At 36.1% G+C, this 60,948-nt stretch overlaps 4 protein-coding genes and 1 pseudogene across 4 annotated transcripts; 3 read left to right on the top strand and 2 right to left on the bottom strand.

The window, feature by feature from the left end:
• Window positions 1-1,170: 1,170 nt before the first annotated feature.
• On the top strand, window positions 1,171-2,810 carry LOC143563660 (ammonium transporter 1 member 3). Its single transcript, XM_077051154.1, has one exon. It carries the CDS (start codon window positions 1,414-1,416, stop codon window positions 2,800-2,802), a length of 1,389 nt encoding a protein of 462 aa, XP_076907269.1. The 5' UTR covers window positions 1,171-1,413; the 3' UTR covers window positions 2,803-2,810.
• Window positions 2,811-3,168: 358 nt separating this feature from the next.
• LOC143563640 (dehydrodolichyl diphosphate synthase 2 pseudogene) lies at window positions 3,169-3,768 on the bottom strand (annotated as a pseudogene).
• Window positions 3,769-17,566: 13,798 nt separating this feature from the next.
• Window positions 17,567-28,164, top strand: LOC143563659 (ABC transporter G family member 31-like). Its single transcript, XM_077051153.1, has 23 exons — window positions 17,567-18,153; window positions 18,242-18,362; window positions 18,571-18,659; window positions 19,353-19,437; window positions 20,202-20,358; window positions 20,575-20,654; window positions 20,753-20,897; window positions 20,972-21,273; window positions 21,930-22,211; window positions 22,275-22,591; window positions 23,153-23,313; window positions 23,382-23,738; window positions 23,826-23,870; window positions 24,990-25,111; window positions 25,197-25,529; window positions 25,932-26,222; window positions 26,304-26,387; window positions 26,455-26,588; window positions 26,659-26,886; window positions 26,976-27,147; window positions 27,218-27,305; window positions 27,384-27,550; window positions 27,636-28,164. Exons 1-23 carry the CDS (start codon window positions 17,828-17,830, stop codon window positions 27,900-27,902), a joined length of 4,353 nt encoding a protein of 1,450 aa, XP_076907268.1. The 5' UTR covers window positions 17,567-17,827; the 3' UTR covers window positions 27,903-28,164.
• An 818-nt stretch (window positions 28,165-28,982) lies between these two features.
• On the bottom strand, window positions 28,983-32,922 carry LOC143563642 ((S)-8-oxocitronellyl enol synthase CYC2-like). The gene is made up of 2 exons (XM_077051141.1): window positions 32,169-32,922; window positions 28,983-29,594 (listed from the first exon to the last, which is right to left on the bottom strand). The coding sequence occupies exons 1-2, from the start codon at window positions 32,920-32,922 to the stop codon at window positions 29,179-29,181; spliced, it is 1,170 nt and encodes a 389-aa protein (XP_076907256.1). The 3' UTR covers window positions 28,983-29,178.
• Window positions 32,923-57,606: 24,684 nt separating this feature from the next.
• Window positions 57,607-59,949, top strand: LOC143563641 (inositol 3-kinase-like). Its single transcript, XM_077051140.1, has 2 exons — window positions 57,607-58,495; window positions 59,530-59,949. Exons 1-2 carry the CDS (start codon window positions 57,638-57,640, stop codon window positions 59,764-59,766), a joined length of 1,095 nt encoding a protein of 364 aa, XP_076907255.1. The 5' UTR covers window positions 57,607-57,637; the 3' UTR covers window positions 59,767-59,949.
• The last annotated feature ends 999 nt before the right edge of the window (window positions 59,950-60,948 follow it).

The following is a 60,948-nucleotide window of genomic DNA, read 5'->3' as shown; positions in this document are numbered from 1 at the left end:
TAAATCATATTGCATTCACACATGTAAATTGATTACTATACAGAATAACAAACGATTTCCTAGCTAAACAAGTTTGTAGTGAGTTGGTGACTTTCTGATTTCTCAAAAGAACTTGCACATCGAAAGCTCACATAGACTAACTCGACTTTGGAACGATTTGACTTAGCAATTACTTGGATGTCAAAAAGACTCAAGAGATTTCACTAGCTAGGTATCCCTAACAATTTCTAGCCATGTTTAGAGACACAACACAATTATTATGTTCATTAATTATATTAGGCTATACTAAACCATATTACACGCTAATGAGTTATGCTTGATGGCACTCCACTTATTTGACATCGCGTGTGATACAAATCATATATAATATAATCCAAAAAAGTTATTTATGCTACAAATTTTTGTACTACATTGCATATTTCTTATTTTACCCAAAACATGTCAAGAAACAAACATTGCTGGATCTTATAGAAAAAGTGTACTACTAATGTAATAAGTGGTTTTCAAATATGCACATTTTGAGCACATAAGTGGAATTTTGGGCACTCATAAACCCAAATATTCTAAGATCACCAATTCCATCATTAATCGTCGCAAACATTTATTTCCCTAATTAAAAAATGCTCAAAGGACTTCAATAGAATCTTATCTGAAATCTTATCTTCAACATTTCCGACATATTATCAACACACCAATAGAATATGCTCTTTATCATGCAAAACTTTCCAACAACTCGAAATTTGCTACAAGTTTCCAACGACTCTCCCGAAACATAAATACTCTTTTATTTTGGTAGTTGCATATTACCAACCGATATTTTAAAACTATCTTTCTTTGTTGTTGACAAGATACCTCCATATGTCAATGAGACGACGAACCACTAACAATCGTTAAAATAAATAGTTTTTTTTTATTTTATTTTCCTAATGATTAATCCATCCAACATTTTAATAAGTAGGTTAATTTATGAAATACTTATTATTTATTTTTCTTGTATTTAAAACCCGAGAATGCAGGCCAGTACGTCCTCAATTCTTGGAAATGCTCTATGATCATGTGGCTATATGTTACTAATCCTAATGAGATAATGAACCATATTACTTTCAGTTTGATTGGTAAGAGGTTTTGGTCCCTACAATGTTGATTGCACCATGGATTGATAATAATAAGACCACATGGCTGAGTTAACCGAGTCAAACAAGTTGTAGGTGCCTATCCATAAGTTGAGTCAAGCCACTGGCTTAAAATTGTTGAGCTGTCACATGAACCATGGGACCATAGATGTAGCCATAGTTGTTTGTACATCTTTAACATGCCATATTAATTAAGTGTGACCCAATTCAATATCATCATACCCTCACATTTCTTAGCTTACACAAAAAATAGTGTGTTTGTGACTTTGTGTGTAAAACAATGGAGGATACATGGGAAACCAGTGTGACCGATTCGATCAACGCGATTTACCTTCTCTTTTCGGCTTACTTGGTGTTTATGATGCAATTGGGCTTTGCTATGCTATGTGCGGGCTCGGTTCGGGCCAAGAACGCTATGAACATTATGTTGACTAATGTTGTGGACGCAGTCGTTGGCAGTCTCTCGTATTTCCTATTCGGGTTCGCCTTCGCATTTGGTGGTGGGCCCGACTCGAACCCGTTCATTGGTACCCAATACTTTGCTTTAAAAGATTTTCCATCAAGTTCTTATGACTATAGTTTCTTTCTTTATCAATGGGCTTTCGCTATCGCGGTTGCGGGAATCACGAGCGGGTCGATAGCGGAGCGAACCCAATTCAGCGCGTATCTTATATTTTCCTTTTTCCTTACCGGGTTCGTGTACCCGGTTGTGGCCCATTGGGTTTGGTCTTCCAACGGGTGGCTCAACCCGGCATCCACAAGCTTGTTGTTTGGGTCGGGTTCTATTGACTTTGCGGGTAGTGGTGTGGTGCATTTAGTTGGTGGAATTGCCGGGCTATGGGGCGCGTTAATCGAAGGGCCGAGGGTGGGGCGGTTCGATGCTTTTGGTAAGCCCGTTCTGATGCGTGGCCACAATGCGACTCTAGTTGTGCTAGGAACATTCTTGTTATGGTTCGGATGGTTCGGGTTTAACCCGGGTTCATTCAACAAGATTTTAGTCTCGTATCCCGATAGTTTCGATCAAGGAAACTGGACCGCGGTGGGCCGGACCGCAGTTACAACAACACTTTCTGGGTCAACCGCTGGCATTGTAACCCTGTTTGGTCGACGGTTACTCGTGGGCCATTGGGACGCTTTAGACGTATGCAACGGTGTGCTCGGTGGGTTTGTCGCCATCACGTCCGGGTGCTCGGTGGTGGAGCCATGGGCCGCCATTGTGTGTGGTTTCTTCGCGGCATGTGTTCTTATTGGGCTCAATATCATAGCCTCACACTTGCGTTACGATGACCCGTTAGAGGCGGCCCAATTGCACGGTGGGTGTGGGGCTTGGGGGTTGATTTTTACGGGCTTATTCGCTAAAGAGGAGTTTGTTATCCAAACCTACAATTCGGGTAAAGTAGGGATAACAAGGCCATATGGGCTTTTGTTGGGTGGGGGTTGGGGATTGATAGGGGCCCAAATTGTTGAAGTGGTGATGATTGTGGGCTGGGTTAGTGTGACAATGGGCCCATTGTTTTACCTATTGCACAAGTTGAGGATACTAAGGATATCAAGTGATGAGGAGATTGCTGGGCTTGATATTTCAAGCCATGGTGGTTATGCCTATAATGCTTACTCAGAAGAAAGTGGGCCCCAACGGTATGGTGATTACCTCAGGCTTCAAGATTAATCTTAATAATCATATTGTGTATAGTGTAATTAAGTTTCCGATTTGTGATGGAGTTTGATATTAATTATTTATGGTATTCTTTTGTAATTTTGTAAATGTGATGGACTCAAAATGTATTTAGAAAAAAAAAACATACACGAGGGGGGTGGGTTCAATTTTGGGCCAAAAACGGGTAAATTTACACTAGCATAAAAAATTTCGGGCGAAAAATTGTCAATTTACACTACTGCGCAAAAAGAAGCTTCGCCCATGAGGAAGAAGATCCGTCATTACAATGCATTCCAAATCAAGGAAATAAGTGTTGATCGATATTATCTTTATTTAACTTCGATTGTTGTAATCATAATATCATCTAAATAGAGTCACTTAACCTTTTTGAGGGCCTAAAGCGTCTAACGCCTCTATAAAATTAGTCTTGTTAAACTCAACATCTTTTTCAACAAAATAGAGTTCAGTATACGCCAATTGCCACAACATAAAGTTGCCAATGCTACATTCCCCACCCGTCCGAATCATTAGGTCGGGATTAGGAAACTTTGAGCACTTCGTCTCGAGTTCTTGCTCAAAAATATTTTCGTCAATATCATCTGGTTGTATCAAACCATGTTTCAACTTTTCAGCAAGAGCCACACAAGCCTGAACAATGTCGCTACGTCCAGTGTAATCAATTGCTTCGATAACATGAAGCGATTTGTTGTTCTTCGTAATTTCTTCTACTTTTGTTACGATTTGTAGCAACGAGTCTGAAATGGCGGCCCTTTTGCCGATCATAGAAACCCTTATATCATTTCTGTATGAAAATCGAAAATAGTAAGCGTGATGTAGTTTTTAGCTTTATAAATCGAAATACGAATTAAAATTGTGTAAAAACCTCTCTAGATCTTCCAAGTCCAGTTCTGTTATGGACCTTGCAATGTCAACCTCCTCCTGAATTACCATAAACAAACTATCGTAATTTTTAGCCATTCGACCGTAAGAAAAAACAAGGTGAAATTCAAATTTAACATGAATTTAACTATGTGTAGTTTTCAGGTGACAAAGAACACTACTAGAAAACAGGGTATTTACGAAAATATTTTCGGTAGCAAATATTTTCTTGCGACTGATTTACAACACAAAGTTTGGTGGTTAAAACCTTTTGTGAAATCTCATTTTCAACCGTTTTGCGATGACTTATTCTTTACGTCCAAGTTTGGCGACTGTGTTTGCGTCATATTAGGTTGTATGCGTCACAATAGGTACAATGGATCATTATAAGTCATAGTTGTTTTATATCTTAGTTTGACCAAGTTTGACTAGGATTCACCCCCATTGATCAATAGTTGACATGCATTAGCTAATTTTTTTTTACCATAAATCGTATGATCAATTAAGTTTACATAACGTGCACATACATTATTTTCTTACATTTTTGTGATCGGTATTTTAATTTTAAATTCAGATTTTCGTCTTTATTTGATCAATTTGTGACCGATTACCTTTTTATTCATATTTTGTGACTCTTTTGAGACCATAGAAAGCCGGTCGTAAACATCAAGACTGTTTTGCAACGATTAAAACAATCGTAACTTTTAAGATCGAATTTTCACCACACTCTTTTTTTATGTTTACTTTAAGCTTTTCACGTTTTGCAACCATTATGCGACCATATTGTTTTTGTTGCAAACCAGTCGCTAAATGTGTGACTAGTTAAAGACGCAAATTTCGCTCTTGTGATTGTGTGTTAGAAATTTGTATACAAGCTATCGGCTCTAAAAAGTTTAAGCTAGTCATGCATATAGAAGTTGAAACGCAACTGATCCTTCGAAAAGTTAACTTACATTAGATCGATTTGAGGTTCCAGAAGAAAGTGTATAAACAGATAGTACTTTTATTCCGAGGTCACAACAAATCCTTGCAATATCCTTAAAGTGTTCGCGACTTGCACCTTCCATGAACAATATTGCTACGTGTTTTGGCATTGATTCTGCTTGAAGGCCATCGTACAACGCTTGATATTATAATCTGCTTCGTCTGCGATGGGGCCATTTTGCTGTTGTATGTGTTAACAATGTTTTGTATATATAGAAAAAGTTTGGCAATTTGTACTATAGAGCATTTGTATCCGTATTTAAGAGGTGTGGGCTACAGAATGCTAGCTAGCTTATAGTTAGGGTGGTCCTTTTATTTACGGGAGATTAAATTGACTAGCTTGTTGCGTGGTAAGAGACCCCCCGTTGTGTTATACATGTATATAAGGGTGGCAAACCCAACCCAAATGGATTGTTTTGGGTCAAGATGGATAAACTTTAAAAATAAGATGGGTTAGGATGGATCATAAAATTTCTTCAAGTAGGTCAGGATGGGTTGAAAATATATAAGTGAATTTCATTTATAGGTTAAAATGGGTCAAAACAAAATATCCAAGTTATCCAAAATTTATCTAATTCAAAATACATAAACTATCACGTGCGAAACAAAACTCATCTGAAACCCAAAAAACGATCAAAACGAAACAAAAACCCCGAACCGACTAAAACGAAACAAAAACGAAACTGAACCGAAATAGAAAAACGACCAAAATGAAACAAAAAAACAGGAATGAAACCGAAAAATTGACCAAAACGAAACCAAAAAAAAACGAAATGTAACCGAAAAGCTCACCAAAACTAAGCAAAAACACCGAACCGACCAAACCGAAACAAAACTGAATCGAAATAGAAAAACGACCAAAACGAAACAAAAAAACCGATATGAAACCGAAAAGTTGACCAAAACGAAACAAAAAAAGCGAAATGCAACTGAAAAGCAGACCAAAACAAAACAAAAACACCGAACCGACCAAAACGAAACAAAAAAAACCGAAACAAAACTGAATTGAGATAGAAAAACGACCAAAACGAAACAAAAAACCGATTTGAAACCGAAAAGCTGACCAAAAAGCGAAATGCAACTGAAAAGCTGAAATCAATATAAAACAAAAACACCGAATCAACCGAAACAAAACAAAAAAAAAAACAAAACGAAACAAAAAAAAACGAAATGCAACTGAAACCTGACAAAAACAAAACAAAACACTGAACCGACCAAAGCAAAACAAAAAAACCGAAACGAAACTGAACCGAAATAGAAAAACGACAGAAACGAAACAAAAAAACTGAATTGAAACTGAAAAACTGACCAAAAGAAAACATAAAAAAACTAAATGCAATTTAAAAAACCGGACCAAAACGAATCAAAAACACCGAACCGACCAAACGAAACAAAAAAACTTAAACGAAACTGAACTGAAATAGAAAAACGACCAAAATGATACAAAAAAACGATATGAAACCGAAAAACTGACCAAAACGAAACAAAAAAAAAATGGAAATGCAATAAAAAAGCTTACCAAAACGAAACAAAAAAAAACTGAAACGTAGCCGACCAAAATAAAACAAATGAATTGAAACGAAACAAAAAAAACAAAATGAAACCGAAAAAACTGACTAAAACAAAACAACACTGAAACCAAAAAACCGATAAATCGAAACCGAAATCATTGAAACCGACCGAAATGAAAAAAAAAAAAACAAAACCGAACCGAACCGATAAAACCCCCGAAAAACTCGAACTTGAGCCGGTAAAAAACGGGTTTTTTTTTATGAACGAGGATGATGAGGGAAACATTTTAGTTATTTTACATTTTGTGTTTTTTTATTTATATTTTGAGTTATTATTTTTTTAATAGTTTTTTTGAATATTTTTTTGAAGGGTTTTGAAAACCCTTTGTATCTCAACCTTCACTTGGGTCAAGATGGGTTAGCTTTACCCATCTTGACCCATATCCATCCTAACCCTCTATTTTAAAAATCCATCCTGACCCCATATCCATCCTGACCCATACCCATCCTGACCCATCACCCAAATCCAATCCAACCCACTCCCATTGCCACCTCTATATGTATATATATGGCTCTATAATCTTTCAAGTCAAATTTGAAATGTATGAGGCCATTAATGAATTAAGTAAAAGTTAGGGGTGACAATATTGACCCATGGGTTGAATATTTGTATCAAAATGTATAAGATGGGCCAGAATGAGTCAAAATAAAAAAAGAAAATGATTAAAACGTGTCAAAACGGGTTGACATTTCTCGGTTTTTTTTATGAAATGAGAAAAACGGAGGAAACTTTTTGGTATTTTTACTTTTTAAGTTTTTGATTTATATTTCGAGTTATAATTTTTTAATTATTTTTAATCATTTTCTCGTTCCATAAAAAAAAAACTTGAGAAATGTCAACCTTTTTTGACCCGTTTCAATCATTTTCTTTTTTTAGTTTGCCCATTCTGACCCATTTTATACATTTTGATATAACCCATTCAACCTATGGGTCAAGATTGTCACCCATAGTAAAAATGTATTGATGTTTTGTAAGGCTGTTTTCTATGGTGGGGGCATCAAAGCCTCTCCACCGTGTCACGTCAGCGCCAGGTGAGCACTGGGGGCATCGAAGCCCTTCTTCATAACATCCTGCTGTGGTTTAAAGCCCTTTGGGCGCCCAAATATATATATATATATACACACACACATACGTATGTATACGTTTTTATGAGAGGGAGACAAACACATGGCCCCACCACCATTTCCTTAGGCGTCCATCGTTGTGAAGCCGCCCCCGCCCCCCCAAAAGGTGCACCTCTGCGGTGTGCAGGGGCATCGAAGTCGCATAGGAGCCCCAATCGAGCTGTCAAAAAAATCTTTTGAACAACAAAGGTCCTGACACCTGGCCTATCCACATAGGAGAAAACTCACAACTCGAGAAACTTTATGGCTTAAGCCAAAACAAATTGCTCATGGCAAGACTTGAACTCACGAACTCCCAATGTTACGTAAATTGGTAGTACACACTAGGGTCGACCCAACCTTTTTGGAGGCCTAAAACAAAATGAGAATTCGAGGCATTTTTTGAATTTTATGGTTACAAGGCAAAACAGCTAACCACGAATGTGTTTGTTTTTTTAAATAACTTAAGAGTTATTTCATCATTAAGTATGCTTTTGGTATAACTTTGGTATAATTACAACATTTAGTATGTTGTTGGTATAACTTTAGTCTAAATTGAAGGTCTTATCCAAGTGGGGGGCTAAAGAACGATTTTGATTTTACTCCCCATAAAGACGGCCTCGACACACACACACACACATATATAGAGAGAGAGAGCGGCAGGATATCATATAGTGGCCCTTATGGTACAAAGGAGCGCCATGCCACCAGCCGTAGGTTTTATTTTAAAACGCGTTAAAAATACGTTGCCAAGTTATACACAAATTTTGTTAGAATGGGTATTCTTGTCATTCTATTCCATCTCCGTCCTTATTCACTGACATAAAATCAGGCTATTGATGATTCAATTTCTAAACTATAATCATGGCTCAACTTTAATCACAGCTAAACATCGTCGCAAATCAAAATCAAATGCAAATCCAGATGATTGAAAAGGTCACGTGGAGACAAATGCGGAAAAGAAAAATGAGGCAAAACGAACAATGATCCATTAGCGAAGCAAACGAGTATATAGGTCTGAAGTTATACAAAACATTATTATTATACTGAAGAGGTAGGTCCCAGCAGAGCCCAGTTGGACCCGCAAGACTCACCTTCAAAAGAGACGTCTGCGCAGAAACCAACTGGATACGCAGGACCCACCATGCTCAGAGACGTGACGTCCTTACGCGCAGTACGCAAGCTGTTCCCGCAGGAAATGCCTCCCAATGGTGGACTCTGCCTGTTCCCGCAGTTGCGGATACAAGCCGTCAGGGAAGGCCACCCGCGCAGCAAGGCTACACGCACAAGGCACTTAGCTCTCATCACTCAGTGTCACCTGAAGGAATGAGCAAAGCCGGGAACAATCCCGCACAAAGGCGGGAGGGGGAATACTCCCGCCCAACTAAGCCAGTCCGTACGATACGGGAAGATCTTCTGTACTGTACCTGACGATGTATGGGCAAAAGATCTGACTAAAGATACGACAGCTTATTGACAACAGTATGGCGAGCAGCATGCTCCTGTACTGTATGTCACTATTAGCCGCTGCCTACTCACCAACTCCTGTCCTACCACGTGCATAGCCGGCAGTTGGTGGAAAAGGAATAGTACACAGCAGGCCTGGTCACTGTCAGCCGCTGCCTACCCACCAACTACCAGCAGGGCACGTGCGTAGGCCACAGTTGGTGGAACAGGAATACTATTCAGCCGGCCACACCTCCTTGGAAACCTACCTTCGGCTATAAATACCCCAAATGGTATGATCATCTTATCTGAACAGATCTTATCATATTATCATCATATTATACCTGATATCTGCTCTAGCAATCTCTTAATATACATTTATATTTAAAGAGCAATCTAGTCTGATTCTCACGCCGGAGGGTGGTCACAAGGAGGAACCCCCCATTCTCAGTGACAAGCTCACGGTGTCTGTTTTGCAGGTTATCAGAAGAACCATCTTTGCTGGGTCTAACCCCTCGTGGGAAACATCTATCTAACCCCCAGGTTATCCGTAATCTGCCCGGGGTCCGGTTAGTGTTTCTTCATATACACAAACAACATCAATGATAACATTACCAAGCTATGGGTAATATTTTATGTATGTAGAATTGGTTATACTTATTAGTTTTTTGTTTAAACCTGTATTTAATGATACTGTAAATATCTCCAACTCTCGTATTCTACACTCGCTACAAATCCGATGCTATCATATTTTGTTTATTTTTATTGGGTGTCCTAAGTAATTAGTATCCTTTCGTACTTTCCTCTACATGTGTGGTCTTGCTTCACATGTTTTTAGCATTTTTTTTATTCATCCGACATGTACGTAATATGGTCGTGGAGACTTGGACTATAACGGTGGCAAACCTTTCAAAGTTCCCAAGCAACAAGTTACACTAATGCCGTTCAAAAGAAGTTATCGTCGAAAGCTTGAGAACTAATTTAAGATAAGGCAACTGCTTTCTTATTTGGCGGGCTGTTATTGATGATGCCAAAAAGGATCAATTGCACTTGTCAATTGTCATGCTAAGCAAGAAATTAATTTCGTATAATAGTCTAACTATCTATGCTTCTTTAACAGCATTCATACAGCTTCTTTATCCCAATTTATAAATGGATAAGACAGATGTCATTGTGCTTAAAATTTATTTTAAAAATAATACGATATTAGTAATTTTTTGCGCAAATGCATATTTGAATATACGTTATATTGTTGTTGGAGAGTGTAGTAGCCTAAATACAAGAAAGTCGTTGTTCTAAAAATAAATATAAAATTAATTGCATCACATATTAAAGTATGACATTATGTTTATGTTTACCGGTTAGTATAAACCCAACAATTAACTCATTAACGTCCTTCAAAACTTCAAGATGAAGATTTGTTGTGATAATACAAGTTTAACACAAACACTTCTTCTTTTAGTATCTTCACTATCTTGTATGTTGATGATAGAATATACTTCGTATGATCACTCAACAACTTAAAAGAATATTTCTGATTTTTAATGTACTAAAATCATTAACCAATGAATGTAAGAAAAAGACATACTGCTTCTTACTATTTCCTGCGTCCGTAAATGTACTAAAATCATTGAAAAAAAACATTTTTTTATGCGTATCTATGTAACAACAAAAAAAAATAAGATGGGTGTCGTGGAGTCGAATAATTCTGGCAAAACACCAATGAGGGCTAGGAGTGGGCAGCTTGCAAGCCGCCAACACGGCTTTATTGTCAAAATGGTAGACCTTGTATAAAAATAATAAATCGACCATGGGTGATATCTATCTCACCACAGGCGCGTAAATGGGATTGGGTTCTTTTCAAATCATCCTTAGGGGGCTCTTTGTAGTTACCGGTCAAGATGGGAAAGGGGGATAACACTACTAGCTAGAAAAAGAGAGATTTTCTACGACTGATTTTGTAGGAAATTTGTTGGAAACCTCACTTTTTAACAAATTTACAACAAAAATGTAGCGTTAGAAAAACACATGGTTGAAAATCGTTTTCAACCGTCTTCCAACAATTTTCTTTCAAAATTGCTAAAAAAAAATATACCGTTGCAAACTTCCTACAACTTTTCTTCAAAAACTATTTTCTGATTTGCAACAACATTCCAACAAAGTTCTTTGTTGGAAATTCGTCTGAAAGAAATAACTGTCGTAAGAAATTTGTAGGAACCTTAACTATTTTGTGTCGTAAAAGTGTAAAACCATGTTCTAGTTAGATGTATGGGCTGGTGGACAGTCCTTTATATTCTACCTTTCCATCCTTATCTGCCTATTGTGCCTAAGAGTTCAAAAAAGATGCATTGATATGTGATCGGTTGGTTTCGAGAGATGGCATGACGACAAGGACTTGGAGTTAGAAAACGAATCCAAGAAGGCCCGTTGAGATCGAAGAACTCAGTAACTGCTGGAACTTAATTTTTTAAGTTTCATTAATCAGATACCTCATATAGAGGTCCTGTTATAAGCTATTTTAGCGGGCTCTTTGTAGTTAACATAGAAAGCAATGAACGAGAAAATACATAAAAGAAGTGTTTAATTGCCACGGTGGTAAGCGAGATCAAGACCATTTCCTTTCTTTGGGTGAAAAACGGGCACCATACACGTGTTGATCGGTCGTGGTACGTGTAAACAACGACATCCGCATAACTAATGCCTGAATGCACATAACCAGTGCTGAAAATCAAGAAACAAAATTGAAATATGCAACAATTTCAAATAAATCAACTCTTAAACCAACCTATTTTAAGCTGAATTGTTCCGACATGATCGACATCGTTCAAACCCGAACCGGTGATGACCTGACCACTTTCAACCTAAAACTCGTACCGACTCAACCTAAACCATTTTTTATTTGTATCGACTCAATCTAGCCCTAATCCGGTTTGACACATGGCCTGCCTGACCCGATCTATTGTTGGTCACTACTGGTAATCACGTAATATGTTAACATTCTATAATAAAAAAAAAGTACATCGACACCATACTCAGTTTAAAGAGAATAAAAATGTTTGTTTTTATGGTATATTTTTTATAAAAAATATTAACGTTTAAAAAAGTTATGACCGTTAAAAATTGTGGGGTAGTTGGTTTAGAAGAAGGGTAAATGTGTAACTATATAATAAGTTTACAAAAATTGATTAAAGTTGAAGAACTATTATTGTAAGTATCTTTTGAAACTAAATTGTTGTATTTTATGTTTGCAAATACTATATTACCTCTATTTAAAGTTGTACTACATGTTTTATGAGATATAATAAAACTCTTAAAGGTGTGCTCTTAACCTGTTCGGGTCATAACCGAACACATTATACCTCTCCAATAGGGGTAATATAGTACAACTATATTGAAAACATTAAAGGCACCATCGCACCTTCCAAACGGTATAAGTGCACACTATATTGAACTAACACATTATACCTTTAAAAATATCGTTTTAAATTAATAGTAACGTATTTAGAAGCTACATTGAGTTTCAAAAAATTGGTAGAAATAGTATTTAATGACAAAAGCTTAATGGATGGAAAATTTTCACATTTACCTCTCCAAGCCATTAGTAATTTTCAGTTATTTACAAAAAGTGCTATTATGTTACATGTTAATATTGGTCACTGAATTGATTTGATCAATTATCTCGATTGCTTCCTACACTTCTTTTTAAACGTTTTGTATTTGATTTGTTCTCAGTGTATCCTTATTTACGCACACATATATAATACAAACTCCTGACTTATATATAAAAAATAAAACTAAAGGGACTCGAATGGTAATTAAATTAATGTCATTCGACAAGTAAAATTATTTTTATTTTGTGGAGCCTGGTGATGGCAATACTCGATACTGAACCTGAACATGACGGTAAATTCTAAACCTTAAACATCTAAAACGTGTAACCGGACAAAAATTCGGGTATGAAGTTGGTATGTCATTAACTTTAAAAGTCTAGGGACTACTGTTGTAATTACTAAAACACTCATTTCTAGTCTTTATATAACACAGCCGCCCAATTAAGTGTTTTTGCCAAATATAGAAATGAAACAAATGGATATAATGAGTTCAGTGAAAACTAGTGTAACAAGTGCAAATGCAGCTGCAGATTTGAACGACATAGATAACATAATACCTGGAGGTCTCAAGGAAGAACTAATGCCAAAACACATTGCCATGATATTTGACGGGGTGGGAGGCGCAAGAACTCTATACAAAGAATATTGATTTTCCTTGCCCAGATCTAGTTATACAAACTAGCGGAGAAATTAGGATTAGTAATTTTATGTTGTGGCAGATGGCATACAGCAAGCTTTATTTCACCAAAAAATACTTTCCTGATTTTAAAGAAAATGATCTTATTCAGGCTTTACTAGCATTTCAAGAAACACACTACTAACGTATGTTAGCTAAGTAACATAAAATAAGATGAATGTACTTTCAAAACAATGTAAGTTTTTCTTTATGCTTGTATAGTTGTATTGGTAATTTAACATCTTCATTATGCTAGTATATTTTTAGGCAGATATATCTTGATGGGCTTAAAAAGATTAATAGTGGCCCACTAGTATTTCATCGTGGGCTAATCCAACATATTCTCACAAGTCACAACTAGAGGTGTAAAAAAAACCATTTTGAGACCGGTTTTAGGCAAACCGAACCGAACCGAACCGATTTGGGTTTAAAACCAATTTCACCAAAACCGGTTTTCAAACCGACCCAAACCGTCAGTTTCAGGACCGGTTCCCCTTCAAATCTATCAAACCGGGTTTAAAACCAAACCGGTTTGAAAAATCGGTTTATAAACCGAACCGAACCGGTGTGACCAGGCCGGCCAATCTTGCTTCGAAACCGGTTTATAAACCGAACCAGTTTGAGTCAAACCGGTTTTGACCAGCCGTTGACCAAACCGGTTCGGTTTGGGTTTAAAACCGGTTTTGTACACCTCTAGTCACAACTCAATAACTAAACAATGCCGACGAAATCTAAAATTTTTTTGAATATGAACCATCAATTAGAAAAAAAAACTTAAAACGATTTACTTTTATTAGTTTTGATATTAAGGCTTTTTAGAACGAGAACTTTCTTTTGTGTTTAAGCTACCGCACTCTACAATTTGGAAAGTCCCGTTGCCTCACTCTAGCCAGACATTGTTGTCTTAACTGGGCCCACGCTGGTTTCAGAGTTTGGCTTGGGTGTTCCCCCAGGAAACCATACCGTCAGCTGCCACTTGGCAGTAGTTGTGCCACCACAAGAGCGAAATTCTCTAGCGTAACAAACGTGGCTTCAGAGTTTGGTTTGGGCGTTTTCCGGGAAACTATTTTTGTTATTAAATAGTTTAGTGTTTTGTAATAACTCACCACGTGTTTCAAAGTAATAAAGTGACTGGATTATAATCAAACTCTTGCACAAGATTAAGGTTTTATATATCAGCAAAGTTGATCACATGCTCGTTACTCGTGGATTTTGTATTTTTAAATAGTAGTTGGGGTGATAATGATGGCACTCTAGACAGATCACCACAGTTCACAAGTGTCCTGCGGAATGACTTGGTGTTAGTTAAAGTTTTAAACCACCTATATCTTCATCACTTGTATATTAACTAGCTAGTGGGGTTTATCTGCACTACATAATGGGAATTTGATTGGTATTGGTTTGGTTTGCTACGGTAACATGCACTCGCTATATATAGCAATCGAAAGATAAAACCCAAAAGTAAAGTCGCAATATACTGAAAAGGATATCGACATGTATTTTACATCGATAAAAAAAACCATAAGAATGGATATTGGTTCTGATAATCCTGATACCGGGCAATACTGATGTTGTTGATGTTGTTCGGTTAAAATCTGTACGTAATTGGTTGCTTATTATAATGTAGATTTTAGTTTCTTCTTTATATGAACTTAAATGTAAACGTCTTGGGAGGGGGGGGGGGGTGTTAAAATCAAGTTTGGCCTTTAGACCTCCACTTGAATAAAGCCTTCAGTTTAGACTAAAAACATACTAAATGATGAAAATTTCATCAAAGTTAAACAAAAAAAAATACTAAATTAAGATAAAAATTACCCTTAAGTTATTTGAAAAAACAAGTATATTCATGGTTAGTTATTTTGTTTTGTAATAGTAAAATTCGAAGAATGCCTCGAATTCTCGTTTCGTTTTATGCCTTCAAAATGATTGGGCCGGCCCAGAATGTAAACTTCTATGTTTGTTTTGTAAGATGATAAAGACCAAACTACTCACATGAAGACAGAGAGAAACGAGCAACACATAATCTTTTAGAGAAATTAAAGAGTAGTCGCTAATTCGGTCCAAATCACTACATTTTTTACACATACTAAAACATTAAGAAAAGTGGACTATAAGTTTATCCCAGCGGTATATCTATTGCTCCAACAATTATAGCCAAAGAGAGACACATTTATCTTAGAAGAGGCGCACACTCTATTTTGAAGAAACGTGTCAAACACGAATCCACTTTATTCAGAGACACGTTTAGAAGAGGTGCACGCTTTCTTTCAAGAAACGTGTCAAACATGAATCCGCTTCGTTTTTGTAGTCAAAGATACTATATTTATTATAATTCGTTTTCCATGTAGATAAGTACCAGACTGTCTCACGCGTTTCAAATTATAAAAAAAGGTACTAAAAATGTATATTTATTCTATTCTAACTGAAAATTAACCATTCTAGTCAAACCATACTAAGATTGGAAAACTATTGAGGCTAATTTGAGCAGACCAATATATCGGAAATTGTTCACGTTTTCTTTTTACCAATTCTATCCGACTTTTAAGGATGGAGTTACGTAACAATTAATAAAAAAAAAAACTAAAATCTAATTGTTTAAATTAAAATATGTCTTGATCAAACAATTGCGTTTGACAGGAAATAAAACCCTGCTGTCAACAATATTACTTCTAGACTAAATACAATTATTGCTTTGATTATAAAATTAAATTTGATTTAATTCAAATATATTCTGTATCTTTAAAATCGAATTAAACATATTCTGTCATTCTGTGTCTTCTAGAAGAAAAAAAAATCGTTTAATGCATTACCAATTTTGTTGTTCATTCTCTTTAGAATCGAATTAAACATATTATGTCATTCTGTGTCTTCTAGAAGAAAAAAAAAATCGTTTTAATGTATTACCAATTTTATTTATTCATGAGCAAATTAGTGAATGCGTGCAAATCCTTTAATTTCTTCTCACTTTTAACTTGGTTAACCGAGTTATTTCTATAACAGCGTCTGAAACCACTCTCCTTACTTGACCGAGCAATCTTGAGAACTTGAAGTTCTAAAAATATCAAGCATCAACCATCACTCCATGCCATTATGCCATAACTAGGATATAGCCTATATGATACACATTTGGTTAAAAAAATAGAACAAAAAAGTTGAATTTAATAATATACATAATGTTACAATAATGTGATCAAGTTAAAATACAAATGGAGACAAAAATGAGAAGTGTGAAAAAGATTTGTGGTCACGCAAAAACCTATAAAAGAAATTCAAAAATAATAAAAAAAAACATAACTCAAGATAGGGGTGTTCAGGAAATCCGAAATCCGAACCGAAATCGAAACCCAAATAAACCGATTCGAATTCTTATTCGGATATTCGGATCTGATCAATCCGAATATCCGAATAACTAATTCGGATTCGGATCGGATTCGGATATGAAAATTTAAAAAATTCGGATTGTTCGGATTATTCGGATATCCGCTTAATCCGAATAAAAAACATGTTTTTAGCGCTATTTTCCGGTTTGGTATATTTATTAAACTATTATTTGAAGTTTAAACTTAAAATTTATGTTAAGAGTAATTCGTATTTTCCGGTTTATATGTTTATTGTGATTCTAAATTATTAAATGTTAGGAACATAAAAATAGAAAAAAATTTATTTTTATTTCGAATTATTCGGATAATTTCGGATTATTCAGATATATCCGAATCCGATCCGAATTGAATTCGGATATATTCGGATCGGATAGGAATATTCATAATTAGGATCGGATCGGATTTCGGATAGGGTCAAAAAATTTTCAAATTCGAACAACCCGAACCGAATAACCCGAATAATCCGTTATCCGATCCGATGAACACCACTAACTCAAAATATAAATAAAAAACGGAAAAAATTAAAAATACCAAAATGTATCCCCCATCATTCCCGTTCATAAAAAATAAAATAAAAAACCGATGAAAAGACACAATGTCGAAAATGAACAAACAACACAATGATAAATAGAAAATACACAATAAGTCGCAAAACTTAACACAATGTCAAACAAAATGTAGCACAATGTTGTGTAATATAAACAAATATCAAGAGAAAAGACAAAATGTTAAGGAAAAAAATACACAATCAATGACGAAAATAAACATAAAACACAATGATAAATAAAAAGACACAATGATGTTTTTACCTCAACATTGTGTCTTTTTCGAGTGTTTTCTTTTATTTTTTTTGTACGAGTAAGACGGTGGAAACATTTTTGCGTTTTTACATTTTTCATTTTTTATAAATATTAAGTTATGAATTTGTTGTTTTTTAGGGGTATTTTTGTATGGCTAGAAATTTTTCTTATTCTTTTAAATTTTATCATCTCTGTAAAAAATAACTTGACCCTTAGAGCCTTAATAGTATAGTTAGATTGCATTTGACCAAGTATTAAATAATATTTAATATCCTAAAGCCACAACTAAAACTTTTACCATTTTAAGTTCATCATCATATACATATATATATACACACACTGTTACCAGACTTCCGTAAAAACGTGTAAAAAGGTGAAGCAAGACGGCAGAGGCAGGGTCATTTCGGTCATTTCATCACTTCAAAATTCGCGGGCCAACTGTCAGCTTCTATACGTATTAAACAAGCTCTCTATATCGTTCCCCATGGTCACATTAACCTGACCTAATTCCATCACATTATAATCAAATCACATCACATAACACAATAATAATAATAATAATCACGATTATTATTATTATCCATCCATGGCAGCTTCAGACGGAAGCGAGTACTTCGACGTGGACATAGAGAGCGGCCATGGCACGTTTTCCCGGCGATCGAACCACGTCGAGGTTCACCGTGACGAGACCGAGCTTCTATGGGCGGCCATTGAGCGCTTACCGTCCGTTAAGGAGAAGAAAACGGCGTTAATGCGACGTCAAAACTCCGGATCCAACCGTGAACGCACCGAGACTATAGACGTCACCAAGCTTGACCGACGTAACCGATCACTTATTGTCAAGAAAGCGCTTGATACGTCCGAACAGGATAACTATAAGCTCCTTGCGGCTATTAAAGAGCGATTCGATAGGTATTATTAATAATTTCATTATGTTTACTTAATTGATGCTAGCTAGGTTTTAGTTTATTAATAGTTTGATGTGTTGATGGTGAAATAGAGTTGGATTGGAGGTGCCGAAGGTGGAGGTTCGGTTCGAGGAACTGAACGTTGAGGCGGATGTACTGCTTGGATCGAGAGCGTTGCCGACGTTGTTTAATTATGCTCGTGACGTGATTGAGGTTAGTGAAGTGGACCTGGATCATTTGTATGTTTACTTAATGGATAATTAGGTTTTCAGTATTTATAGTTATAATATTATTGCTTCCATAATTATAATACTATTGCTTCCATGCATGTATAATATTGTTAGTTTGTTACTCATTCAAAATGAGAAATAAGGAGGTTACTGTTTTATTGTCACTGATTTATGATGTGATTATATTGCAGCATTTGTTTACTAGTTTGGGGATTTTTTGTCCGCGGAGGCATAATCTATCCATATTGAAGGATATTAGCGGCTCAATTAAACCGGGAAGGTACTTTTATATATCTATGTCAGTATGTCTTACACTCATGGCTTTGTTTGATTTAAGATTTATCGATCGTGACTAGCTTGAGAGTGCTGCTATGTGTGCATTATTCTTGCTACATGGACATGGTAACTTTTATGAGGAAAATATAAGTCCAATAAACGGTAAAATTTTATGTTGGATAGATTATATTTCATTATATGGATACACACATATAGCATTTGCGAAACTATCGTTTTTATATCATTAAATACCGCAAATTATTTAATGGTACTGGTTGGTGATTAAATCAAACTTAGAACCTTGAAATTTTGAGAAAGAGGTTTATTTACTTTGTTATTATTCATCACTTTTGACATGCGTTTAAATAAGCAATGGATTGTGAAAGTATTCCACTATCCTTGTGAAGTAGATATGCATGAAAGATTACAGAAAAACTCAAAATTTTTCAAGTCAGTGAATACAAAATGCCATCTTTGAAGCAAGTAGGGTGATTTTTTCAGTTTCTTTCTTGCTACTTCCCTTTTCATATCGGAGATTCTTGATGTGTTATTGATAAGTTGAATGTTCAATCCAAGGAGTTCAAATTGATGTGATACTTTTTGAGTTTGCAATTACATTACCTCACTCTTGGAAATCGGTTGATTACTGAAGGAAAGAAAATGATTCTTAATTATGTGTATGTTTGACATGTGACAGGATGACTTTGCTTTTGGGTCCACCCGGCTCAGGGAAATCTACATTGCTTTTAGCTCTTGCAGGGAAACTTGACACGAGCTTAAAGGTATCTATGTGATCTTTTTATTCGTAATTCTTGTTTCTGCAAAATTGCAAGTGTGGGTGAGGCTGCTGATTATATGACAAAGCAGCTCACTGCTCATATAACAAGTGGATAACGGATTAATCTGTTTTAAATGATTTCAACATGAAACATAACAACACAGTTTATAAACAGCTTGAATTTGCAAGTGTATATAATGATTCATGACCAAGAGGTGGGAGATTTTAGTTACCCATGTTTTTTTAAAATGCTTAAAGCTTCAAGATTTTTTGAAGTCTTTTTATTTAGGTTACAAAACCAGCAAACGGTAGACTTATCAGAGTTATTAATATCCAGCAATATGGTACAAGCTATTAAGTTTCTTCAACCTATGAAAAATAAAACTATGCTTTTGGTGAATATAAATAAGATTGCATATCAAAAGAAAAGGATTGAAGATTCAAATCAACTTATACTCATATTTGTATGCATATGATTAATCTGGATTTTCGTTCAATTAAACATTGCTGAATGGTATCAGGAAATACATTCTGTGTAAATCACTTGTTCATGGGAGTTCATAGTTAAAGTTTCCAGAACAAATCAAACGCTTAAAAAGTAATAACTTACAGGTTTTACACATGCTAGTTCCAAATCAAGCAGTGATTTTTTTGGTATAACATGAAATCTAACATGGAATTGTTTTGAGGTGTCAAAAGATCGCTACACTGTTGAACATCAACTTGTAACCATTCTCATTTAGCAATCTATGTTATTTTTTCTTTCAGAAAACGGGTAAAATTACATATAATGGTCATGAACTCAATGAGTTCTGTGTTCAAAGGACTTCAGCTTACATAAGTCCAACAGACAGCCACATTGCGGAACTAACAGTACGTGAAACTCTTGATTTTGGTGCACGATGTGAAGGTGAAGGGTTTGCAGGTTTGTCTTGCTTATTTGCTGAAAACTGCATATTCTCAATTTTATTCATTGAAAACAATATATTGCCTAATGGACATATCTAATATCTAAGAACGTCCTAAAAAGGGGATTAGAACACATGGAATTCAAATGTAATAATAGTTGGCATGACTCTTATTTACTCGATGCTTTGATGATGTTTTAAATGATTTCTGTTTTCATCTGTCTTACTTTCAGGAAACTTGATGAGAGAACTTACGCGTTTGGAGAAAGAAAATAAAATACGCCCGAGTCCTGAAATAGACGCGTTTATGAAGGTTATCATTTTGAGATTTATAGCTTGCTGACACCATTTCTTTGCTAAATACCTTATAATTTGAAAATATATATTCTAATACAATAAAATAATATTCAGGCATCCTCTGTTGCGGGAAAAAGACACAGCATCTCAACCGATTACATACTGAAGGTGCTTGGTCTTGATGTGTGTTCAGACACAATTGTTGGAAATGATATGCTCAGGGGTATTTCAGGTGGTCAAAGAAAGAGAGTCACTACAGGTCCATTTCTGACTTTTCCTGTTTGGCATATTAGTTTATCTAAAGTTATAGCTGATAAGGACGTGTTATTATAGGTGAGATGGTGGTTGGTCCAAGGAAAACTCTTTTTATGGATGAGATATCAACGGGATTAGATAGCTCAACAACATACCAGATTGTGAAGTGTGTAAAGAATTTTGTTCATCAAATGGAAGCCACAGTTCTAATGGCTTTGCTTCAACCTGCACCTGAAACATTTGATCTTTTTGATGATCTGATTCTATTATCAGAAGGACACATGGTCTATGAAGGTCCGCGAGAAGACGTCCTTAACTTCTTTGAGTCTTTAGGTTTTCAAAAGCCAGCGCGTAAAGGCACTGCAGATTTTCTTCAAGAGGTATAAATGTATTATATAAACATGTTTTTATAAATACTTGCTTTCTACTAGGAAATTTCACAAGTCTAGGCCTGTTAACGAACTGAACGAACACGAAGTAGGCATATTTGTGTTTGTTCATTTAACTTTAACCGAACAAATGATCGAACACGAACAGTTAAATGAACGGGGTTATCATGTTAGTGTCCGTTTGTTATGAATATGAGGGTGTTTGTGTTCGTTCATTAATAGTATAAATGAACATTTCACAAAATGTAAACGAACGAATATAACTAAATCTAGATGAACGAGCATAACTAAGCAAACACCGATCAAAAGTTAACATGAACATAAATATGTTGGATTGTTGGGGCTAAAAATTTATTAAAAATAGACTAAATTGTAACGGGCCTAAAAAAATTAGATGATCATGTATAATAGATATAAATGAACTTAACCAAAGGTAAATATCGATGGACATACATGAATGACCATACACAAATGAGACATGTTCATGTTCGTTCAACTAATTGAACAAAAAAACTTGTTCATGCTCATTCGTTTATTAAATAAACGAACATAAATGAACTTCCACTAAACGGCTCACGAACAGCTCACTGAACGTTCAGTTCACTTAGAGGTTTATTCACAACTGATGAGTTATTTTATATGTATAGGTCACCTCGAGAAAAGATCAAGCTCAGTACTGGGCTGATGCGTCAAAACCATATGAATACATTTCAGTTTCCAAGATTTCAGAAGCTTTCAAAATTTCCCCCTATGGAAAGTCTCTGGAATCTTCTCTTTCTGTTCCATTTGATAAATCCAAGAGCCACGTGTCAGCTTTGAGGAAAAGGCAGTATGGCGTATCAAAATGGAAGCTTTTTAGAGCTTGTTTCTCAAGAGAATTTGTATTAATTAAACGACATCGTTTTCTCTACATTTTCAAGACAATACAGGTATGTCTCTCTTAATGTTGAAACATAACATTGTTTGAAATTGATATGTCATATGTTGTATAGGTGGCATTTGTGGGCTTTGTTACATGCACACTCTTTATAAGAACAAGATTACATCCCACAGATATGATGGATGGAACCCTTTATCTTGGTTGTTTATTCTTTGCACTTGTGCACATGATGTTCAATGGATTTGCAGAGCTCCCACTTATGATATTTCGGTTACCTGTGTTTTACAAGCAGCGGGATAATAATTTTTATCCCGCATGGGCGTGGTCTGTTTCGAGTTGGATATTGCGTGTTCCATATTCTTTCGTTGAAGCTTGCGTATGGTCTATTATAGTATATTATAGTGTTGGTTTTTCCCCTAATGTAGGAAGGTATGGTCTTTTTCTTGTCTTTTAAGCTTTAACTTTTAACTAGAGGTGTAAATGAGCCAAGTGGCTCGTGAGCTATTTGAAATCGTCTCGCTAAAAGCTCGAATCAAGGTGAGCTTAAACAAGCTCGAACTCAAGCATTAGCTTCACTTATTGAACTTGTGTTGGCTCGTTAACCTAGACGAGCCTATTATTTATATTATATTTATATAATATGGTAATTATATATCATAAAATAAATATTATTATACATAAAACAATGATAGAAATGACTAAATAATATATTTTATGTTATTTATAAAAGTTATAATTAAATTAGAGATAAAATAAATAAAAAGGTAATAATTTGATTAATAAATAATAACGGTCTGGTTTGAGCTCAAACTTGCAAAACTACTGACAACCAAGCTAGAGCTCTAAAAATAGAGCTCGAGATAAGCTGAGCTCAAGCTCTCGTAAGTTATACGAGCTCAGGCTTGGCACATTTGCACGTGTACTTTTAACTTCTGCAATAAACCTTCATTAGAATTTTTGACATTTGTCTATGATTTGCATTTTTTTCAGGTTTTTTCGTTACGTGTTTGTTCTATTTTCGATACACCAGATGGCTTTAGGCCTTTTTCGTACATTGGCTGCAGTTGCAAGAAATATGATGATTTCCAATACTTTTGGGTCGGCTTCTCTGCTTGCGATATTTTTGTTGGGTGGATTTATCATGCCTAAAGGTAACTTACCAACTTTAATATTAATCTCAACGAATCATGGGTTCATAAATCTGCTTATTTTCTTTCAGATATGATTAAACCGTGGTGGATATGGGGTTATTGGGTGTCACCTTTATCATATGCACAAAGTGCAATTGCTGTTAATGAATTTACTTCCACTAGATGGCAGAAGGTTTTTTTTTTTTGCACTTCACTTGTCCATGTCATCTTTATCAAATACAATTGTGTTTTTTGTGTAATGACAAATTCAAATGCTGCCACTTTGCAGAATCTTACTGATACAAACATGACACTCGGTTATGGTGTTCTGCGGTTTCATCATCTGCCCACTGAGAATTATTGGTATTGGATTGGAGTTGGTGCCTTGTTACTTTATGCTCTGTTTTTCAATATCGTAGTCACTCTGGCTTTGGCTTATCTTCAACGTAAGTGCTTGTTTATTACTATTTGGATGTGGAGTAAACAAGTATGCTAATACCGGTGATATGTATACTATTTTCTTTCTACTGCAGCTCTAAAAGGTGCACATATTGTTCTACCATCAACCATAGATGCAGGTTAGTTACTTTTACAATCACCTTTTCACGCTAGTTGGTAATTAAGGATGTGTATGAACCGTTTAACCAATTGTCTGGTTTATGCCTTTACGGTTTGGTTTCCACAGTTTTACAGTTAGGTTTACCAGGGCCGTCTGCGAGAATTTAAATACCTCGGCCGAGCCAAAATAAAAAGGCCCGTAGGCCTTAACGAAAAATTTTTAATCGCTAATGTACATGGATAAAACTTTTATCGACCAATTTATTATAATCAGAAACCATTCTGATCGTGTAATTATCTCATAAACCATTACAAATAACCTTATTTTTAACACTAAAAAACATATATATGTAATATGTATAAAAAAGTTTGTGCCCCCGAAACTTGTGTGCCCCGGCCGATGGTGCGATTTGCACACCCTCCGAGCCTCCCATGAGGTTAACAGTTTGGAACTGGAACCGGCAGTTTGACAATTAATATTTACTTTTTATAAGAAAATACGGTATGCATATGTATTATATTCATGAATCCAGCCTTGTTATTCTTAAATAAAAATAATACAGTATTACACTTTTAAAGAAACATTAGAAAGGGAAATTTACCATAGTAGTCATTTTGATCATTGACTTCGACAAAATGGGCCAAGACTTTTTTGTTTACTCAAATATCTTTTACCTATCATTTTTAAAGAGGAAAATGGCTTCAGATAGAAATCTGCTGTGTCATATGGAAATCTGTTGCGCCATGTTGAATATGCTGTGCCAAAATGACATATGTCGTGGTTTGATCAGCTTTTTATGAAGTCAAGGCTATTTTGTTGATTATCTCTGTCAAAATGGTTATGTTGGTGATTTTCCTTTAAAAAAATGGTTCGGAACTGCCAAAATGACCAGTTTCATTTTTCGTTTGTCCGAAACCGTAGTCAGCAGTTTATCCAAGAGTTTTTGTTAAAATGACCCGAATTGGACCATGTACACCATTAAATGGTATTCATAACTTTAATCAGTTGTTTTGGTTTGAAAGTTTACTTTATTACTTCTTTGTTATAATTATGTTTACAGTTTTTTCAAAACTATGTGATGTTGCATTTGTGTGATGGAGGGAATATATTAAAAAATTAAACTTTCCATTCTTTACAGCCGGCGAGAAGACGACCGTTGCCAAATCTGAAAGCGTTTCTAGAAGACAGGGCATGACTCTACCTTTTAAACCGTTGTCAATGACATTTCATAATGTCAGTTACTTTGTTGACATGCCAAAGGTAAATCTTACACAGTTTCTCTACTGCTTACGTGGCAAACGTTTAACTTATGCTAAAAGCCTAAAGCTAAAATTTTTTTTTTCAGGACATGGTTATGGAAGGTGCAGCAGATAAGAAGTTACAACTCTTGTCTGACGTAAGCGGAGTGTTTTTGCCAGGTGTCCTCACTGCACTGATGGGGTCAAGTGGGGCCGGCAAAACAACCTTAATGGATGTCCTTGCTGGCAGGAAGACAGGTGGATACACTGAAGGTGAAATCACCATATCCGGGTATCAAAAGGAACAAAGCACATTCGCCAGGGTTTCTGGTTATGTTGAACAAAATGATATTCATTCACCTCAAGTCACTGTTATGGAATCTCTATTATTTTCTGCGTTTCTCCGCCTTCCCTCAGACCTCAAAGAAAAGCAAAAACGGGTTAGTTTTATTCATCCCGTTTCAATCACTGACTGACCAGTTTGAATCTATGACTCATTCAGTCATTTGTTTGAATCTATAACTGGCTCGTTCGAATCTTTGACTGGCCCGTTTGAATTTCTGACTGGCCCGTTTGAATTTCTGACTGACTTGTTTGAATCTGACCAACCAGTTTGAATCTTTGTCTGATCTTTTTGAACCTTTGACTGACCCTTTGGAATTTTTTAGTGACCCATTTGAGTCTTTGACTGACCCGTTTGAATATCTTTGACTGACCCGTTTAAATATTTTCGCTGACCCTTTTGAATCTTTTACTGAACAGTATGAATCTTTAATTGACCCATTTGAATCTTTGACTGACTCCTTAGAATTTTTGACTGATCCGTTTGGAAAAATAAACAGGAGTTTGTGGAAGGAGTGATGAAGTTAGTTGAACTAGATATTCTAAAAGATGCATTAGTAGGCTTACCTGGCAGTACCGGGTTATCCACTGAGCAAAGGAAAAGATTAACAATAGCAGTTGAGCTTGTTGCTAATCCCTCAATAATATTCATGGATGAACCTACATCTGGACTTGATGCACGAGCTGCTGCCATTGTAATGCGAACCGTTCGTAATACAGTTGATACTGGAAGAACAGTCGTTTGCACCATCCATCAACCTAGTATTGAAATATTCGAAGCATTTGACGAGGTTTCGTTTCATTACTTTGTTTATTATCAGTCATGCTGAATCTTTATAAAATTATGTGAAGTTTTGATTTTTTATCAACAGCTACTTCTAATGAAAAGAGGAGGGCGCGTGATATATGGAGGAAAAGTGGGCGAGGGATCGGATATCTTGATTAAGTACTTTGAGGTCAGAGTTTGAATATTATTTAATTAGTTTTACAAACTAATGAAGATTATATTTGAAAATTATGCAGAGTATAAGTGGGATTACACCGATGCCTAGTCATTATAATCCTGCAAATTGGATGCTTGAAATGACTACACCTGCTGCTGAAGAAAGAATTGGCCAAGACTTTGCAGAGATTTATAAAAATTCTAAACAGTATCGGTAATATTTATAAACAAAAGCTTGATATATGTTTAATACAGAACCAGGTTTAATGGTTTTATATTTTTAGGGAAATTGAAGAGTTGATTAAGCAAACGAGTACTCCAGAGCCAGGATCCGAGCCATTAAAGTTTTCTACACCATACTCTCAAAATAGTCTATACCAGTTTAAAACTTCTTGGTGGAAGCAGAATCTTGTGTATTGGAGAAGCCCAGAATACAATGCTGTGAGGTTGTTGTTTACAACTATGTGTGCATTAATTGTCGGTTCTGTATTTTGGGACATCGGTTCTAAAAGGTAATTCTTGTTTTTCTCTAATTAAGTTTACCTTCATTATCGTATTCAAACATCATAGTTTATTAATTATTAATCTGTTGATTCTGCAGAGACAGCACCCAAAACTTGATGGTGGTTATAGGTGCACTTTACACAGCTGTCTTGTTTCTTGGTGTAAATAACGCTTCCACCGTACAACCCGTGATTGCAATAGAAAGAACGGTTTTTTACCGTGAGAGAGCTGCTGGGATGTATTCTGCAATCCCTTATGCAATGGCACAGGTACGTCTTTTTTTTTTTATAAATACAATACTGAGTTTGATTTTTTATTTTATTATATTTTATTTTACAGGGTCTGGTGGAGATTCCATACATAGCAACTCAGACGATCGTGTACGGTGTGACTACATACTTCATGATCAACTTTGAGAGGAAATTAGGTATCAATCCAAAACGCATAAAATGATAAAAGTTTAATATGTGAATAAAAGTTACAATTTTGATTCTTTTTGGTGCAGAGAAATTTTTATACTATCTTCTGTTCATGTTTTTAACTTTCACCTACTTTACCTTTTATGGAATGGTGGCGATTGGTCTTACACCGTCTCAACAAATGGCTGCGGTTGTTTCCTCTGCGTTTTACTCGTTATGGAATCTTCTTGCTGGTTTTCTCGTCCCAAAACCGGTAACTAGCTTAACTAACTTAATGTTCTATATGTGTGTTCTTGTGCAAGGTTTAACTAACTTATTGTTACCGGCTTTTATTGTAGCAAATACCGGGCTGGTGGATTTGGTTTTATTATGTGTGCCCGATAGCGTGGACTTTGCAAGGTCTAGTTGGCTCTCAACTTGGTGACGTGGAAGACCTGATTGTGGGACCTGCTTTTCAAGGGACAGTGAAAGGCTTTTTGAAGGAAGAACTTGGTATCGAATCCAGCATGATTGGTATTGCAGCTGCGGTTATATTTGCAGTCAGTTTATCCTTCTTTCTCGTGTTTGCTCTTTCCCTCAAGTTTCTTAACTTCCAGAAAAGATAGATTACAGTTCTGTCCCTGATACGACCGCCACAAGTTGCATGCATCGAGCACGCCGTGTAGCCACAGGCGCTCGGGTTAAGAATCCAAAGGCACGAATGAATCGGTTATGATATCATATCATATGTTCATTTCAGCTTCTATGGCTTTCACACATGCCGATTTCTTTAAACTAATTTGATGCACGACTTAGCTTAGGAATCAACTAGGCTTTGATGGTTAAAGATTCATATGATAACTTTGCAACATTTTGTTATTACTTTTCTATAGCTCTCATGAACTACAAATTATTGTTAATGGATGAACAAAAGCATGTTTTCTTAGGTTGTATGTAGCATCCTATCGTGTATACTTTATACTAACTATAAGCCAATATTGTCTGCTTTGCTAAAAAGTTCATACATTTACATAGCTAATTGATGAAATAAGAAATTAAAGACATTGATAAAATCATAAATTTAGGCAGTTAATAGTTTACATGATTTTTACTTTCACTGCAATAAAATAATTGGTACCAAATAGCGGAATTCGGGTCAAATATATGGGCCAACAAACCTTTGGAATTCGAGACCTTTTCTTCCACTACTTAGGGGCTTTGTAACATAGTTTCACTCGTAATCCAAGTTATACTTTATTTATTTTTTATATCGGGACTTTATGTCCCGTTTTCCCCTGTTTAGCTAGTATAAGTAGGAGTCGACTTACTTTTGGATCAACTCCATATCATATTTGCTTAAGATGTTATGTATTTTTATAAACATATTTTGTTATGTCATCGCTATGTTTCTTGTGTCCACCGTGTGAGATTTACCTAGTATGTTAGGTAATGTGAATACGTTATGTTGTTATGTTATCGTTACATCATGCTATGGATCAATGAAGTTTGTTGAACATATATATTAACAATGTTTGAAAATGAAAGACACCTTGATCTTCAGCAACTTTGATCCTTTGTTTGAATATCCTTTACCAGACAAGATGAGAAAAACCTGAGCAACTGGAGTTTAAAATTTTGTCTATATCATATGTCCTTTGAAAAGGGTACAAGATTATTTAAAAAATAGATAGATATACATATTTATTATATGTATATTCAAAGATCACAGCTTGCTAAATGAGTCGTACACCACATTTTCTTCCAAATAAACTGGGGAAATTTTACATTTACACCCCCACGACTATCATTTTTTATAGATTCATACCCTACATTATTATTATTATTATTACTATTACTATTATTATTATTATTATTATTATTATTATTATTGTTCTCTCATTTTCATGGAATTAGTTTTTCTTGTCTCAAAACATCAATCCAATGCGATATCCAATCAAGTGCTAGATAACGTGTTGTGAAACCGAGCCTATCGGCTTTCTCTCGTGTTCCTAGCATCTTAACCGGGCAACGAAACAATGCGTCCAAGAAATACCAGTTCGCCAAATCCTCCATTTCTGTATCAACCAAACCCTCTTTCTTCACTATTTCTTTCCAAACACCCCCTTTGTCACTCATAGACCCCGCGAATGTGAAATCTTCGGATAACATATCCAAAGGCACAACCGCGCAAAACTTGTCCCCAATCGCCCCCCATATATCCTTCCAAGTTGAACCATCCCCGTTTATTGAATTAAACGCTTGCCCGTTGTTTGATTGAACCGTTTCATTTGTGGTTGCCCATATTTGTTGTTTAGCCATGTGACAATCGTCAATTTCAGGTTAACTCCGTTAACTCAACTCCGTCAATTCAAACTTAAGATCACTGAATCTATAACGCACACTTCATTACATTTAAACTAGGGTTTAAATGACGCTTAACACTTACTACATGTGTAGTCTTTCGGGAATTGCACCGAAACGCAAACGAGTTGACGCAAACGATTGGTGAATAAACGAAAAACGTCAAAACAATAATTATGTGATAATTATGTGTTAGACTTACGTGTTATGTTATAACATAGTATAAAACGCTAACTCAAGATGCAAACTAGTTGATTTAGGCTAGATAAGTAATACTTAGAAGTTGAGGGACTTGAATGTAACATATTATGTTTATAAATAATACTAAACCAAAACCCTAAAACACTTTTTCTTTTCTTTCTCCCTAACCCCGATCGCGGCAGCCTCTCTCTCCCTCTCCTTGCGATCGGCAGCAACTCACCACCACCATACCACCCTTGTTTGATCTTGGTTTTCACAATTGAAGCATCCTACACTCGTTTCTAAGCACCTCTCACGTTTCCCTTGGTTTATTTCTGCGTTTTAAGGTATAAATATGAAACCCTAACTATTGAATATCATATTAAGTGTTCCTATGATTGATTATGTATTGGTTGTTGATATTGAGGATCATATGTGATTTTGAACGGTGAAAGATTGATGAATCGTTGATTGTTTGTAAACCCTAGAGGGTTGCTACTGATTTTCTATGATTAATTATGTGTATTACATGTTTTGGGTTATGTTGTATGCTTAGGATGCATGTTAGATGATTGTTTAGGCTTGCTGAGTTTTTGACAGCAGTGATTGTTAAGATTGAATGATGTGTAACTTGTTGAGTATAAAAGTAAACTGAGCAAATTATGAGTCAACAAGGTAGTACTCTGAGTCTAGTTTTCAGAAAGTCCAACCACGCCAAATTTGGAGGTGTTTTGGTTGGTCAAACGATTTAATTGTGATTAAAGGTCAAAACTAGCACTGGACAGATTGTAAGTTATGTTTAGACGACTGTAAATAAATGTTAATGTGGAAATTGGTTGAGGTTGTTAACACTACAGGGTACTTTGTTGAGTCTAGTTTTCATAAAGTCCAAACTTGTAATTTTTGGACAAGTAAAGGTTAACTTTTATGATTTTACAAAAACGTTGTGCAAAGCTGAGCTGTTAGACCTGCTGTTAGGTTGTGTTGTAAATGTTATATCTCATGAACTACGAGACCAATTGGGTTGGTTCCACTTCTGGAAGTAGACTCATTGAGTTAGGAACCTAACCCAAGTGGTCTTGCATTTATTGGATTTTTCATTTAACGGGAATTTCAAATAACATTCTGTTGCGCATGAATTTGACTGTTATGAGTTTGCTGTAATGATTTGATGATTGTGAGAAACCTATGTGGAATAAAAATATAATAAAATATGTTCTGGAAACCTAAGACATATGTGCTTCTGTGATGATTTTTGGTAAATTAATTGAGATGCTATGATCGGTGGAATAGTACAATCTTTCAAGTAGAATTTCTGTCTCGGTGAAACTAGCTGCTGAGTTGTGTGAAAATGCATGAAACATGATACTTGCTATAAAATTGTTATGTTTTGACCAAAATACCCTTGCGGGGAAAAATTGCTAGTGATGTACTTTATGAATACATGACACGTATATAATTACTTACACATGTAACGTATCACAAATACATTTGTTAAAGTCACACACGATTCACAAACGAAACACGAAACATGTTATGTGCATAGGTATTATGTGCCGGGTCTAGAGACTCGATAATATTCCGACACTTAGAAAAATCTCTTTGTTGTTTTAGAACGCTAGAGAGAGTTTTTCTGTGACGCGCATCTTGGTGATTTAATTTGGGAATTTCTTCGCAAATAGTGAGTTTCACTTACCCCTTTAAACTGTTTTAAACGCTTTTCACTTGGGGGAGATAACATACTCCGAAACGCATTTAAGATTTTGTTAATATAGATTATATATCACTTGTAAAGACTAAGTGGCACAAACGCAATAACAAAAGTCCTTCATAACATCGAACCGGTTAATATTTGGATAATAGCGAGTCACTGTTGAGTAGTACTACTGGGTTTGACAAACCCCACCCAACGCTAAACTCGACTGGATGCCGAGCGGGTGTAATCTTGGCTAAACACATACCATGGTCTGGATGACCTGGTGGCAAGGCAAATTGATAAACAGTCAGCTTCAGGTGTCGAACACTTAGTAATACTTGCTTTATAGGCTAGCTACCTATAGATATATAATTGACATAACACTATCTGGTAACGCTTAACGCAAAACGCTGTAACGCAAAACGCTGTAACGCAAAACGCTGTAATGCAAACGCTTAACGCAACACGCTAAACGCAAACGCTAAATGTTTTATTTTTATATACTTGTGAACTCACCAACCTTGTGTTGACACTTTTAGTATGTTATTCTCAGGTAACCGAGGCGGGCGCGCGGTTTAGGGACATGCATTGATTGAAAACGCTTTTGTTATGCGAACTTATTTTTAACGGTTATCATTGATTTTAAGTCGTCCTGCGTGACGAGCGTCGGACACATCAACAAATTGTTCTTCCCAACATTCTTTCTTTCCACCAAAAACAAAGGGAAGATTCAAATACTTACAAATCGTCCCGTACACGCATAAGCTTCCCATGAAGTTATACACGGTTTTCCTCGAACTCCCGATGATCAAACCTGGCCTGTGAACCGACCATGGGACCGATCCGGCTAGCCTTTCTTTAAGCAAATCTTCAAGACCATAATAAAAGTTATACCCTACTTGTGTCTCAACCCTTGGACAATTCTCATCATAGTAACAACCCCTTTTGACAAGATGGTCTAATGAACCACCATGCAAAGACACATAGTGTTTGGTCCCGGTTTGAAGCGAGACGTGCTTCAGACCCTTGGATCGTGGGAGGATCGCGTCCAACGCGTTGGACATCATGGATTTATTTTGCTCATAACATTCAATGCTATCTAGTGGAAACTCACTAGCCCATGTGACCCAAAACACATGGGTTACATCATGCAAATGAGAGAGCTTGTCTAGTGTTTCGTAACGATCAAGAAGGTTACATGAAATGAAATGGTAATTAGGGTTCGTGTACACCGGTTTCTTGATCGTGAACACGGTCTCTGGCCTCCTAGCGACACCGTAAACTTTCCATTTGGATCTTGAAAGAAGGTTTTCAAGAAGTTGTTTTCCGACAAGACCAGTTACTCCAAAGATGATGGCAACATCTTTTGGAGCTTTTTTGAATCGTTTTTGAAGCTTTTCAATAGCCATTTGTTTAAGGCTTTTGGTTCCTTAATAGGCTTTGTTTTGAGTTTGTTATGGTGTGTGATCATAGATGAGCTAGAAGGGTTTATATAGTTGTGCATTGGATGGTTAATAATGGCTTCACCAACTGTCATATGATAAATTATTTAAGATGTATGATCAAGTGGGCTTTGACTCAAAACATGTACAATGGTATCTTTTTACTAATTACTTAATTCATACTTGTTACGTTAAATGAAAAAATCACGAAATGTATTACTCAAACTTTTCATTTAGGAAAAAATTTACTCAACATTTATAATATGTTTAATTGTGGTAAAATTTGATATATTTTGTTAGTTTACCGGTTACAGTTTAGCCCCCATCGTCAACCCATGATTTCGGCCATTTGGCTAACACGTTCAAGAATCGAATCCATTGTTCTCATAGGAGATTTCTTTGTTGCAGATGTTAATCAGTTTAGGTGGATTTCAATCTTAATTACTTGCATTCACTCTGATTTTACCGTTTCATGAAATCCAAACCCATAATCTAATTTCGTTCGTTAACCTTATATTTTTCAAGAACCCTAATTAAAAACCCTTTTACGATCATATATGTCCTTCGCTTAATGATCAAGTCGACCATTTATTTCTCCATCGACAATTTGCATGCTCATTTATTGATCTTTTTAACTTTAAACTATTATTTTATATGCTAACTTGTTTGAGGCCCGTGTATTACACGTGTAGTTCTTGAAAATACAATATTTAATATATATTTCGGTATACAAGAAACAATAAACCCGTTTAACACTATTAATACAGTCGTTGTACAATAGTCTTTAAAACAATTTTAAAGTAAAAGATAATTATAAATGCCAAATGTTTGGAAAAAAATAGAAAGTAAATTTAAATTAACAAATTTTAAAGCATAAATTTTAAGAACGGTAACTATTATTTTACTATTATAAATTTGTTAAAAAATGTGAGGTTTAATATAGTAATGACAAGTGACAAAACTTATAGCCTTTTATTAGAGAGTATAGATAGATTTTATACACCTGATTATCAATCTACTATAAAACGATATGAAATATGTTCATTCGTTTTATAACGTAATTATTCTTGCCATGACTTTCGTCACCACCATTCTATTTTCGTTACAAAATAAAAATAACACTTATAAAATCATTCATTCATACTACATTAAAATTTACAAGGTGTTCAAATATATTAACATATATTCATATGCACAATATGTTATAATTTTCTGTACGTGTGATACACATAGTCACTAGCTAACATAGCATACTTATAAAATCATAAGATAGTGTTTTGAGTAATGAGTTTCAAGTCAATAATAATCTTTGATTGCATTAAAGTCGAACAATAATCTTTTACTTCTTAGCTTGTTATTATAGTTTATAACTTAGTTTCTGATTATCATAATAAAATAAGAATTTTTTTAACAACATTTGGAACTACCACTGTAACATCCCGAAATTTCTAAAGTAATATTTATTATATTATTTTGTCGGGTGAAATAAACGAGTTAGTGGAACGATAATAATAATAGCAAAATATGAAGACTTAGTAGGATAATTAGATGAGATTAGACATGGACCAAAAGGAAATATGGGCCTTCGGTCCATGGGCTTAAGGGAGTATAAATACCCCCTTAAACCCCAATCCTTTCCATTCCATCCATTTATCCATCCTAATCTCCACACCCCAAAACACACAACCCGAACCAAGATCCAAAGGCGAGGACCCGAGCTCGTTGGTGCTAGATCGTCGTGACGAACCAAAGCAACAAGACCAGCTCGTGTTCGTAGTTCGACTCATTTACGGTACGTTTATATCGAGAACATGTTCGTTTAGGTTTGGATTAGTATAGAAATGATAGATCGGTGTTTGTATGGTAAAAACGAATCCTACAAAGCTAAACTTACTGAAAATGGTTAAGATTTGATGGGTTAATTGATTGATAAAAGAACCCGTAACCTATATGCCTAAATCGCACCCCTTAAACCTCGATGTTAGGCCGATTTGATGGTTGGGGTTTGTAGGCGCTGGTCAGACGATTCCGTGGATACCTAAATCGAGTTATTTGGTTAAGAAACGAAGATGATTAAGGACGAACAGTAACTGCAGCCGACAACTTCGCCTGCAAGCTAAGTTCGCCTGATGAACTTCGCCTGCAAAGCTAAGTTCCCCTGATGACAACTTCGCCTAAAAGCTAAGTTCGTCTGATGACAACTTCGCCTGAAAGCTAAGTTCGCCTGATGACAACTTCGCCTGAAAGCTAAGTTCGCCTGATGACAACTTCGCCTGAAAGCTAAGTTCGCCTGATGACAACTTCGCCTAAAGCTAAGTTCGCCTAAGGTTTAACTTCGCCTAGAGTCAAGTTCGATTAGAAAATAAATTAAAACGATAAGTAAAAGTAATCTAATACTAGGCCACCAGATTAAATCAGGCGAGTATTGATACGTGTAACTTATACAGTCAGCCGAGCTCAGTTAAAGAAGGGATTTACAACTATCGGAGGAAGAAGCAGAGTTCAGGTGAGTTTCTAGCCCCATTCCTTGTTATGTTTTCGGGGCTGTGTGCATACTCGATGTGTTGTTAATACATTTATCCTAAGCGATAAGTGTATGCCATATGTGATATATGTGATGGATATGAATGATTGCTTGTCGGTATGCGAACGATCTTCGGATATTGCGCGTACTGTCAGGTTGAAAATAAAGGTACGAATATTATATATCGAAGATGTATGAACATTACAAATGAATACTTGTCGGGGCGTGAACGATCTTCGGATATTGCACGTATCGACAAGGTATGGTTGTTAAATGAATGATGTAAAGAACGCCTAGAGTGTTCTTATGCTATAATGTAATTATTGTATATGTGAAGTATGTGTAAACAGGTACACGAATGGTATGTGAGTTCTACGTTCGACATAGTAAGTTAGGATGGCAAATCCCTCTAGCTTCTGTCGGACATAGACTCGGCTGGTGATGGCGTAGTTAAGGACTGCGGGCCTTATACGTAATGTAGATGATAGACGTAAACGTAGATAGGGACGGTGGGCCTTATACGTGTTACAGATAATAGACGACAACGTAGTTAAGGACTGCGGACCTTATACGTATTATAGATAGGCATCAGCATAGGAAAGGACTGTGGACCTTATACGTGCTGTATTTGTATTGTGGTAGCATAGGGGAGGACTGCGGACCTCGTACGTGCTATGTATTTGTATTGTGGTAGCATAGGGGAGGACTGTGGACCTCGTACGTGCTATGAATTAGGTTGCAGCATAGGAAAGGACTGTGGACCTTATACGTGCTGTATTTGTATTGTGGTAGCATAGGGGAGGACTGCGGACCTCGTACGTGCTATGTGTTTGTATTGTGGTAGCATAGGGGAGGACTGTGGACCTCGTACGTGCTATGAATTAGGTTGCAGCATAGGAAAGGACTGTGGACCTTATACGTGCTGTATTTGTATTGTGGTAGCATAGGGGAGGACTGCGGACCTCGTACGTGCTATGTATTTGTATTGTGGTAGCATAGGGGAGGACTGCGGACTTCGTACGTGCTATGTATTTGTATTGTGGTAGCATAGGGGAGGACTGCGGACCTCGTACGTGCTATGGTTTAGGTTGCAACATAGGGAAGGACTGTGGACCTCGTACGTGTTGTGGATATAGGATGGTATAGGGAAGGACTGCGGACCTTGCACGTACCATAAATGGTGAACATAGGTAAGGACTGCGGACCTTTTACGTGTTCACGACCTTGAGTACAGGTATAGACGGCGGACTATGAACGTACTCTCGGTAGACTGAGGTTAGTGATTGTAGATATGTATGTATGTATGTATGGTAGTAAGTATGTATGTAGAACAGAAGGGTAACTAGTTAAGTATGGATATGTATCTTCGGATATGTATGTATGTATATGTATTGTATGGCGTCCGATTAACTAGAACTCACTCAGCGTAGCTGACTTTTAGTATGCACGCAGGTGAGTAGAATGAGACAGCTAGCTTGAGCGGGCACATGGTGGGCGAATAGGAGACTGGCATCTGAAGACTCAAGATGTTTTAATGTAATTGACGTTTATTTTGAAAGACAAGAATGTTTAATTAAGGCAAGTTTTGGATTTTTGTAACGTTTCATGAAAGTTTTTATATTCCGCGAAAGTTTTAATGAACTCTGATTTGTAAGAACTGTGTTTATGAGTAAATCCGACGCTAAAGTAAGGCTACCGGGTTCGGGGCCTTACAACCACAATACCCGAGTGAGTCTTTATAATATAATATGATGCCAACCGTCTATACAGATTTTGATGCTTTAGATTTGACTCACTCAAAAACACCATAAAAAATGACACCCACCGGCCACCGCTATAAAAATACCCATTTAAATCAGATTTCAAATCTAAAACCATAATACCTTCAAACCTTAACTATTAAACCAAAAAACAAACCAGTAAAAGACAAAGAAATTAAACACACAAAGTTTAAGTTGTTAACCACCGCCCAATACCAAAGGCAACCACATTTTGGGTGACAATAAAAAATTAGATTTGACCAGTCCATCTAAAGTTTCTAAATTCTAACACATTAAACAAAAAGAATAAAAATCAAAAACGATATCAAGTGAGATTTGAACACGTATGTGCGGCTAACAGTTGCGTATTAAATGCCAAATTGCAATCAATTATTGCCATGAGGCTTGCGTGCTAACACAGGTCCATTTTGGAGGAATATTTTTCAAACTATATGTATATATATAACATTAACAAATCTTATTCAATTATATGAATTTTAAATCCGTGAATCTACAAAAAAAAAATGTTTTTCATCAACATATTAAAGTAAATGCGACTAATATTCGAGTATTTGCACTTGTATTTTACAATTTTGTATCCTATAGCGTGCCTCTACGTGTTCACGTATAAAATGATATACGAATTGGATTCAAATATATGACTGGATCCGCGTATCACTCAAATGTGTTTTCATATACTCATATTGAGTGGCAAGCGGATCAAATTTGAATACATGTCTGTTCTATTTATATATGTCTATCGTTACCTTTGGAATGTGAAATTTGAGTATGTCTTTTCATTTTATATCACTTCATTAATGTCGGGAGCTCTTGCAATATTTGGTGAGCCAAGAACAGCACGCTAAAGCAACTGTCAGTCTTGCTACGAGATCAGTCCACAATAAGCTCTGACATGAGGTTTAAGTATCAACCAGAGTTAAATCAAAGAGTCACTAGTGCGTGAGATCATTATGTAATAGTTGATGTCTCTGATGTCCAAAGGTGATGTGTCCTAGATGAGGTAGTTCCGGTAGTTCTATAATCTATAGGTTATGTGTCTCAACCGTAAAGAGTTTCCCGATTCATGGTTGTTATGAACTCAAGTATGTTAGATTCATTTTTTCTATCTCGTACATGTCCTACATGTATTGTTGAATTATGTTATATAAGTGCATAGTCTAAAGAAAAAAATCATGTTTATTTCATGATAAATGCTTAAATTATTTTTGTTGCTTATATTATAATTTATAAAACAAAAAGGTGTTTTGTAGTCAAAGCGCCGAAGCCGAATAGAGGGTACGGCGTCAAAAGACAGCTTTGTGGGAAACCATTAAGCAAGCCACTCTCTTTGCCTTTATCTCTTATAAAAGCCAAATAATTTTCTTTTGTTTATACTTTTACGTTATGTACTTTGTTATCTCACAAAAGATAGTTTTGAATAAAAATTTGTATAAAAATTTATAACACGTTGATATAGTACTTGCAATGTAAAACTAACATATTGTACTTTTCGTAGAAATTAGAAACATATCAATACGTTCATGTGGATGTATTGTTCGGTTTTATCTGTTTTGTTGAAAATTCTTGACTGAGTTGTACGGTTTTAAGAAGCAATAGCAAAACCAGTCTGATGGGTTTAGTCGGCTGGCTGTGGAAAGTAAAATGGTTTAGCGATGATTTGGAAGCTTAAAAGAAATTTTTTATTTAAAAATCAAAGTTGATAGCTGGTATATTGATGTTTTAAGTGTTATTAGTGTGATTATAATATGACTTGATATACTTATAGACCAAATGCGAAAGTATAATAAACATTTAAAAGAATTAAGAGGCGTGGAGTACACATTCGTTCAATACTAGTATGATTCTTATTGTGAATTTAGCAACATGGAACCTACGACTTTTCAAAGGGTGAACAGCGAAACCCCTATACAATGGGGGCTCCGAGTTGGCAACACCTTAGCAAGGTTCGGGGTGTCGTCTTGATTGCCGGTGGAGCAAAGAACAACATCTTTGATGGGGTCGTGCTTGTAAATGATCTTCATTAGTAGGTTGTATAGGCTTTGCGTGGCTGATAAAAGAATTACGTGGAAATTATCTACAATAGTATCATTAGTATGTGATTATCAGCAATAAGTTGATATTGATCATAATTTGGCAACTAAGATGAATGACAACTTGTTTTAGCATTGACTTTTTGGTCATCGATAGTAAGTTACTACTAACTACTACGCAAGCAACGACATATTAGTTATCGATGATAAGTTACTATTTAGTGGTAACTATGCTTAGTAGGATTTTTAGGAGCATTAACTATACTCAATAGTATCCGTGAGCATTTATAAACACTTGATTTACTGCTAAGTAGTAGTAAGTTTATATATGAATTTTTTCACTAATAGTAAGTTTGTACATAATTTTTTCACCGATTCTAGCAATATAACTATCAAACTTGTAATCTTCTATGAAAAGTTGTAGCGTTTCAAACAAATAATCGTGATTCATATTCTTCTAGAACTTTCTATCTTATCCAATTATGGATTTTGTGCACTCAGAAATACTTTATTTTGATATAATAATAATAAAACTAAAAAAACTCCTTCAATTAAAAAAAAAGAATATCCAGATTTTTTGAAAATACGAAACCAATAATAAGGTATAGATTTTTGTGTACTTTCTTGAAAATATTCTCTTTGGAATCTATGTTAATAACTTAATACTGTCTTTGTGTCACATTAGATACAAAGAGAAATTTGTTTTATTCTAAAATACACAAGGTATATGATGTCGTTTTCCTTGCATATTATTTGAATAATTTAAATTAACATTAAACAATGGCAATTAACACTGTCGTATCTTTTAAATAAAATTTAACTATATTTAAATTAAAATATACTGGGTATATTCCAAGCTCTTTGAGGGTTCGAAGTAATTAAAATACTTTTTCTAAGATTGTGTGACTATTAAAAATCCTTTGAAAAAGTTGATGGAATCTGATAGAGTAAAGTGAGATTGATTTCCCACGTCAAAATCACATAAAATAATGCTATTTGTATTCTAATTTGTTATTAACATATACTGTTCTTTAATCTGATATGAATTAATTTATATAGTTCGTGAAACACAAGCAAATTTACAAGTTGGTTTCACATTTTTATGAGTTGTACCATATGCAGTCATGTAGACATAAGGAAATCAAATCGGTATCTTCGAGTTCCCATCGTAACGCGTGTGTTTAAAGGTTTCCAACGAGGTAGATAATGGCAGTGTTTGAGTTTCACAAATCAAGTTCGAGACACCGCAACACAGAGAGTGTCTAACTTGTAGGGGTGGTAATCTTGATCCATGGGTTGAATGAGTTGTATCAAAATGTATAAGATGGGTCAGAAATATAAATCAAAAAACGTAAAAAGTAAAAATACCAAAAAGTTTCCTCCGTTTTTCTCGTTCTAAAAAAATAAACTGAGAAATGTCAACCCGTTTTGACCCGTTTCAATCATTTTCTTTTTTTTAGTTTGACACATTCTGACCCATTTTATAAATTTTGATACAACACATCCAACTCATGGGTCAAGATTGTCACCCCTACTAACTTGTTATGTTTTAGAAACAACTTGAACCCTCTTTGATTAATGTTGATTATAGAAGGACATGAGGTCTTAAGATTCATCACAATCATGTATTATTACTTTATTCTTATGCTAAGATTATATAACATATTTTATTATTAACATAACAATTATTTAGACAAATAAAGTAGGCCACTTGTGGGCATCAAGGGAGAGAGACATGCTTAGCATTATCTATTGCTTGTTAAAAAGTACTTGCTACAAATTGTCAATAGGTCCAAGTAGACATGGCATTTATACTATACTCCCCATGTGCAACGCCTACTAGTTTATCTTCCTACTTGGACTCTTAAAAAAAGGTTATCTTCCTACTTTTCTTAATAGAAAATCTGTTCTTTTTAACTGAATATTTAATTTATCTAAATTGATAAATAAAATGTGAAAACATAACTAGCTAAATTCGACTCAAGATATATACAGATTGTGAATGCTCTAACAGCCACTCATAAGCACACCTTAAATTATGAAAACCTCAATCACGATATATGACGAAAAGGTTGTGAATACGTTATAGAGTTGGTAATCACGCTTAAGGCACATGTGCCAAGTTGTCTTTGGCTTTCTCATTCTATAATTAAATGTGCACTTATGTGGATTCAAAAACAAGAATATTCACATCTCTCTAAATTAATTAACACGTTATCATCTTTCTAGCTTCCTTCATTTTCATAATATGGAACCAGTATAAAACCACATATGCTCATGGGTTGGCAATATATAAAAGTATAAAACCAGTTGTTGATGATGGCTTAGGTAATTAAGACTTTAAAATTTATTTAATATTAAAGTATTGATATAATAAGCTAATTATAAATTATAAAAATTTTATAATTATATCCATACTCACTATTGAAAAGCTACAAGTTTGGTCATTTGTCACTCACACATGAAGTTTCGCCATTTTCTAGTAAACTAAATTAATAATAATAATATTTAATAAGTTGTTGATTTTTAAACACCATCTTGACATAGCGTTGTGAGGCTTCCCCATCTTGACATATAGTCAACTAGGTTAGGTACCCGTGTGATACACGGGTTGGATAAATTATATTATAAAAAACGTCAATAAATCTAAAGATGCAATTAAAACATCTAAGAAATTACAATGAAGACAAAATTACATGACAAAACTCACTAAAAATCTCTTTATATACAACGTTCGTAGTCTTTTTTTAAACTTAATCATCTTCATAAAAAAAATAGTACTTTGAGTCCTCTCGTTTTAACTCTAGACAGTGCAACATATAACTGGCCATGGGCGAAAACTGGTTGTCTAAACAATAAACCAACCCTAGAAAGTGATTGGCTTTGGCTTTTATTGATTGTCATTGCAAAACAAACAGCAACTGAAAACTGTCTCCTTTAAATCTGAACAGAATTTTTTTATCTGTTGGTATAAGTTTTGTTCTTGAAATATAAGTGCGATCACCAATATTGGTTCCAGATATGACAACTTCAATAACACAATTATAAAGTCTTTTAACCTGTATTCTTGTTCCATTAAACATTTCTAAGTAACATGATCGGTACTCCAACTTTTAGTACTAACTTGTGATTTGACATTCCAGAAATTTTTAATACATTTAAAACATCAGGAGAGTACATATTTTCTTGAAGCGTGTCACGAACATTTTCATCTGGACATATAATATCAGAGCTAAGGTATTCTTTCTCTTCTCCTAGAAACATGGATAACAAATGATCGTTAACTTCCTCAACAACCTCATTTGTTGGTGAGTAAGGCTCCTTCACAAAAGAAATATGGATTTTCATAGTCTATGAGGATACAAGGATATACAAAGTTAGTTAATTGTGAAATAGGATCACTGGTATCCTTAATAAGAAGATCGTCAGGAATATCAAAAGTCGCGTCACCATCATTTTGACCACCAAGTTTTCCCTCTCCTAGATCCAAAAGCCAATTAACGAACTCTTTTGTTTCTTGTATTTTAGATTTGTCACTTCCAACGGTTAACCTCATGTTTTTTGTTAGTATAAGAAGTTTGCAAAAACCCCAAAGGTAGGATGAACACAAAGATGCATCAACAATGTCTTGCCTAGTGCCGCCTTGAACAATAGGAAGAGTTTGTCTAAAATCACCACAAAAAACGACAACTTTCCACCAAATGGCATTTCACAATTCATGTTACCATTTTGACCCAACATGTCTCTCAATGTTCTGCCCGAAGTTTCAAACACTTGTTTATGAGTCATAGGTGTCTTGTCCCATATAAATAACTTTGTTTTCTTTAATAAATGGGCATCATCAGTTTTTTTTAATGCCACAAGATGAAACCTCAGTAAGATTTATAGAAATTCCAAACCTTGAATGTGTTGTTCTTCCTCCCGAGTCCCGACAATAATAAAGATGCAATGCCGCTTGAAGCAACATTCAAAACTATTTCTCCTTTGGATCTTATTGAAGCAGAAAGTGTCTTTCACAAAAAGGTTTTACCAGTTCCACATAACCGAAAACAAAGAATACAACATTAGTTTTGTACATATTGTAAACGGTTATATGGTTACTATACACTAAAATTAACAATATCTAAAATTGTAATATTTAAATAATTTATATAGGTAAGTATAATGTGTAAATTTAATATTGATGTGATGATTGATAAAGCTAATAAGAAATGTTTTAAATCTTAATTAAAGTTATATTTTAAATAATAAATTTAATTAGAAATTACATGAGTGTGCCACTTGTCAAAATATTAGGTCAACTAAGGGGTTTGTGGTTCAACCAACATATTTGTTTATTATAATAGTAGATGTTTGTAAAAGTGTAAAGATAGACTATCTTGATATAGTGTGTTGACAAAGGTGATCACTATCTTGACTTAGTGAGCGGTTGTATTGGTGATCTCTTCCGTCTAAGAGAAACATTGTTAGAGGTGCAAATCCTGATTAGGAGAATCGGGGAAAGAACGTAGAGTGGATTATTTAACATTTACTTAAACATTTATAATCGGCTTTGTCATCTCTAATCCTTAAACTAGTTATAAACAAGGTTAACATTCTTAAACAAGTTAAGATAAACTAAATGGCTTAAAAACCTATATTCACCTCCCTTAATGTTTCTACAAACTTTGGGTGGAAAGTTGAAACTATATGGACAGTCATCTCCGATACCCGACTAAGCCTTCCTGAGACGGGATGTCAAGCATTCATATTGATTTTGACGTTTCAGGCTTGACGCGTCCAAGAACACGATCAAGGAAAAAACCCACCACCATGACTTCGTGAGAAAACCCCGTTTCAAATCCAAGACCTTAATATCTCAAAGCTTTAACCATCACCCCATGTGTAACACCACGTCCCGAACCCTCTAAATTTTGGTCTAAATATACTAACTTAGAAAGTACAGGGACCAGAATTGTAAATTCTGAAAATCTTCTCCCGTCACGGTACGCGACGGGATAACAATTAAACCCATCGCGTAGCGCGATGGGGTTGGCGAGTCACCGGACACGTGTTAACACCGTGTCGACACGTGGCGCAATATGACAGACCACGTGTCACCACCGCATAAGGCGGTGTAAAAAGGCGGCGTCGCGATACGCGACGGGTTACAAGGGACCCATCGCGTACCGCGATGGGGGCCAATTTCGCCTATAAAAGGGAGGAGACGGGTTTGAACTCCATTCGTCCCATTTTCACCTCCACTTTCACACACATAACCTCGTAAGGCGTGCCCCGTTGCCGTAGCAAGCCGACGTGCTGTTTTCTTGTAATTCGTGCAAGAAACGAAGTAGGAATTAAGCTAGCAACCATATAAACGAGTAGATCAAGTCCTGCCTTATCCTGTTAATTAGTCTAAGCATACAATCTAAGGTAGGAGTTATGTTTAAGTTATTTGAATTATAGCTTAGACTATCAATCAAAGCTATGGCCTTTAACCTTGATCGTATTTTACAAACATTCATTCACAATCATGTTTTCATAAACGTTACTTCATGATGAAGTAATGTTAAACGAAAGATATATTTTTGACGGGCATGTAGTAACTGGAAGGGGGATATCATTAGTAGTAAGTTTCTTGCCTAAGGAAAAGTAATTCGCATAAATCCCAATCAACCGAGGGACCCGTTTACTTACCTGGAAAAACTTACCAACGTGATAGAACCTATTAGGCCAAAGCATGCTATATCAAACGTCACATAAAACTAAGTGTTTTCATTCACAATCAAAAGACAAACGATTTCAAGGTTAAGCTTACAATCATAGCTTAACATCATTCAAAACATTCATGCGAACCTATTTATGTATAGGTTAATATCATTCACAGTCAATCAATCAATCAGTCAAGGTTTACAGCATCGACGGTACAGGTGAATACGTCAACCTTTTTAATCAGTCAAAACATATTATACTCAATGAGACGAACGGGAGTTTGTCTTAGCGAGTCAATCAATGTTTACATGAGATCGAGAAATCTCTAAAACTTTATAATACAAAGTAGAAAATAAAGTCAACTCAGACCGAATACACATGTGTCTGGATCCAAACATAACCATGCAGCCTAATCATTCTAAGGCTACGTGGCCGCGGGCTAATGGTCATAACTAGTCTCCTGGAAAGGGCTACGTGGCTCGGGAACAATTGTGTGTGTAGGGTAGTGGTACATAGACCAGAAGTAGAAATTCTTCTACTGAGCTTGTAGAGAAAACTATATTTGTATTATATTGTCATTCAAATGTTTTATTGAGTCATACGTGTTCACCAGCATACAGCTGACGTAGTTTTCCAAACCCATTGCAGGTAATTAAGCACAAGTAGCATTAACAAGGATTGGAGTCTTAATGAAGATAGAAGCGCGTACAAGATGGCTCCGTTTTTTATATAAAAATCCTTGTAATATGAAAACATATCTTTTATAAAACCAATACTCGGGTATTTAATTCTCGAGTAAATTTTCAATGTAAATTAATATTATATTCAACCTAAAGTCTTCCGCTAAAAAAATTAATTAATCCATAAACTCTGATATATTTACAAAACAGGTACCAACTTGTGGTCACACGCCTAGGCCCTAAGTCGGGGTGTGACAGGTTGGTATCAGAGCCATCGGTTTTTAGCGAATTAGGTATTAAATATTAGTACCTAGGCTTTAACCATTATTATCATTGATATTACTATTCGTAGGGATAAGATAGGATTGGTAAACCTCCTATCCCTAACCTAACTAAAGTGCAGATGTCTTATATTAACTACTTTGGTCGTAGACACCGAGTAGCCATACGATCAGTACCGACAATCATTCACGAACCATCCGATATGGAAAGTAGCAATAGTTACTACACTAGTTTTTTCAATCGTGATCAACCAATTAATCCGGTGTTACCATACGGGAGTCAACCTATGTATCTCCCTGGCAGTCAACAGTTTCCAATCGAAATATCAGACAATACCGAGGACAACGTTCCCTAGTATTACCCCTCTGACATTCCAACATACCATCCTTCCGATGAACAGGAGGTGCAGAGTAAAATCAAACAAGAAAATGAATCGGAGTCATCAAGTTGGATGAATTGTCACTCTAATCAAAGAAAATGGCAATTCGGATCACCACCATTGGGTTATCAATACCAGATCCCACCGACTATAGCTGAACCAAGTCGAAAGCCAAAGATGAGGGTCATCTTACCATACAAAAAGAGGTCAGTTCAATCTCCAATCAAGAATCCTTATGAATCTGAGGAAGATCCCGAGGAAGAGGAAGATTCCAAGAAAGAAGATGAGGAGAATTAATATCCTTATTTTCCATCCTATAAGGGATCAATACCGTCGATCTCCCAGCAAGCAAAAGAGATTCGGAAGGAGGCAAATCTCATCGAGGAGTTTTACACCAACAACATCCCTGATGAAGAAATGCATGCATACATTGCTAACCCGCATCTCTATCCACAAATGAATGCTTATCTCTTTCCAGCCGCATCCACACCAACGGGATATCCGAACCCGCCAAATTCGGTGATGGACGAGCTAAGAAACGAGAAAGTGGACAAAAAGAGAATAGGGAGAAAGATTGTCAAGAAGTGTGACAAGATGAAAAATCTTGTTACAAAATGGATTAAGGATTAGAACTCATAGCTATGTAGTAGTTGTTATGATCTTTTTCTTGTAAGATAAATAAATGTAATATAAAGTGTGTCTTTTCTGAAATTTTGTTTGTAATCAAGAACTCAAGTAAACAATAAAGGAAAGACAATCGAAGAAATCATGCAAGAAAAAGCAATTGCGGAGAATATACAAGCCATGCCACAAATTATGTGCTTGGTATCCGTGATCTAATAAAAGAGGCCGTGAATCCAATCTATGAAATATTGAAACATGATCAAAGTCGTACTGCCTCACAATCTAATAAGAGAACAAGTCAAAGTAAGAGCGAATCTGCTACTTTGAAAAGAGAATCAAAGAAAGAATCTAAAAAGGAATTGGAAAAGAAGGAAAGTAAGAAAGAGAAAGAACCGAAAAAGAAAGAAGCGAGTGATGAAAGCTCGACTGCTGAAAACAACCTCCATGAAAAGACAAAGAAACTTAAAATACATGAGGGTTGTGATTTCAAGGTGTTTAAAGTCTATAACCCCAAAGAATTTCACGGGGATAAAGGAGTGATACATACCCTCCGATGGTTGGAGGAAATGGAATCGATTGTACTAAGAAGCAAGTGTACGGAAAGCGAGAAGGTGCAATATACCTCCCAGATGTTCAAGGGGGAGGCATTAGAGTGGTGGAATACCCTGATTGGAATAAAGGGTAGAGAAAATTTATACAATCTAGACTGGGCAACATTTAAAGCTATGGTATTGAAGAAGTTCTGTCCGATTAACGAAATGGATCAGATTCAAATCAAGCTGTGGAACCACAAGGTTGTGGGGACCAATCTCAAGGAATATAACACCAAGTTCCATGAGTATTGTAGAATTGTGCCTCACTTGGTCACTCCTGAAATCAAAAAAGTGACGCGCTATATTTACGGGTTGCCAATCGAGATCCGTGACTTATTTCGATCACATATGCCGTCCACAACGGAATATGCCATGGAGTTGGCCGGATATTTGATGGACAGGTTGTTGAGGAACCGAGATGAGAGAAAGAAAGATGAGGGAAAAACAAGTGTGGGTGGAAAGGTGAAAAAGACGGAGAAGAAAAGAGAAGGGGGATTTGTGTATAGTCGCCCCATTTGCAAGACTTGTGGTAGGAGACACTTTGGAAGATGTCTTCGACCAAACAACTCGGTTACATGTAATTTTTGTAAGAGACCGGGTCATGTGGAAGCAAATTGCACAAGAAAAATAGTGGAATGTTTTGTATGTGGAGAGAAGGGACATTATAGTAATGAGTGTCCGAAGAAGAAACCAACAACGATGACGGTTGGTGCAAGTGGCAGCGGTGCGAAGACCGATGCCAAGAAAGGAAACGCTCGTCTCTTTATGTTAGACACTCAGACAGCAGCTGATATACCAGACGTGATCACCGGTACGTTTCCTATAAATAATGTTTATGCTAGAGTTTTATTTGACTCAGGTGCAAACCAAAGCTTTATAGATTATAAATTTTGTAGTCTATTAAATGAGCCCTTAGTTAAATTAGATAAACATTATGAAGTCGAGACTGCTAATGGTAATGTAAGTAGAATAACCGAGGCTTTAGATAATGCCACAATTTCTTTAGCCAATCACGTCATACCTGTACGATTGTTACCCATGACATTGGCAGGTTTTGATGTAGTTTTAGGTATGGACTGGTTATCGTTTAATCAAGTCTGTATCCTATGTAATGATAGAGCCATCGACATTCGAACACCCAATAACAAAACCATTCTTATAACCGGAGACAAAGAAGGAGGAAAGGTAGGAATCATTTCCAAAATCAAAGCAAGTCATTGCATAGGTAAAGGATGCCTCGCATTCATAGCCTATGTAACCAAAGAACCCAAACCAAAGAAGATGGAGGAAGTGCCAATCGTGTCCGAATTTCAAGATGTATTTCCTGATGAGCTACCAGGAGCCCCGCATGATAGAGAAGTAGAATTTAAGATCGACCTCGTGCTAGGAACATCACCAATTGCCAAATCACCTTATCGTCTAGCACCAACAGAAATGAAGGAGCTATTGAAACAATTAGATGAATTGTTAGAGAAAGGATTTATACGACCGAGTTCCTCACTGTGGGGAGCCCCAATTTTGTTCGTAAAGAAGAAGGACGGATCGATGAGGATGTGTATAGACTACCGAGAACTAAACAAGGTCACGATCAAGAACAAGTATCCATTACCAAGAATCGATGACTTGTTCGATCAACTTCAAGGAGCAAGTTGTTTTTCCAAGATTGACCTAAGATCGGGTTATCATCAATTGAAGGTACAAGAATAAGATATACCTAAAACAGCATTTAGAACCCGATACGGACATTATGAGTTCACCGTGATGCCTTTCGGACTCACTAATGCTCCAACAGCTTTTATGGACATGATGAATCGGATTTGCAAGCCATATTTAGACAAGTTTGTTATTGTTTTTATCGATGACATCCTTGTTTATTCAAAATCCAAAGATTATCATCAAGTTCATCTTAAGATTATACTTGAAACCCTAAGGAATGAGAAATTATACGCCAAATTCTCGAAATGTGAATTTTGGTTATCCGAAGTACAATTTCTTGGTCATGTTATAAATGAGAAGGGTATTCAAGTAGACCCAGCAAAGATTGAGGCTATAACCAAATGGGAGAAACCCAAGACACCGACTCAAGTCCGAAGTTTTCTAGGCTTAGCCGGATACTATAGAAGATTCATTCAAGATTTCTCTCGAATAGCTGTCCCATTAACTTCACTTACAAGAAAAGCAATTAAGTTTGAATGGGGACCGAAGCAAGAGGAAGCATTCGAAACACTAAAACAAAAGTTAACTAATGCACCGATTCTGGCTTTGCCAGAAGGGCTAGAAAACTTTATCATTTACTGTGATGCTTCGCACACGGGAATGGGAAGTGTTTTGATGCAAGGAAAGAAAGTGATTGCTTATGCTTCGAGACAATTGAAAACTCATGAAAAAAATTACACCACACACGACCTTGAATTGGGTGCTATAATCTTCGCGTTGAAGTTATGGCGACATTACTTGTATGGTGTAAGATTCATTGTATATACTGATCACAAAAGCTTGAAGCATATATTCGATCAAAAAGAGTTGAATATGAGACAAAGGCGTTGGATGGAAACACTTAATGATTATGACTGTGAGATCATATATCATGAAGGAAAGGCAAATGTTGTGGCTGACGCCTTAAGTATAAAAGAACATAAGAAACCAAAGATAGTTCGAGCTCTCAGACTATAACTTAAAGTTGATTTAGCTAGTCAGATCAAAGAAGCTCAGAAATTAGCACTGGAAGAAGGAAATATTAAAGCTGAAAAAGAGAATGGTTCAATCGATCAGTTGATTAAAGGAAATGACGAAATCCTTAGACTCGGTACAAGGATTTGGGTACCGATGATCGGAAGTCTAAGAGATAAGATTTTAGAAGAAGCACACAAGTCAAAATATATGATGCATCCAGGAAGCGACAAGATGTATCACAATTTAAAAGATGATTATTGGTGGATCGGGATGAAGAAAGACATTGCTTTGTATGTAGCTAAGTGCCTGACGTGTTCAAAAGTAAAAGCTGAACATCAAAAGCCGTTAGGATTACTACAACAACCGGAAATCCCGATATGGAAATGGGATATGATAACTATGGATTTCATCATGAAGTTACCTAAAACTTCTCGTCAAAATGATGCGATCTGGGTTATTGTCGATTCTCATTTCATTCCAATTCAAGAAACGTTTAGTATGGATAAGTTAGCACATTTATATGTCGAAAACATAGTATCCTTACATGGATAGTCGATTCACTTCAAATTTTTGGTCAAGTTTTCAAAAGGCTATGGGGACTCGATTAAACTTAAGTACTGCTTATCATCCCCAAACTGATGGCCAAAGTGAACGAACAATTCAAACCCTGGAAGACATGCTTCGTGCCTGTGTTATCGACTTAGGATAAAGTTGGGACACTCATCTCGCGCTAATGGAATTCTCGTACAACAACAGCTATCATACGAGTATCCAAGCAGCACAATTTGAAGCATTGTATGGGCGTAAGTGTAGAACACCTGTATGTTGGTCAGAAACAGGTGATAGTCGGTTGTCAGGACCTGAAATTGTTCAAAGAACCACTGATCAAGTTATACAAATTCGAGAACGATTAAAGGCAGCAAGAGACAGACAAAAGAGCTATGCGGACGTTCGTCGCAAGCCTTTAGAGTTTAAAGAAGGCGATAAAGTTTTATTGAAAGTGTCGCCTTGGAAAGGTGTAGTAAGATTCTGGAAGAAAGGAAAATTGAGTCCAAGATTTGTTGGACCATTCAAGATACTTGAAAGAATTGGACCAGTTGCTTATCGGCTAGAATTACCCGATGAGATGAAAGGAATTCATGACGTATTTCACATATCTAATCCGCGCAAGTGTTTAGCCGACGAAACCCTTGCTATGCCATTGAAAGATGTTAAGATCAATGAGAAGCTTAAGTTTGTGGAACAACCTATTCACATAGAAGATAGCATGATCAAGTTTGTCATACACAAACGACTCAAGCTCGTGAAAGTCAAATGGGATTCAAGACGAGGACCCGAGTATACGTGGGAACTCGAGTCATAAATTAAGAAAAAGTATCCCAATCTATTCCAATAAATCTCGAGGACGAGATTATTCAAAAGATGGGGAGGATGTAACACCACGTCCCGAACCCTCTAAATTTTTGGTCTAAATATACTAACTTAGAAAGTACAGGGACCAGAATTGTAAATTCTGAAAATCTTCTCTCGTCGCGGTACGCGACGGGATAACAATTAAACCCATCGCGTAGTGCGATGGGGTTGGGGAGTCACCGGACACGTGCTAACACCGTGTCGACACGTGGCGCAATTTGACAGGCCACGTGTCACCACCGCATAAGGCGGTGTAAAAAGGCGGCGTCGCGATACGCGACGGGTTACAAGGGACCCATCGCTTACCGCGATGGGGGCCAATTTCGCCTATAAAAGGGAGGAGACGGGTTTGAACTCCATTCGTCCCATTTTCACCTCCACTTTCACACACATAACCTCGTAAGGCGTGCCCCGTTGCCGTAGCAAGCCGACGTGCTGTTTTCTCGTAATTCGTGCAAGAAACGAAGTAGGAATTAAGCTAGCAACCATATAAACGAGTAGATCAAGTCCTGCCTTATCTTGTTAATTAGTCTAAGCATACAATCTAAGGTAGGAGTTATGTTTAAGTTATTTGAATTATAGCTTAGACTATCAATCAAGGCTATGGTCTTTAACCTTGATCGTATTTTACAAACATTCATTCACAATCATGTTTTCATTAACGTTACTTCATGATGAAGTAATGTTAAACGAAAGATATATTTTTGACGGGCATGTAGTAACTGGAAGGGGGATATCATTAGTAGTAAGTTTCTTGCCTAAGGAAAAGTAATTCGCATAAATCCCAATCAACCGAGGGACCCGTTTACTTACCTGGAAAAACTTACCAACGTGATAGAACCTATTAGGCCAAAGCATGCTATATCAAACGTCACATAAAACTAAGTGTTTTCATTCACAATCAAAAGACAAACGATTTCAAGGTTAAGCTTACAATCATAGCTTAACATCATTCAAAACATTCATGCGAACCTATTTATGTATAGGTTAATATCATTCACAGTCAATCAATCAATCAGTCAAGGTTTACAACATCGACGGTACATGTAACACCCCAACCCGGAGCAGGCTGACGTGTCACTATTACAGATATCATAGACCAAACAAAAACCATTTAAATGAAATGAAAAGAATCCCATGGCAACCAAAAGAGTTAAAAACACTGAAAGAAATTCTAAGTCAAATTTATTAAATGCTTAAATAAAAGAAAATTTAATCAAGTCCTTATTCTTGAGCTTCATTTTACTCTCATCACTGATCTCCCCGATTTCCCGAATTACCTGTTAGCAAATAAGACAGACACAAACAAGAAAATACGGCTGAGCCAAAAATTGCCCAGTAACGGAAAGAACAATAGTATAGGTAAAGGTACACATAAGACAAAACACATACTGAAGTAAAACTGAAACTATTGCGGATATAAAACCACGTTTTAGACCGAACTATAATTAGATGCGAAACATAATCCGATACACGATCGGGACGTAATCTGAATATACTCAAATTTAATCAAATGCAGATACACATATCAAAACGGACCAGAAATATAGCGAAACAAAATATAATTACTAAAATACACGACGATGACGTTAAAATAAATAGGTCGTGTAATACGGAAGCACCCAGAGCCTAAACAGAGGGGTACACAGCTAGCTAGTCCATGCACCAAGGAGACGGTGTGGGTGGCGTGCACACATTGTTCCATCTCAAACAGAAGTCAGGAGTCAGGAGTCAGGAGTCAGAGCTAAGATCGATCTATACGCCTCTAAGTGGCCAAGGTACTACATGAGTACTTTCAGAGACGCCGTGAACTTTGATTACGCACTGTCACGATAAGTGCCATGTCGTTGACGCCCCAACGACAAGTCAGAAATGCTCGGGTAACAGAGTACTGAACTAAAGTCGTATAACTAAAAGATATTTAAACAGGAACATGCAATAATGAATTCAAAATATATATAACCTATTGCATGCTATAAAATTAACATAAACATATCATACGAATAAACCGAACTAGATAACAAAAATCCGCACTACGAAGTGACGGACATCGAATATAAAATGGACTAGAACCAATACTATGAGTGAAGAAAAACAGAATCCGTACCTTATCAGCGAATAGCAAAAACTGTAAGAAGACTTAAACTTGATTAAATGTCGTGTGATCCTACAATAATGTTATAATTTAAAGTTTGCTTTGGTATTCATGATTATGTTTTGGTATTGATGCACTATTTAAATTAATTATTTTACCAACTATTAACAGCTTATATTATACAATGATTTAATTTATTATTTGAACAACCTTCTGATCAAGTTTCAAAGTTTATGGCTAATAATACCAGTATAGAATTTTATCCAATCTATAAATAAACTGACAACAAAAGCTTATGTTCAGAACGTTGAGAATAATAACATGTTTGATATAAAGTTTAACTATTTAATATAAAACTTTTATTTTCGATGATCAGGCTGTAGGAACAATTTTATAGAAATTAGCTACAGTGGACTAAACTCCATTTGTTTGTTTTGTTTTGAAAACATCACACGAACTCCCTAAAAACATAAACTATTTGTTTCCGTTTATTGGATCAGTTGTTCAAACAGAAACAAAACTTCAAGCATGCATCGATCTTGGGTTACCTTCAATGGTGGCTACGGCGGCGGCGTGACAACAGTTAATGGAATATGAACAAAAGACGGAACGGCGAGGAGTCCTCGATTCCGGCAGCAGTATCGCTTAATCAGAGAGCTTCGGCGGCTAGCTTCGGCTTCGGCGAATAGGGCGGCTTTCTTCAAACAACCAACCGCGCTGGTGGTGGTTTCCGGCAACAAAGATAGCAGTGGCAGCGGTTGTCGGCTACTAGTAGCGTCGGCGCAAACTCGCGTAGCGGTGGCTGCGGTGCCAGCGGTTTCTCCGGCGAGTTGCAGGGCGGCGGCGGTGGTGTATACGGCAGAGAGATACAAAGATTTAAGGTTTTGTTATGTTGGAGTCTTATCGCGTTTGTGTATATATATATTAACGAGTTATAAGCGTGATCAAATTCCTAAATAAGTTAGTTGTTTGTTGCTCAAGTTTTCGCTGGAATGTTACAAGTTGTAAACTTGCTCAAACTCAAATTCTTAAATTTCATATTTTATTCAAAACACTCATCCGTTGATGTTATTATTATTATTATTAATTATACCATTTACAGTTTAAAATAATATTTATAATAAAATTATGGTTATTCGTTTGTTATCTAATACAAAAGTTTGGGTTATTATAGTACAGGTGAATACGTCAACCTTTTTAATCAGTCAAAACATATTATACTCAATGAGACGAACGAGAGTTTGTCTTAGCGAGTCAATCAATGTTTACATGAGATCGAGTAATCTCTAAAACTTTATAATACAAAGTAGAAAATAAAGTCAACTCAGACCGAATACACATGTGTCTGGATCCAAACATGACCGTTCAACCTAATCATCTAAGGCTACGTGGCCGCGGGCTAATGGTCATAACTAGTCTCCCGGAAAGGGCTACGTGGCTCGAGAACAATTGTGTGTGTAGGGCAGTGGTACATAGACCAGAAGTAGAAATTCTTCTGCTGAGCTTGTAAAGAAAACTATATTTGTATTATATTGTCATTCAAATGTTTTATTGAGTCATACGTGTTCACCAGCATACAGCTGACGTATTTTTCCAAACCCATTGCAGGTAATTAAGCACAAGTAGCATTAACAAGGATTGGAGTCTTAATGAAGATAGAAGCGCGTACAAGATGGCTCCGTTTTTTATATAGAAATCCTTGTAATATGAAAACATCTTTTATAAAACCAATACTCGGGTATTTAATTCTCGAGTAAATTTTCAATGTAAATTAATATTATATTCAACCTAAAGTCTTCCGCTAAAAAAATTAATTAATCCATAAACTCTGATATATTTACAAAACAGGTACCAACTTGTGGTCACAAGCCTAGGCCCTAAGTCGGGGTATGACACCATGCGATTGAACTAAAAAGCTAGTTGTGAACAACCCTGCTACCCCATATATATTTTGTAGAATTGTTTTCCATTAATGTAATGGGAAAATTAGCATCCCTTTGAATCCCATGCTATATTTCTGCCAATGCAATTGAAAATCAAAACCGCTCAATCAATTTGCAGTCCCTATAGGTGAATTTTAGGTGGGCAATTGTAAAACAATTATGCTTGTCATTTTTAGTGTTGGAATTTAGTGGTTTAGGGTTTATTTATTGTTTTTATTTTTATCTCAAAATGAATTTGTACCCAACCTATTATTCAGAAGTTGTAACTCGTGTCAACCCGAACATGACCGGTTTAACCTGTTCATTTTTTTGTTCGATGTGCTAATTTACTAAAATTTTATACCTTTACTATTGTTTTCTTGAAGGTTTCTTTACCAACAATTTGTTTTTCAAGTAAAGAATTTGTTACTATTTTTGGCATCAGTTCTTAAAGATTGAATTGCATTCATGATATTGGATAGGTTAGAAGGTCATTAGACACTAATGAGCAATTTCAAAAGGCTCATACAAGGTAATAACAAATAAATGATGATTGGTTGAAGATTGAAGACAAATGTTGATCAAAAGAATGAATTGTGCTTTGAAAGATTGATTAAAATTTTGTTTGAATCCAGTCACTTTTGTATTTTGTTTTAGACTTTCTGTTAAATGCACTAATAAACTAGCTTGAATGAACTTAATGAATTACTCCGTATATGTTATCGTAAAGAATTTTGTTTAGATTTTACTAATTACATCCAATGCATAAATCAACTAAGCTTTTCGAACGAGTCTTCAATATACTATTCACTTAAATAGGAAGTTGTTTAGATCAAAAGACGTTACAAATCACACGAGTTCCGGTATATACTATTTAATTTTTGTTTAAAAGGCGAAAATGTTATAAAAGAAACCAACAAAACGGTAACCTCGCGCGGGTAGCGAGTAGCCCGATGTTACAATCCACACGAGTTTCATTATATACTATTCAGTTATGTAAACAAACAAGGTAAAAAACCAAATAGAAACACATAACCTTCTTATCATTAAATATCTTTAAATCAAACTATAAAAATCTTCAACAGTCGTAAACTGATTGTATACCACCACCGATAAACATTAGAATAGGCGATATTCATTAGCCCATGAGCACCCCTTCTAATAAAAGCTTCCACAGCTGGTTGGCCAAAATAAAGATCCCAAATTACATGAGCAGTAAGTCTTATATGTAAAGGGTCCTTCGCACATGACTCAAAATTTTCTTGCCAAACTACATGAAAGAGAACTCCGAAAGTCCATAGAAAAATAATTGTAAATTACTGGAGGTGAGAAGCAAAAATATTCTGATAGAGTGATAGAGGCGTTCAACTTCATATAAATAGGAAATCGTTTAGGTCAAAAGACGTTACAAATCACGAGTTCCAGTATATACCATCAGTTACGTAAACAAACAACGTATAAACCAAATATAAACACATAACCTTAACCTTGTTAATTGTTATCATTAAATTTGTTTTAAGCCAAACTATCATGTTCTCATAACAAACCTTAACACTATAAAACATGTTACAAAATAGAGACGAGCGTTTTCGATATCAATACCGAATTCAGTACTGATTTGGTATCGTCAGTATCGAACCAATATCAAGTTTTTAATTTTCGATATGGTATAAGGTATTTCCCGAATTTTACACAAATACCGATACCGTACCATTACTAAATATTTCGAATTATGAGGATTTGTACAGGTCGATGCTACCGGTACGTTCCGAGCTAATCCTGTTACCAAACCTTAAAAAAAGGAAAGAAGAAACATTAGCTAACTAACTAAACCCGCACTCCTATGCAATTGAACAAACCACCATTGATCAGCCACCACCTCCGCCACCTCACCGTCACCACCTTCCAAGCGTCATCTCCTCCACATTCCAAATCCATTAATAATAATAATATGTACTACTCATGAACACCCAAACCCACAAACCCTAATCATCAATGGGTTCAAATCCAAACCCAAACCCTCGTGGGTTAATCGTCGGTAATTACTGCCACGACGTCTTATTCAAAGACGACGTCGTTCTCGCCCACACCCTCGGCGGTGCAGTCGCCTTCATCTCCGCCGTACTCGACGGCCTCACCATCCATTCCGATTACATCTCCAAAACCGGCACCGATTTCATCTACACCACCAACATAACCCACCCAACAATCTCATCACCGTCGCATAAAACCACCGTCTTCCACGCGTATTTTGTTTCTGACCCGTCGGAGATCCGTCGGGAAGATCGGATCCTCAAACGGGTCGAATCTTGCGACCCGATTACCCCATCGGACCTACCCGACGAAACCCATTTCAGTTTCGGTATGGCCGTTGGGATCGCCGGTGAGATATTGCCGGAAACGTTGGAAAAGATGTTGGACATATGCGACGTCGTATTGGTGGATATCCAAGCTTTGATTCGTGAGTTTGATGAAATTGATGGGACGGTGAAGCTTGTGAATTTGAAAGAGAGCGGGTTTGCGCATTTGGTTCATCGAATCGGGTTTTTAAAAGCTTCGGCGGAGGAGTCGCCGTATGTGGATGTCGATGAGGTGAGGAAAGATTGTTGTGTGGTGGTGACGGGTGGGAAAGACGGGTGTACGGTGTATTGGAAGGACGGTGAGGTGCAGGTGGACCCGTTTTCGACCGTGCAGGTTGACCCGACTGGGGCGGGTGATAGCTTTTTAGGAGGGTTGGTTGCCGGGTTGGTTCAAGGGCTTGCAGTTCCGGATGCTGCGTTGGTTGGGAACTTCTTTGGGTCGTTGACAGTTGGGCAAATCGGATTGCCGGAGTTTGATTCGAGGTTAACGCAGGTTGGTTAGTAGTTCGTAATTGTTGATGCCATTATGTGTAAAACGAGCCGAGCCCGAGCCCGAGCCTGAGATCAACTAAGCTCAATCTCGGCTTGTTTCAAGCTCGAGCTCAGCTCGTTTATTATTTATTAGTTAATGTGTATACATTTATTATTGTTATATGTTTTGAGAAAAGCATTAATGAGCTAAGCTCGAGCTTCGTTGTGCGGTGTGAAATTAGTGCATAGAAGTTGAAAAGAGTTAAGGTTCTACGAGCCTAAATGATCATCCCATACAAGGGTCGAGCACATTGGCGTAGCTTTAGTTGGGCCAGGGGTGGCCCCGGCCCTTTCCGTTTTATTGCTCGATAGTGTAAAGCTATCCTTTTTCGGCCGAAATTTTTTATACATATTGTAAATCTACTCGTTTTCGACCGAAATTTTGAGCCCGCCCCCCTCAATTTTTTGCTCGGTAGTGTAAATTTGTCCACTTTTTGCCCGAAAATTTTTATGCAGTGTGTAAATTTATCCGTTTCCGATCGAAATTTTGAACCTGGCCTCCTTTTTTTCGCTCGGCAGTGTAAATCTATCTCTTTTCAGCCGAAAATTTTTATACATGGTAAAAATTCACCCGTTTCCGACCGAATTTTTGAGCCCGCCCCCCTCTAGTCTAGGAATTTTTTTATACATATTGAGTCCGGCCCTCTTGGCGTGTATGTCCAAGCTTTGCCACTGGACTCGAGCACGAACTTGAAAACTAAATGAGCTTTATATGTGGCTCGGGCTCGTTAAGGACTTAAGGCTCGGCTCGGCTCGAGCCTTTTATGGATCGTTTTCCAAGTAGCGAGCGACTCGGGTCACATGGTATATACTAATAGTAATATCCCATGTTTTGATCCTCCCTGTCACTTGCATATTATCATGATTACCTTAAAACAAGAGCATTTACTTAGGGGCACAAGGTATTTTGTTTTCTAACATATTTGGCCAAATGCTGCAAGTTTTCATATCGAACACGCATTTTTATATATTCATTTACCTTTTGATTTGTTGTAGAAAGTGAAGGAAGAGATGCGGACGAGGAAGATGCAGTGTGATGAACAAGATGGCAAATCAAGGTTCACAAAGCCGAGTGGTCATGACCAGTTTATTGCATCACTAGGTGCTGCTAGATTACTAACACGTACGGTTTCTCCAAGTGTAGGAGATGAAGTTGTTGATACAAATCACCAGATGCTTGTTAAAGATAGTGTATATGAAGAACCGATTAAGTCGATTGATGCTAAACCTTGACACTCCCAACCCCTTTAGTATCAATTTGTGTTTTAAGATAGAATTTAGTTATGAATAAGGAAGCGTTGAGTCGATTGCAGACCTTTTTAAGGTTATGTAATCTTTTAGTCATGTCACGCAACCAAAATATTGTATGTTCTTTCACGGTTGATCGATGGTGTGTTTGTGTCCCTATGTACTGTCATCAGCATGTTTGGCAGCACGGTGATCGGCTGATACTTTGATAGTTAATTGATGTTGCTAGCACACAACTCGGAAAGGTTGGCGTGCTGCTATAATAGAATTCGGATTACAATCATAATCATCATAACAGTTCATGAGTATAATACTTATGATGACAACAATGGTAACTTACGCGGTTTTGGGAAGTGATTAATGACTTTAAGAAACTCATGATTAATCAAAAGACAAAAAGACAATAAGTTGAATCGAAGTTTCAAGAACTATGTTTTATTTCAGTGAACTTAAAAAAATGAACCATAAACTTAATAGCTCTATCTATACTTAATAAAGATCTTGAGTTTTAAACAAATTATAAAAGATATTAAAATCTGCATTCAAGTAAGGAGATAATTATGCATCATCTCTAACAATGTAACATACTATTAAGAGATCATACTTGTAAGTTGTAACTATAGATAAGTAAGGAGCAATGCAATTTGGGTATAGCCCATAACTATAAAATATACTACTTATGAACTGTTTTTTTTTATTTGTGTATTATTATTTACTTTTCATAAGGTTTCAATATAAAAACAGGGGATAATGACCAAAATAATCATTTTTACCAACAATATTCTCTTGCTAACCCTTTCAAACCAAAAATACTCAGAACGATCACTTTCTAAATTGTCGGTTCCAACATATTAGAACTGGCATCCGATGAATCTATCTAACACCTTTCCATTTTTGAACCAACAACATCTAGACATGCATACACTTAAACGGTCAGCCATTGTCTATTCCGTCAAGCTTCAGATCTATTCGTTCGGGCCTGGCGATATAATATTACATACGAAAACGAAGCCCAACTGAATAGATATGAAGCCCTACGGAATAGATCCGTGGCCAACAGTTTAAGTGTATACGTGTCAATATGTGGTTGATTTAAAAACGAAATGATGTTAGATAAATCCTTCAGATGTCAATTGTAATTTGTTGGATTCTAAAGTTTAGAAAGTG

The sequence above is a fragment of the Bidens hawaiensis genome, unplaced genomic scaffold (assembly GCF_021521415.1).
Source record: "Bidens hawaiensis isolate Kalapana, Puna unplaced genomic scaffold, B.hawaiensis_p1.1 tig00021504_1, whole genome shotgun sequence".
Classification (NCBI taxonomy): Eukaryota; Viridiplantae; Streptophyta; class Magnoliopsida; order Asterales; family Asteraceae; genus Bidens; species Bidens hawaiensis.
The sequence above is the reverse complement of the archived record's forward strand: the minus strand, read 5'-3'. Positions and strand labels throughout refer to the sequence as shown.

Coding starts and splice junctions, on each gene's coding strand:
- LOC143563660 (XM_077051154.1), top strand. CDS start 1,414: ATGGAGGATACATGGGAAACCAGTGTGACCGATTCGATCAACGCGATT.
- LOC143563659 (XM_077051153.1), top strand. CDS start 17,828: ATGGCAGCTTCAGACGGAAGCGAGTACTTCGACGTGGACATAGAGAGC. Junction 22,592..23,152: donor TTTTCCCCTAATGTAGGAAG/GTATGGTCTTTT, acceptor CATTTTTTTCAG/GTTTTTTCGTTACGTGTTTG. Junction 26,388..26,454: donor TCTTGATTAAGTACTTTGAG/GTCAGAGTTTGA, acceptor AAAATTATGCAG/AGTATAAGTGGGATTACACC.
- LOC143563642 (XM_077051141.1), bottom strand. CDS start 32,922: ATGGCTATTGAAAAGCTTCAAAAACGATTCAAAAAAGCTCCAAAAGAT. Junction 29,595..32,168: donor TGTGTCCGACGCTCGTCACG/CAGGACGACTTA, acceptor ACGATTGTCACA/TGGCTAAACAACAAATATGG.
- LOC143563641 (XM_077051140.1), top strand. CDS start 57,638: ATGGGTTCAAATCCAAACCCAAACCCTCGTGGGTTAATCGTCGGTAAT. Junction 58,496..59,529: donor TTGATTCGAGGTTAACGCAG/GTTGGTTAGTAG, acceptor GATTTGTTGTAG/AAAGTGAAGGAAGAGATGCG.